Source organism: Tenrec ecaudatus, chromosome 2, assembly GCF_050624435.1.
Source record: "Tenrec ecaudatus isolate mTenEca1 chromosome 2, mTenEca1.hap1, whole genome shotgun sequence".
In the NCBI taxonomy this organism is placed as follows: Eukaryota; Metazoa; Chordata; class Mammalia; order Afrosoricida; family Tenrecidae; genus Tenrec; species Tenrec ecaudatus.
Window position 1 is genome coordinate 111,144,528 of NC_134531.1, and position 60,948 is coordinate 111,205,475.

At 41.7% G+C, this 60,948-nt stretch overlaps 1 protein-coding gene across 1 annotated transcript; it reads left to right on the plus strand.

Annotated features, from left to right (window-relative positions):
- Positions 1-38,599: 38,599 nt before the first annotated feature.
- On the plus strand, positions 38,600-39,504 carry LOC142440931 (alpha/beta hydrolase domain-containing protein 17A). The gene has a single exon (XM_075543080.1). It carries the CDS (start codon positions 38,621-38,623, stop codon positions 39,248-39,250), a length of 630 nt encoding a protein of 209 aa, XP_075399195.1. The 5' UTR covers positions 38,600-38,620; the 3' UTR covers positions 39,251-39,504.
- The last annotated feature ends 21,444 nt before the right edge of the window (positions 39,505-60,948 follow it).

Genomic DNA, 60,948 nt, shown 5'->3' on the forward strand with positions numbered 1-60,948 from the left:
GGCATAGGATGCCTGGTGGGGCTTGATCAAATGCAATGGAGTCAAGAGGAATTAATTAAAGCCAAATGAAGGTCAAACATAATAGTGGGACAAAAGGAAAGTCAAAGGAAATAGAGGAAAGAACTAGTTGGCAAAGGACATTTATAGAGGTCTAAATACAAGCATGTACACATGTAAATATATTTATAGGGAAATAGATCTATGTACATATACTTATTTGTATGTTAAGTAGTAAGGTAGCAGGTGGACATTGAGCCGCTACTCAAGTACCCCCTCAACACACAAGAACACTTTGTTCTAATAACCCAGCATTCTATGATATTTACCTTACTGACACAATCATTGAAGACAAAATGCGTGCATAAGAAAATGTGGTGGAAAAAACTGATGGTGCCTAGGCCGTCTAGCTGAGAAGCAACAAAGCCCACATGGAAGAAGCACACAAGCCTGTGAAATCATAAGGTGTCGATGGGATCAGGTATCAGGCATCAAAGACCCAGAACAAAAAATCATATCAATGTGAATGAGGAGTTGTGTGGAGTGGAGACCCAAAGCCCATCTGTAGACAATTGAACATCCCCTCACAGAAGGGGCACAAGGAAGTGACAAGTTAGCCACAGTGCAGTATAGCACCAATGAAACATACAACTCTCATCTAGTTTTTTAATGCTTCCTTCCCTCCTCTGTCATGATCCCAATTCTACCTTACAAATCTGACTAAACAAGAGCATGTATACTGTCACAAATAAGAGTCTGCAACACAGGGTATCCAGGACAGACAAACCCCTCAGGAAAAACAATGAGAGTTGTGATACCAGGAGGGTAAGGGGGAGATGTGGGGAGAAAGGGAGGATCAATCGCAATGATCCACATCCCCCACCCACCCAAGGGGAATGAACAACAAAACTGTGAATGAAGGGAGATAGTGGATGGTGTAAGATATGAAAATAATTATAATTTATCAGGGGTCCATGAGGATGAGCAGGTGGGGGAGGGAGGGAGGAAAAACGAGAGGAGCTGATACCAAGGGTTCAAGCAGAAAGAAAATGTTTTGAAAATGATGATGGCAACATATGCACAAATGTGCTTGATACAATTGATGTATGGATTGTTATAAGAGCTGTAGAGCCCCTGATAAAATGATTTTTTAAAAAGGATTCTTAATCCATCTAAAAACACCTGTTTTGTGGGGCACAGCATTCTCATAAACTTATTGTAAAGCTTGAGTGATTTGAGAAGATGCCCACTTGAATTCTGTTAAAATTTTCATTTTAACCCTTACCCTAAAATAGTCCCCACCCCAACCTGTCTTGGCACAAAAATATGTCCTTTTTTAATAAAAAAGGCACCTTAGCAAGACTAAGACAAGTGTCTTTCTGAAAGTACTTGTGTGCAGTCATTTTCTCCCTGACGACCATGTTTAAATACATTTTGTTTGGAGTAAACCTGTACATATATTAACTGAACCCTCATATTAATACTTCTAGACTGGCCCCCATATTCCAAAAGAGTTAGGAAGAGATAAGAGCATTCACTTCAGAAAACCTACCGGCAGGTTCCAGCTTCAGCTCATCCATATGAGGCATGAGAATCCTTGCGAAAACCCGTGGCCTCTTGGACCTTCCGTGTTTGGGTACACAAGTGAGAAAGACACTGTGGATGCCGCAGTGAATCCAGGAGGCTCAGAGAAGCTTGTGGAAGTTACAGGGCTTTGTACACAGACAGACGTCCTACAAACCTAAGTGCTGTATTGGAGGTAACTCGACGCAATGGAGCAGATCCCACCTGCAGAGGAAGCGAGTCAGACTTGAAATCCTCCTGCTCCGTCCTCGCTCTGTCACTCCTGTGACTTTCCCTTGCCTCAGCCTCTGCTTATTTTTCCATCGATTAATTGGGAAGCTGAATGGAAATGTTGTAAATAAAGGGTCTGCCTCTTTGTTTTTTCTACTCGGCCAGCTCAAATGTCTTCCAGTTTGGGATGGTATTATTTCAATAAGAGAACCACTAATATTTCCATGGTTCCAGTGGGTTCTGGAGCCAGATTGCCTGGTCTAAACCCCTAATTCTGCGACTTATCAACTCTGTGATATTGAGCATGTCATTACTCGGGTCTTCTGTTGTTCTTTCTATTTCTAATAGTGTCTGTTGTGGGTGACTAACTAGCCAATTATCCTAGGGCAGAAGAGGTTACTTGTATGTAGGATATTCTGTGCTAAAATCAGGATAGTTCCAGGCAAACTCATTATTACACCTCCCCATAGCATCGTAGTGCAGACGAAAGCAGTTATGCACATAAAGTGTTTAGAACTGCACCAGCAGTGTGTAAGTCTTACAGTAAGCCTAGTTATCACTGGAGTCCTGGAGCGTAGTGAGTTATATGTTGGGCAGCTAACCACAAGGCCAGCAGTTCAAAAACCACCCATCACTCCAGAGGAGGAAGATAAGGCTTTCTACTCCTCTGAAGATTTACAGTCCGAGAAACCCACAGGGCTCCTGGAAACCCACAGTTTTACTCCACAGTTGACTCATGGGCCGCTATGAGTCAAAATTGACTCAAAGGTAGTGAGTTTTGAGTGTTTTTGAAGTATCACTGAAGTCGTTGGGTAGTACAATTGCTCAAACACTCAGTAGCTAACTGGAAAGTTGGAGAATTGAGTCTAGAGTGTCTCGGAAGAAAGGTCTGGTGATCTGCCTCTGAAAAATCAGCGATTAAAAATCTAATGGAGCACAGTGGTGCTCTGACACCTGGGGTACCTTTAGTAGGCGTCTAATCGATGGCAACGACCCTGCTTGTTTTGTAATCGCCATTGACTCTCAGGAAGCCTTCCTTCGGTCCAAAGGTTGAATGGTCTGATTTAAGGGCAGAGGGACAAACTGTTGTAGATACTCAAGGATAGAAAGGTCTTTTCAGAACCACTTATTTATCCTCTGGTACAGCCGTTGCCCCAGGCCCTGTCGCTGGCAATGTTCTCAATCATCGTAGTGTTACTGGGCCGTAGGTAGAGGAAGCCACTTCAATTATTGCCTCTGCCTTATCACCCTGACTGCCCTCCGTCTTGCTTTGAGCCCATAATTAAGGGAGAAGAGGATGGACAAGAAAGGAGACCATAATTTTTCTGGGTTTTTTTTTTTGAGATCAGTGTTTTTTGAGGCCGCTTGTCCAATCTGGCCAGGCTCTAGGACAGGGGTGGAGAACATCCATCCCTTGGGTCACATGAAAAACTCACTACCATAGAGCCAACGCCAACTCATGGCAACCCGATAGGACAGGGTAGAACTGCCTCTGTGAGTTTAGAAAGCCCCTCGGAGTGGCTAGTGGTTTTGAATTGCTGACCTTCCAGTTATCAGCCTAATGGGTAACCACTAGACCACCAGGGCTCCGCTCAGCTTATATAAGGCTACGAAATCATCAATACTAACTAATATCACATGCCACACCAAAGAGAAGCACTTCCAGCCAGCACAGTAAACAAACAAACAAACAAACACACTCACTTCTATTAAGTCAATGGAGATTCATAGCAACATTGTGGGTAAACTGCCCGTGTGAACTTTCTGAGACTGTAAGGGGTGAGTTAATTAAATGTTGGATCAAATAGAGTAGACTAATTTTAGATGATAAGTTCATATGACCCATGGATGATGTGATAAATATCCAAAGGTCCTTGGGAGACAAAGGTTCTGCCTCCCTGCTCTCAGGGGTAAGAGGAGGTAGAACTCGGGCTGCGTTTCAACTCGCGGGCTCATCTTTTTCTTCCTCGGAGGTACATGCTCCAATGGGGCCCAGCAAGGCACAGTGTTTTCCTGATACTTTCATTAAATATTAATATAGGAATTTGAGATGTTAGTTCTATGCCGGTCTCTGAGGCTTGGATCAACTGTCTGAGTTCCAGTCCTGCCTTTGTTGCTGCGAGGTGGGTGACCTTGTTTCTTCTTCACACTGTTTCCTCGGCTGAGAGATAAACATGCTAATAACAAGACCAACACCATGACACTGCTGTGAGAATTAAATGTGATAATCGATGTATTAATTTTTTCTCATGCTCTGTGTTAAAATATTTTCAATCTATGTATTAAACCTGCCAAGCGGTAATTTGCCAGCAGTTAGTTATTGATGTATACTGAGAGTGCGGGGGCAGGGAGACGGGAAAAATGGAGGATCCGTGATGTTGCCGCATTTCCACGAGCATCTTCCTCAATACTATACTCTTCTTGTAGCTTCATAAACTTCTCCATAAAATGTATTCCCTTGCTTTGAATAGTCCTCTGAAGTTAGAAAGTTAAAATCATGGCTAAATAGCTTTATAGGTCCACTGCTGGTTGAAATGGAGTTCATATGTGGTGTCATGGCCTTGTGAAGTGTTTGTTTGCTGAATGTCAATAGCTGATCAGATTTTAAAGCCCAACCTTCCAAAAACTGGTTCCAGAAATTAGGTTTTAGTATGTCATCAGTTCTCCCAGAAAGAATGTCAAAGATTAACATCAAACAATTGTTATATCTTGCATGTTTAATTGTATACATGTTGACCAAAATCACTCCTTTCATACTGATAAAAATTTCAATACCCTCTCTGAAGGACATTTCAGAAGGGTCCTAATTGTGGTAAGGAAAATAGAACTATGCTTTGAATTCCTGGTTTAATTTTCCCTACCTTAGGGCTCTTCCTCATTGCTGATGTCAGAAGGATATTGGCCCCAAAGAAGAGAATATCAGAAAGATGCTTACTTGTGTTCTATAGATTATGCAAAGGCATTTGACTGTGTGGACCATAAACAATTATGGCTAACCTTGAGAAGGATGGGCATTCCAGAACGCTTCATTGTGCTTACTCAAAACCTGTAGGTGATTTATGAGGCAGTCAGGTGAACAGAACAAAGAAAAACTTCCATGATTTAAAATTAAGAAAGGCAAAAAGGTATGCATTAGGGTTGTGCCCTCTCAACTTTCAGTCTGTATGCTGAGCAAATCATCAGAGACACTGGATTACATGAAGAAGAATGCTAGCGCAGGATTGGAGGAAGGCTTATTTGCAGATGAAACATCCTGCTTGTCGAAAGTGAGGAGGACTTGACGCACCTGCTGATGGAGATCAGGATTGTAGCCATCAGTATGATTACAACTCAATGAAAAGAAGACCCAAACCATCACATCAGGACCAATAGGGAGCATCATAATAAATGGAGAAAAGTGTGAAGTTGTCAAGGATTTTATCTTGCTTGCATCCACGGTCAATGCTCATGGAAGCAGCAGTCAAGAGATCAAAAATGTGTTGCAGCAGGTAAATCTGCTGCCCAAGATCTCTTTCAAGGACTGAAAGGCAGGGATGTTACTGTGAGGACTAAGGTGCACCTGGCCCAAGCCATGGTCTTTTCTACTGCCTCATAAGGAGGTGAAAATTCACTAAATAAGGAAGACTGAAAAGATGCATTTGAATTGTGGCACTGGAGAAGAATATTGAAAGTACCATGGACTGCTGAAAGGACAAATGGATCTGACCTGGGAAAATGTAGGGGCAGACTGCTCCTGGGAGGCAAGGATGGCAAGGCGCTGTCTTACAGAATTGGGACATTTTGTCAGGCGAGACCAGCCCCTGGAGAAGAACACTGTTTGCTACAGTGGAGTCCCTCCGTGAGAGCACTATGTTTGATAAAGAAGAAGGCCCTCAACGCAGTCGATGGGCATCATGGTTGCAACCATGGGTCCAGGTCCAGGAACAATTGTGAGGATGACTGGCAACCATGTAATGCTTCGTCCTGTTGTGCTTACAGTTGCTACTGATTTATGGGGTCCTAAGAGCTGTCAAATGCCCAAAACCTACAGGTCAGACTGCAGGTTTCTGGTTCATATCCTAAGACCCAGCAGTTTGAGGGCAGAGTTTGGAGACTCGTTAATATATGGGTACATGTGGGTCTCTTAGCACTGAATTCCTACCTTTACTAGTAGGATATACAGACCCCAGGAAGAGTATCTTCTAAGCTGGCTCCTCTCCACCCTCCCCCACCTCGACCGTAGAGTGCTTTTCTCACAGAACGAGGTTGTCATGAGAATGTATTAAGAGTGTCTTTTCTTTCCACTCACCTTCACAATCGACAGTGATCGTATTGCAAGATATAAAAATGCACAAAAAGAGTTAAGCTTATTCTGTCCCTTTAATTAGGAAGTGAAATTATTTTAATTACAATAAAATGAGTTAGAATTAATTTCTCCTTTCCTTGCTTTGCTTTCCTTTCTTGTCAGTCACAGAGTAAGCAGGGAAGGATGAGCCGGTCCACAATGAGTATGACTGACCTCTTTCAAGGCCCCTCTAGAAGCCAGAAGTGTGGATTGCACTGAAGACGATGGAAGAGCTTGTATTTCTTTCCTCTGTGAGACATGTTGTCACAAGAGGCCAGTCCCTGGAGAAAAGCATCAAGCTTGGTAAAGTAGAGGGGCTGTGAACAAGAGGAAGTGCTGGACAAGATGGATTGACACAGTGGCTGCAGCAATGGATTCAAGCACAGGGATAATTGTCAAGATGGTGCTTCATTCTGTTGTGCATAAGGTCGCTAGGGGTCAGAACGGTCTCCATGGCACCTAACAACAACAATAGCAATGCATTTGTGTACCATACTAGCTGACCAGCCTTCTGAACAGTATCATATGCCCTTGGCCAGGCTATAGATGAAATGTAACCTCCACAGCAGTCCACTGAATGGCTTTGTTCCGCAGGCTCACGGGTGCTTACTCTGGCTGCATTTTCTACGATTTATCAGCATGACTGGTAGTTACTACAATGCGCGTTCTTTCTTTTTCATTCTACTTCCTTCCCCACGCCTTTGCCCTGGCACACTCTCCCCAGCCAAACGAATCTTCGCTCTCTTTCTTTCTCGTCTTGGTGGCCCAGCCACACCAGCAGAGCACAGCCTTTCCCTTTCCTCACAAGGGGAAACTGTATGGGCTGCAGACACAGACAGATCGGCTTTCAAGTCCCCATGACCTTCAGCAAGTTCTTTCATTTATTGTCTAAAAAATAGGGGAGGGGGGAATCATAATAATACTCCTGGGGGAAGATTGCTAAAGGAATTATATGAGATCACATGTGAATGCACTTAGGTGATCAATAGATACCTCCCTTCCTTTTATCACTCAAACAGCCTTGCCCTTCTCTGTGGGCTTTTGAGAGTGCATTTTGCGTACTCTATAACAGTGTAGGGCCTTGAAAGCAACGGCCTTTTCTTACAGTTGTCTGAATATTCTCTAAACTCAGGAAGAGTGCCTCACATACAGAAAGTCCTCCAGAAATATTTCTGATGGCTGAATAAATAAATTAATGTATTTTCTGACCCTCTGTTGGATAAAGGGTAATAGCATGAAGAGAGATAGAAAAGCAAGAGCCAGCCTACTTTAAAATACACTGCCCTGGCAAAATGTTATAATGATTAGCACTAATGATAATTACGAAAAATATGTTTTAAAAAGTATCCAGTCATGCCCTTCCCTGTTTGAGATTCCTGAGCTTGGCCATGAGGATTTTAAACTCACAAAGAATTGCTGAGCTTAGGTTCCCTACACCAGCAGACAGGTACTCAGGTGACACACAATAAATGCATTGACATTTGATGTCCCCACACTTGCAATGTAAAGAAGAGAACAGCCTCTTGTAGCTCTCTGTTAAAAAATCCCCTTTAATAAACTGCCTACTACTGTGCAGTCCAGAGGGCGGGTTGGCATCTCAGTATGAAAGGATGCATCCATTGCCATGAGGACACAGGCAAGCACACAAAAGGGTTGGCTTGTGGTCAGCCCCGGCAGCACCAGTGTCTCTTTCACAATAGTAACCAAAAAAGGATTCTGTCTACAGAAAGGTTATTGTTTCATTATACGGTGAACTCTTTGACAAAGAAATGAGGCCCAGGATTGTCTACTCTTTAGGAGGAGAAATCTCCATCCTCTCTCAAGAGAGAAAGACAGAAGTAGATGCAATGCCTTCCAGTGTTTACTGTTCAAAAAGCACTCCTAGTCTTATTAGATGACACAAGAACAGGCTCAATTTTATATTGAAGGTAAGAGTGAGCCACTTATTGGTGTTTAAGATCCATCAAGACTTGCAGGTAAATTGAAACGGTTGACAGATGACCTTGAAACAAAGTCGTGTAATGTGATATTTCTGTACCACTGGAAAGAAAAGACATTTTTGACAGCAGAGAAAGGTGACCAGCTCTTTAAGTTATTGTGTGTGGTTTTTTTCCTCTTAAAAAAATTTGGAATATAAGACTTCAGATAGAGGTCACTTCATTGTTGGGCTCTTTCAGAGCTTAAAGTATGTGTAACATCAAGCTGCCACAGATAAACAATGTCATTTTATCATTATGTTTTTATGAAAAAAATCAGTGATATGATTTAGCAAGCATTAAGTTTAGAGCATGGTTTAATGGAGGTCTCACAATTTCACCAGGAAAGTATTTCATTCAGCTGGACCTCCGTGGCCATATCTAATGAATAATATATGCTGACATAAACACTACAGGATGTTAATGCATGATGATGATATGTTTATCTCCCCAGTAAATATTCTTTTGAGTAATAAATATGACCAGAATTAAACAATGCTGCACTTTATTAGCACTTTCAGGCTTCTTTATTTGAATTATTTTTACAGGTCTCATAAAGCCCATTGAAAAGGGGGAAAGCCAGTTAATAGTTTATTATAACTATTATATAAACAACATAATTTTGTTAAGTAGGATTGATTGATAATAGGAAGTAAAATAGAAAAGCAACGAAAGAACCAATTCCTAGGACCCATTACTCTCACCAAGATGCAAGACATTCACCAAACATCGAGTGATAGCAAGTACTGTTACTACTATCTTCATGACCAAATATTATTTCTAATACTAGAGATGATTTCCTATTTCTTTGTAACCTAAATCTGATTATAAAACCTAAATAAGTAAGTGTATGTTACAATCATTTTACATGCGTGCACAACCTGGGAAGTGAATAAGGAAGAAGATGATGAAGGGATGTCTTTGAATTTTAGTGTTGGGGAAGAAAATTGAATGTAACATGGACTATGAGAAGAGCAAATAAATCTTTCTTGAAAGGGATATCGAGAATGTTCCTCAGCAGCTAGGCTGGCAAGCCTTTGTCTCACTTTATCAGGAGGGAACAGGGTCTGGAGAAGGGCGCCATGCCTGGTACGCAGAGTCAGTGACAAAGAGGAAGACTGTCGAGGAGATGGAGTGACGCAATAGTTGCAACCACAGACTCAACCTTCGTAATGCTTTGTGAGGATGACGCTGGACCGGGCAGGGCTTCTTTCTGTACATAGAGTCTCTGTAAGTTGGAACTAGCTTGATTGCACCTAACAACAACGACAACAACAAAACAGTTTGCATATTTGGGGGGAAAAGCTTTCACGGTCATAATTTCTGAAATGAATATTTTTTTCACTGCTTAAGTTATACTTCTGAACTTATGCCTCATAATGTGCAAGCATAGAAAATTTAGTGAAAAGACAAATATATGAAATTGGAATTCATATATTAATGTATACTCTTTCATATTTTTCAATTATATGGCCATCAATTGTAGGCTATATTGTTTTCTTAATCAATAAATGTGTTCTGTTAGTGGGTAAATCAAGAGTGGGAACCTGCTATTGGGAAAAAATGCTTAACATTATTTATATAGATTCCCTATGGGAGAGAATGACCCCTATAATGTTACTAATCAGGCACTTCTGACTGAGTTTCTATCTAGCCCACGGTAATCCAGACTGAGTGCTATAGACCAATGGGACTTTAGACTTTATCCTTTTGAGGTGCACAACATCTTTCATAGATCACATTAAAAGGATACGATTTGGAAACACCACTAAGTGAACTAGACCTTACTTTAAATACACGTATAGCAGGTTAAAGGGACTGAAATGCTCCCTTGGACTTTAGCTGAGATGCTCTAAAGTGCGAACAACAGATGACTACCATCCCCTGGTTATGAATTTGGAAATTGTTGAACGTTGTTTCTCTTGCGTTGGGGATGCTCAATAATTGACAACTTAAAGCTACCATCGATTTACTATTTCATACTCTTTGCTTCATTTGTGGCACATCAGCAGGTATAGTTCTGCCTTAATGAATGAGCATTACTGAAATTTTTGTTCATTGTTTGTGTAGTGTATGGTCCCTTGAGTTATTAATCTATACTAGTGAGCAATCCATGTATTTTAGTTTAAAAAGCTGTCCTATGAATGTTTACTTTTCCATTTATAAACAATACTTAAAATTATATTCCACTGGCTAAATTGATGATACTATCAATAGAATTACCATATGCCCCATGGGGATGATTTATAATATTCCCAATAAAATGATGATGTCTCTAAAATGGACCAGAGATATATATCCATAATAGCTACATGAATGAATTTTGAGTTCTCACTTAATTGGAAGCTCTAAGAAAAATTAGCTCTTATGATGTGGCCCTGTCACTCATGAAAAGATCACTGAAGATATGGGTACTACCACAAAGTGACAAGATCAGATGATGCACAGCTCTCAGAAAGAATAGCATCTGGTGTCTTAAAGCTTGTTTTAAAGTGCTATCTTAGTAAGGTATCAGAAAAGTCCACAAGGAAGAAGCATACCAGCCTGTGTGATCCAAAGATTATAAGAATAAAGCCCAAGACCAGTGGAGGAAACAGCATTAAAACTCGAGTTCTGAGCACCCAGTTGACACAAGGCCAGGGATGACAGTGAAAGCCCCAAATCCACGTGCCGCACGGATTCTCCTCTGGCCACTGAACAGACAGCACTGCTGTCAGACAAAATACATTGGGAAGTGGATTTCCACTGACGTAGCTGGGTTTAAATTTAATACCTTATCAGTTTCCCCCCTTTAATATATTTTCAATTAGTTCTAGCTTTTATTAATATTTGCTGTCTTCGGGGAGAAATTAAAATAAAAGTGTAGGTGAAAAAATTTTTTAAAAACATTCAATCCAGAACGGATCAAAGTGTATTAATCTTTGTTTCATCATGATTGGCTTAAATCAACACCTTTGTACAGAAGTTTTCAATTCTCTTCTCCACCCTCTTCGCCCCCTTTAATCTCTCTGGTACTCTAATTGCTTCCACATTGTAAAGGATGTGAATATTGTCATGACAACTAAAAGGAAACTTTGCTACCAGAAGTTATTCAAAATACAATGAAGTACTTACTGTTGGGCTTTCTGGTGTTGGCTGAGATTATAAAAATGTGCTCTGTGCCTCCCACCTCAATCTAGATCAAAGTATTTTGGACTCATTTGTCTGTTTACATAAGGAAAAAACTGTTTGCTTTTCATCTTTGTGTGGGTTTAGTTGGATGTATTTTTGTTATAGTAATGGTACACTGAGGAAAAGAGTGTGTACAGCAATAAAGTCTAATTACATTCTCTGGATAGGGAAGGTAGGTAAAACTCAATGGCAGAAGCACAAAGGAGTTCCTGCTTCAGGACCACAGGTCACGCTACCAAAAAAAACGGCCAAGGCTAAACGATTTTGTCTCGGTTTGCACTCTTGGGCATAGCAACAAAGCAAAGCAGACAGGGCACATACAAAGGTCATGGTGTGATTCGTGGCAATGCCATGTAGGACAAGTAGATCACAGGATTTTAAAGCATGTGACCTTTCAAAAGCAGCTCACCAGGCTTGCCTACAGACGCTCCTCCTCTACAGGTGGCTTCACATCACCCATTTTTGTCTAGTAGTTGAGGACTTAACGATTAGCACCACCCAGGGACTCCAAAGAATAAGGTCGTAGTTACCCTGAGGGGGGAGGGAGTGGTTGCGGTTCACCTGGGAGTGACCTGGGAGGTGGTCATGGGTGTTTACCTTATAATAGTCCACTCAGTTACTCATGTGTCCAGCGATGTGTAGCTTCATTTCATTGTACAATCAATGGTTTAAAATTACGAGAGCCTATGCAGTCTCAGATTATTAGCGTAACTGTAGGCTGTGTACAGTGCAGAGGAGGTTTCTTAGACTTCAAGCTCTGCGTTTGCCTTGGTATTGTACCCAGAAGGCTAGAGATCCAATAGAAATATCAACAGGACAGAAACAAAACTTTGAGAGTAAAGAATTTATTTAGAATTGCCTTTAAATATTAGTAAATTATTGGATGTAATGATTATATTGTCTCCAAATCGAATGAAATGGCATATTGGTGATTTGCTTCAAATTATGCAATGGAATAGGATGTCAGAAAGTGGGGTTGCAGGTGAAACAAGAGCGTCCACACATTGGCTCCAGATGTGGAAGCTCTGGGGTGAATACGCAGATTCCTTATCCAATGTTTGAACACCACTCTTACAAGAATGATTTTTAATGAAATAAATTCTAAAAAATATAGTTAAAATAGATATAGTTAACTTGCTTTATGGGATTTATAGCATTCCAATCAATTTTATAAACCTGAACTTCACTATTTGTAAAAGTTACAATAGAAATATCTTAGAGGTTAGGCCTGCATGTCATATTGATTCAATTACAAACTAGTTTCTTAAAATAATTACCATCAAATGTTTCCAGAGTTTAAGTAAAATGAATCTAGGTAGATGAGCAGCTTGGGAAACGGGCTGTTCCTGGCATTCATTCAGAGAATCTCCATATCAGAATTAACCCTCTGTTTGGGCAGGACAGGAGACTCGGGCCAGACAAGCTGCCTGCACAATCAAAGTTGTGTAGAGGACGGAATCAGTCTCTTGCTCATTCAAAGAGAAGGACGTACTAGACAACAAGGGTTGTTTCTAAAGAAGGTTTGTATTTTTCCATACTTCTGCACAAGATTTTAAACCTATTCTATGGGAAGTGAAGTCATTTATTTTTCCCTACTACTTCACTAACAAAAAAACAATGACTCCACATTTGTCGCCTATTTAATGTAAAATGTTAAAGCTATATATAAATGTGCTATAACTCACAATCTTATATTCTTCCTGTTAGAATTTCGTTGATTCTTAAGCTAACAATTCCTCGATGTAAGAAAAAGATCTTTTTGATTAAAGTAGTATTTGTAACCTGTTACCTTAGCTGTGCTCTTAGTTACTGCCATCTTCTTTGCCAAGTAGGTCCTTTGTAAGGAGGAAATAGTTCAGTTAAAGAACACTGATCCCAAACAAAAATCATTTCAGAAGAAAGAGTTCTTTTCATGGAACATTCTTCACAAATATACAAGGCACATGAGGAAGTCTTAGAAAACCTTTTAAATGCTTTTTATTTGGAAATCATTGTAAACTTAAGAAAGTTTTTAAAGTAAGATTATAGAGCATACCCATATTCATCTTACTCAGATTCATCAGTTTAATATCGTACATTATATTCTTTCTGCCACTTGTCTGTCAGTTTGTCCTACTGTGGTGCTTGTGTGTTGCTGTGTTGCTGGAAGCTATGTCGCTGGTATTTCAAATGCCAGCAGGAGTACCCAAAGTGAACAGGTTTCATACTAAGAACAAACTACAAAGAAGGTATCAGCCGTCCACTTTTGAGGAATTAGCGATGAAAAATCATAGGGACAGAATCAAACATTGTCAGATACTGAGAACCTTTGTAAAAGAAGCAGGCCATTGTCAGAGCTGGATCCAGGAGATGAGCCCCTTGGGTCTGAAAGCACTCAAAATATGACTATGGAGGAGCTGCCTTCTCAAACAAGAGCTGACCGCAATGATGTAGACAGAGTAAAGCCTATGCAAGAAAAGCCTTGGGGACTTTTATTTGCTAATGGAGCATGTCCCCAGAAGAGAAGTGGCTGAAAATATCAATTAATTATCAAAACTTGGAATGTACAACATATAAATCTTGGAAAATTAGAAATGGTAAAAAATGCAATGCATAAAAATTGACATTCTATGCATTCATGAGCTGAATTGGACTGGCATTGACCATTTTGAATCAGAAAACCAGATTGTTTACTAGGCTGGGAGTGAAACAGCCCAGAGGAATGGTGTTGCATTCATCATCAAAAAAGACATTTCAAGATCTATCTTGAAGTACAATACTATCTGTGTTAGGATTACATCTCTCCACATTCAAGTAAATACAAGCAATACTACGATTATTCAAATGTATGCATCAACTACCAAAGCTAGTGATGAAGAAATTGATCAAATATAATTATAATACATTGATAATTATTGGCAATTAGAATGCAAAAAGTGGAAGGAAAAGTAGGTGGAGATTATTGTCTTGGTGATAGAAATGAAGCCAGAGATCCCATGATAGAGTTTTTCAATACCAAGAACTTTTTCATTGGAAATACTTTTTCAACAATGCACAAGGACTTTTCCAGATGGAATACACAGAAATCAAATTGAATACATCTGTGGGAAGACATGATGAAAAACTCAATACTAGCAGCTAAAACCAAGCAAGGGACTTATTGTGGAACAGATGGTCAATTGCTTATATGTAAGTTCAGGTTGAAGCAGGATAAAAACAGTCCACAAGAGCACAAATATGACCTTAAGTCTATCCGAGATGAATTTCAGGAACATTTCAAAATCAGATTTGCTGCATTAAACACTGACAGAGACCGGAGGAGCTGTGGGATGACTTCAAGAACACCATACACAAAAAAAGTGAAAAATCATTAAAAAAAAAAAAACAACAGGGAAAAAAGAAAAGATCAAAGTGGATCTCAGAAGAGACTCAAACTTGGTCTTAATCAAAGAGTAGCTAGGTAAGGCAACTGGAAGAAATGATGGAGTCAAAGCACTGAATAGTACATTTCAAAGGGCAGCAGATTCTATGGACAAAATATTGAACAATGCATAAATATCAAAAGAAGATGGAAACAATATACAGAGTCACTGTATCAAAAATAATTAGTTGAACCAGGAGGGTAGGGGAAAGGTGGGGAGGGGGGAAGAAGGTGCAACTGATCATAATGATTGATACATAACCCCCACCCCACTCCCCAGGGGGCTGAACAACAGAAATGTGGGTGAAGGGAGACAGCAGGTGGTGTAAGATAAGAAAACAATAATAATTCATGATTTATCAAGGGGTCATGTGGGTGGTGGGGAGGGGAAAGGAGCTGATATCAAGGGCTCAGACAGAAAGTGTTTAGAAAATGATGATGGCAACATACATACAAATATGCTTGATACAATTGATGCATGGAATGTTATAAAAGATGTAAGAGGCCCCAATAAAATTATTTTTAAAGAAAAGGAAAAGAAAGAACTAGTTGACATTTTGCCACTTCAGGAGATAGCATATGAGCAAGAACACATGGTTCTGAAGGAAGAAGTTCAAGTTGCACAGAATGCACTAGCCAAAAATAAAGCTCCAAGAATGGATGGGATAACAGTGGAAATCCTTCAACCAGCTGATGAATGTACTGGATGTACTCACTGGATGTATGTCCTCCCTGATCTATGTCAGGAAGGGTGGAAGACAGCTACTTGGCCAACCGATTAGAAGAGATCCATATTTGTGCCCATTCCAAAGAAAGGTGACCCAACAGAATGCTCAAATTAGAGAAGAATATCATTAATATCACATGAAAATACAAATTTTGTTGATCATCTAACCACAGTTGCAGCAGCACATTCACAGGGAGCTGCCAGAAATTCAGGCTAGATTCAGAAGAGGGTGTGAAATAAGGAACATCATTCCTGACATCAGATGGAGCTTGGCTCAAAAGCAGAGACTAGAACGATGTTTAATTGTGTATTGTTGACTATGCTAAGACATTCAACTGTATAGACCATAACAACCTATGGGTAGACTTGAGAAGAATGGGAATCCCAGAAAACTTATTGTGCTCACGAAGAACCTGTACATGGATCAAGAGGCAGTGGTATGAACAGAACAAAGACATATTACATGTTTCAACATCAAGAGAGGTGTGCATCAGGGCTGCATCCTGTCACCACACTTAGTCAATCTATAGACTGAGCAAATAATCAGAGAAGGTGGACTATATGAGGAAGAATTGGCATCAGGACTGGAAGAAAGCTTATTAACAACCTGCGATATGCAGATGACACAATCTTGCTTCTGAAAGTGAGGAGGACTTGAAGCACTTGCTGATGAAGATCAAGGATTGCCGCTTTTAGTGTGAATTGAAACTCACTGTAAAGGAAACCAAAATCCTCTGAACTGTACCAGTAGGTAATATCATGAAAAACAGAGAAAAGATAGAACTTGTCAAGGATATTGTCTTGCTTTTATCCACAGTGAATGTTCTTGAAAGCAGCAGAAAAGAGAGCGAACAAAGTCTTGCATTTGGGTCAACCTAATGCACGAGACCTCTTGGGTGGGTGGACTATAACAAGTCTTGCTCACGTTTTAACAGAGATATTCATCTACTCTGGGTCAGGGTACCAGTTAGACTTGGAACTATTTGTATGGTCTCTCTCTCTCTCTCTCTCTCTCTCTCTCTCTCTCTCTCTCTCTCTCTCTCTCTCTCTCTCTCTCTCTCTCTCTCTTTGTGGTGTCTACATATACAAGATAGGCAGGATAAGCAATCTCAAGGAGACAGCTATGGGACTGTGTTAGATAGTGTTCTCTAGAGAGACAAAACCAGATTGCTAATAATTTTTTATATATTTATACAGATAGATATATCACATAAGAAATAAACAGTTAATTAAATTATAAAGCAGTACAAAAGCCTCAGAGCAGCTCACTCCCATAAAACAGCTGTGAGACACTGGAAGTTCTTCAAGTCTTGAGGGCCGCCGGGTAGTCAGTCCCCTGTAGAGCAATTCAGGCAATTGGACCACAGGCAGCAAACAGCAAGGCAGGTCACCAACAGTCAACCAGATGACAGGGTCTGATAGTCCCCAGTTCAAGAGATGTAAATTCCAATGATGTGGCGAAGCAGGTCTTGAAGGAACCTCAAATTACAGTGACACAGTCTATGGGTTAGGTGTCCCACAGGTAGTGTAGCTTGCAAATTGAGGCACAGAACAAGCAAGACAGCCACACACTGATCCGATGATCAAAGAGTGAGAGACAAGAAAGGCAAGGCTTCCCAAGCCATTTCTCTCCACCCTTCAATTAATCTCACATGTGTATATCAGCTAGATTGGCACAATAAACTAACTACCTCAGGACCAATGGTTCCAGGGAGCATGGTATGGGAGAAGGTGGGGAGGGGACTGGGGAACAGCAGGGTTCTCAAATTGACATGAGGATGGTGTAGCTTTCCTGGTCATGTTTGTTCAATCTAAATGCAGCCAAGAGGAATTACTGAGAGTTGGATGATGGGTAAACATGATAGTGGGGCAAGAGGAAAGATAAAAGAAAAAGAGGAAAGAAGAAGAAAGTAAAAATTATATGTTGCCATTGTCATTTTCAATACATTTTCTTTCTACTTAAGCCCTTGATATGAGCTCCTTTTTCCCTCCCTCTCCCACCCTGCCACCCTCATGAACCCTTGATTAATGATAAATTATTATTATTTTCTTTTTTATTAATAAATCTTTTTATTGGGACTCATACAACTCTTATCACAATACATACATACATCAATTGAGCAAAGCACCCTTATACATTCATTGCACTCATCATTCTCAAAATTCATCTTCCTCTTGGGTTCCTGGAATCAGCTCGCTTTCCCTTTTCTTCCCCCTCCCCCTCCCTTTCCTCTCCCCCCTTCCCCCTGGTCCCTTAATAGTTTATAAATAATTATTATATCTTTTTTTTTCTTTTTTTCCACCCAATTATTATATCTTATCTTACACTGCCCGGCGTCTCCCCTCACCCACCTTCCCATTGCCCATCTCCCACAGAGGAGGTTACACATAGATCTCCAAGATCGGTTCTCCCTTTCTACACCCCCTTCCCTCCTGGTATCGCCACTCCTACCGCTGGTGTTGAGGGGTTCGTCCATCCTAGATTCCCTGTGTTTCCAGATCCCTACTGCACAGCTGTACATCCTCTGGTATAACCAGGTTCGCAAGGTAGAATTGGGGTCATGATAATTGGGAGGTGAGGAAGCGTTCAGGAACTAGAGGAAGGTTTTGAGTTTCATTGTTGCTACACTGAACCCTGAGTGACTCATCTCCTCCCCACTACCCCTCTGCAAGGGATGCCCAGCTGTCTACAGATGGGCATTGAGTCCCCATCATACACTCCCCTTATTCACAGTGATGTGATTACTACCCCCCCACCCCCTCCACCCTGCCTTTGTTATTTGAGACCTGGTCTCCTCTACCCTTCATGATCACCCATGTTGGTGTGCTGCTTCGGTGTGGGCTTTGTTGCTTCTGGGCTAGATGGCCGCTTGTTTATTTCAAGCCTTTAAGACCCCAGACGCTATATCTCTCAGTAGCCAGTCACCATCAGCCTTCTTCACCACACTTGCTTATGCACACTTTCGTCTTTAGCGATTATGTGAGGAAGGTGATCACACAATGATTGTTTTTGTTCCTTGGTGTCTGCTACATGGTCCATTCAATGCCTTGGATTCGCTTAGGCCGTGTGCTTCTTCTCTGTGGGCTTTGTTGCTTCTGAGCTAGATGACCGCTTGTTTGCCTTTAAGACCCCAGACGCTATATCTTTTTGATAGCCGGGCACCATAAGCTTTCAAATTATTATTATTTTCATATCTTACTCCATTCGCTGTCTCCCTTCACACGTTTCTGTTGTTCGTCCACCTGGGGTGGGGTTACGTGGATCATTGTGATCAGTTCCTCCTTTCTCACACTTCTCCCTCCACATTTCCCCTCCCTGCGTGACATCACTACTCCCATTACTGTTGCAGGGGTGGGGGGAAGTAATAGATCCAGGATTCCATGTGTTGACAGCTCTTAATTTATTTATCTATGTTTATGTATCTATCTTTCAGTATTTGACAATGCTTCAAAGCTATCATGTTTTCAGCAGCTTCTTCCTCCAAAGAAGGTAGATTAGCTATGGGATGGAGCTAACTCAATGGCAGCTAGTAACAACACCGTCTATCTATCTATTTGTCTATCATCATCATTTAGCCATCCTGATCTATCATCTGTAGATATATATAGTGTATACATACAGATACTTAGGTATATACATCTAAGTATGTGTATCCGAAGTGTTTCTGCTGAACTATTTGAGAGTAAAATTTATGTGTCCTATTTTTTTATCTTTGAAGACTTAGTCATTTTTGTTGTTAGATTCTGACTCATAGGAACAAAACACAGGCCCTGCACCATCCTGATAATTGTTGTTATGTTTGAGTCTATTGTTGCAGCCACTATGTTAAACTTTTCCCTTGAAGGTCCTTTTCCTTTTTTTATAAATCATTTTATTGGGGGCTCTTACAATGCTTGTAAAAATCCGTACATCAATTGTATCAAGTACATGTGTACAGATGTTGCCATTATAATTTTCAAAACATTTCAGCTCCCCACCTCCTCACCCCCACCCACCACACTCCAACCCTCAAGAGCTTTTATCTGTACCAAGGTACATGCTCCAGTCTAGCCAGATTTGTAAGGTAGACCTGGGGTCATGATAGTGGCGGGAGGAAGCATTAAAGAGCTAGAGGAAAGTTGTGTGTGAAGGTCTTATTCTTTTTAAACGGTCCTTTACTAGAGGAGCGCTGGGGGCATAGTGATTACAGATGGGCTGCTAGGTAAGGTCAGCAATTGGAAACCACCATCTGCTCCACCGCAGGAAAATGAGATGTCCTGCTGCGATAAAGAGTTGTATTCTTGGAAAACCAGAGGCAGTTCTACCGAGTCCTAAAGGGTGGCTATGAGTCAGACTTGACTCAATGGCAGTGGGGTTGGTTTGGGTTTACTTTACTCTGGCTGATGTCCTTTCCCAGGAACCAATCACTTCTGATCACATGTCCCAAAAGATGAAAGACCTTCAGGTCCCTTTCTTCCAAGACAAATGTGTCCTGGAAGCCCGTGGTACTTCCAACATAGCTTTTTTGCCAACCTCATAACTCTAACCGATCAATGCTTCTCTGGCCTTCCTTTTCCTTGTTTCACGGCCAATCCAACTCATGGAGGCACTTCCTCTTTTTCAAACACCCTCTTCTTTCTCAAACATGATGCCCTTCTTCAGAGCTTGGTGTCCCTTGATAGCATATACAAAGTATGTGACATGAAGGCTCACCATCTTCACCTTTAAGAATTCTGGCTGCACTTCTAAATGGATTTCCTTATTCTCTGGTCGTCCATGGTCCATGGATTTTGCCAACACCATTATTTAAATGCATTGATTTTCTTTTATCTTTTTTCGAGTTGCCTACCATTCACATGGATATGAGGTGATTGAAAATATGGTGGCTTAGTCTTCAGAGTGACATCCATGTGTCACTCTAACACGTTAAAGAGGTCTTGTGCAGCAGATTTGCCCAATGAAATACATTGTTTGATTTCTTGACTGCTGGTTTCATGGGCATTGATTGTGGATCCAAGTAAAATGAGATCCTTGACAACTCCAATATTTTCTTTATTTATCATGATGTTTTTTATTGTTCCAGTCATAAAGATGTTTGTTTTCTTTATATTGAGTTATAATCCATATTCCCACCAGTCGTTTATTGTTTCTATGCATTTCTTTATTCTATTTCATATAAATGGAATAATAATTGGTCATTTTTGACTGATGTGTTACAAGTAATATCATGTTTTTGAGATTCATCCATGATGTAGCATGTATCAGAACGCCACTTTCTTTGTATGGTTAAGTATTATTCTTCTGTATAAATATGTTACTTCGATGCATTCATTTGTTGGTGGAGGCTTTCATTTTCTCCTCCTTTTAGTTATTCCTACTAGAGCTGCAATGAATATTGTACAAGGAGCTATTCACCTTTGTGCTTTCAATTCCACTGGCTGTGTACCTAAGTGTGGAATTGTTGGTGAGTCACATGGTAATTCTGTGTGCAACTTATGGAGGAACTGCCTAGCTGTTTTCTATAGGGGCTGCACCATTTTACATTCCATCCACAATGGACAAAGGTTCCACTTTTTGCATAGCCTTTTGAACACTTGTTATTATTAGTTTTTCTGATAGCAGTCACCATAGTAGGTGTGTACACCCCTGGGTATCACAGTTTGTGCTGCCCTACTAGTCTAAGTGAGGGGCGTTGTTAGATGCTATTGAGTTGGTTCTGACTCACAGAGTATCTGTTACAGCAGACGAAACACTTCCTGGTCGTGTGCTACCCTTAAAATTGTTCTTATAAGGGATCAAGTATCAGGCATCAAAGAACAAAAAATCAAATCATTATGAATGAAGGGGAGTGCAGATTGGGGACCCAAAGCCTATCTGGAGGCAACTGCACATCCCTTTACAGAAGGGTTGCAGGGAGGAGGTGAGCCAGTCAGGGTGCAGTGTAGCATCGATGAAACATACAACTTTCCTCTAGTTCCTAAATGTTTCCTCCCCCCGTCCTGCCCCGCACCCCACCCAGCCCCCACTAGCATGATCCCAGGTCTACCTTACAAATCTGGCTACCAGATTTGTACCAGAGGATGTACATTGGTACAGATAGGAACTGGAAACACAGGGAACCCAGGACAGATGATCCCTTCAGGACCACTGCTGAGAGTGGAATATTGGCAGGGTGGAGGGATGGTGGTGGGGAAGGGGGGAACAGATTACAAGGATCTACATATAACCTCCTCCTGGGGGATGGACAACAGAAAAGTGAGTGAAGGGAGACGTGAGACACTGTAAGATATGACAAAATAATAATTTATAAATGATCAAAGGTTCATGTGGGAGGGGCTTGCAGGGAGGGAGGGGTAAAAATGAGGACCTGATGCCAAGGGCTTAAGTGGAGAGCAAATGTTTTGAGAATGATGAGGGCAATGAATGTACAAATGTGCTTTACACAATTGATGTATGTATGGATTGTGATAAGAGTTGTATGAGTCCCTAATAAAATAATTTCTTTTTTGAACAAGCGGCCATCAAGCTCAGAAGCAAAAAAGCCCACATGGAAGAAGCACACCGGCCAGTGCGATCACGAGGTGCCAAGGGACCAGGTATAAGGCATCATGCAAAAAAAAAAACAAAACAACGATATAAGTGTGTGTATGTATGTGTATATATGTGTATATGTATATATATACCATATTAAATGAAGGGGGAAGTGCAGAGTGGAGACCCAAGGCCCAAGTGTCGGCCAATGGAGATCCCCTCATAGAGGCGTTTAGGAGAGGAGATGGGTTAATTAGGGTGCGAGGTAGTACCGATGAAGAACACAGCTTTCCCCCAGATCCTGGATGCTTCCTCCCCCCAACTACCATGATCCGAATTCTACCTTGCAGGCCTGGATAGGACAGAGGCTGTACACTGGTACATATGAAGGCTGGAGGTACAGGGAATCCAGGGTGGATGATACCTTCAGGACCAAGGGTGTGAGGGATGATGCTGGGAGAGTGGAGGGTGAGTGGGTTGGAAAGGGGGAACTGATTACAAGGATCCACATGTGACCTCTTCCCTGGGAGAGGGACAGCAGAGAAGGGGGGAAGGGAGACTCCGGATAGGGAAAGATATGACAAAATAACGATGTATAAATTACCAAGGGCACATGAGGGAGGGGGGAAAGGGGAGGGAGGGGGAAAAAAAAAGAGGACCTGATGCAAGGGGCTTAAGTGGAGAGCAAATGCCTTGAGAATGATTGGGGCAGGGAATGTATGGATGTGCTTTATACAATTGATGTATGTATATGTATGGATGGTGATAAGAGTTGTATGAGTCCCTAATAAAATGTAAAAAAAGAAAAGAGGAGAAAAAAATGATTAGGGCAAAGACTGTACAGATGTGCTTTATACAATTGATGTATGTATATGTATGAACTGTGATAAGAATTGTATGAGCCCCTAATAAATTGTTAAAATTAAAAAAATTTCTTTTTAATTGTTCTTAAATTTGAGCCCATTGTGACAACCTAAGGGTAGGTGGTTCAAACCAACCCAGTGAGGCCATGAAAGAAAGGCCTGGGCATCTTCTTCTGAAAACCCCACTGAATAGTTCTACTCTGTAACACACGGCATTTCCATGAGCCACAGTCAACTGGATTTCAATGGGATTCTTCTGGTTTTAGTGGATGTGAATGGTCTATCATTTTGTTTTGGGTTTAATTTCCCTACAGACTAATGATATGAGCATCTTTTAATATACTTACAGGCTATTTGTGTATTCTCTGGTGAAATGTCTGTCAAGTCCTCAGCCCGTTTTTTAATTGGGTTGTCTTCTTGCTGTTAAGTTGTAGGAGATTTTATATAACATGTATACTAAACCCTTGCCAGATACATAATTTACTAATAGTTTCTCCCATTCTGTGGGCTAGCTCTCCACTTTCTTAATAAAATCTTTTGATATCAAAGGTTTTAATTTGGATAAAGTCAAATTTATCTATTTGCCTTTTATTCTTTGAACGTTTGGTGCCAGAGTTAAGAATCCCTGTTGATAACCAAACCTTGAAGCATTACCCATATGTTTTCTTCTAAGAGTTTTATGGTTGTAGATTTTAGGTCACTGACCTATTTTGAGTTAATTTTTGTCTATAATGTGAGGTATAGGTCCAACTTCATTCTTTTACACATGAAGATCCAGTTGTTACAGCATCACTTGTTCAAGAAACTCTTCTGTCCCCATCAAATGGACTTGTCATCATAGTCAAATTGAGCCAAACATATATTTATATATTTTCCACTTTATTTATTTATTTATTGTACTTGTGCTTTATTGATTATACCAAGTCATTTGACTGTGTGGATCATTTAGAACCAGGAAAGGTGTGTGTCAGGATTTGATACTTTCATCATACTTATTCAAGCTATATGCTCAGCAAATAATTTGAAAAATTGGACTAAAGGTGGCATCAAAACTGGATGTAGGTTCATGAATATCTGCTGTATGCAGGTAACACAACCTTGCTTGCTGAAAGTGAGGACTTGAGGCGCCTGCACTACAGCCTAGAGTATGAATTGTAACTCACTAGACAGAAAACAAAAAAATCACAACTGAATCAATAAACAACATCATGATAAATGAGGAAAATATTGAAGTTGTCAAGAATTTCCTTTTACTTGGTTCTACAATCAGTGCTCACGGAAGTAGCAGACAAGAAAGCAATGTATTTCATTGGGCAAATCTGTGCACAAGACCTCATTAAGGTGTTAGAAAGCAGAGGTGTCACTTTGAGTATTAAAGTGCACCTAACCCAAGCCATGGCATTTTCAATCGCCTCATATGTATGTGAAAGCTGAACAATGAATGTGGTAGTTACATCATCTGGTGTCACTTTGAGAGAATTGTGAGTGAAGGGTGGGGTCTGGACTGTCAATCAGCATATAACCCATGAGGCTTATTCTGTATGGGCATGACCTTCTCCTGGTAATACTGGGAACTCCCCCTTGGAGGCAGCAGACACCTCTCTCTCATTCCCTTGGGGACTCTCTGCTGACAAGACTCACTCCCTTGGAGATGCTCTACTGACAAGACACATGGCGCTACACCCTGGGAGCTGGAGAAGCCACATGGACCCACCCTGATGCAAACAGACCTCGGGAGCTGGAGAAGTCATGCAGAGACCCCTGCCAGCGCCTAGATGTTTACACCACCACTGGATCCACAAGACGTCAAACCCACTGGTCTGTGATCCTCCTGCATTTGGCGTCATTGCATGTATTCCGTGAGTCTGAAGAGGACTTTATAGATTTGTATGGACATATGGGCTAATATTGGACTTATAGACTTGATCTGGACTGGGCTGGGATGTTTTCTCTATATTCCATTGCTTTTGTATTTAAACCTCTTTCTTATACACATATGAGTGTCTGAATTTGTTTCTCTAGCCAACCTGGGCTAACACAATGAATAAGAACGATCAGAGGAAAATCGATACATTTAAATTGTCACGACGGCAAAGAATAGTGGAAATACCATGGACTTCCTTAAAGATAAAAAAAATCTGTTTGGAAGAAGTACAGCCAGAATGTTCCTTAGAAATGTGTCTCAAGCACATAGGACTCGTTGCAGAGTCCCTGGAAAAAGACATGATGCGTGGTAAAGTGGAGGGTCAGAGAAAAAGAGGGAGCCCCACAGTGAGCTGGACTGACACGGTGACTGCAACATTGGGCTCAGCCCTAACGATTGTGAGGATGGCACCGGAGCAGGCCGTGTTCTGTTCTGTGCTCATAGGGTCGCTATGAGTCCATGTTGTTGTTGTTGTTGTTATGTGCTGTCAAATCAGTTCCAATTCCTAGTGACCCCCATGCACAAGAGTGATATGCTGACCTGCTCTGCACTAGTCTCACAATAGTTAATATGCTCAGGAATTTTTATGCCTATTTACTGATTGCATTAGACTCAGTCTCATAGAATTTATGTTTGGACTTATCAGCAAGGAATTGTTTTGGATTTTTAGTTTACAGTGGGTTCTGGGAACAGTGGCATAATCTATTTAAGGTGGATTTGAAATAATTAAACAGTCAAACCCCAGGTGACTACAACCAGCTGGGTATTTGATAGTGTGACATCAGAAGTAGTATTAACACCAATTATTTTTGCTCAGAAGGGGAATCTTTTTCAGGTATGAATTAATTTTTTCTTCTCAAAATTCAAGATAGTCTGTATAATCCTCATTGTCACAGCAAAGCAGAGCAAGAAATACAGACAATATCCTTCTTTCACTGAATCACCTACACACACCCACATGTAGAAAAAAAGAAAGTAATTATAATTCAGATTAACTGTGGATCAGTGAACCCTGGTGGTACAGGGGATAAGCACTTGGTTGCTAACCAGAGATCAGTGGTTCAAATCCACCAGTCACTCCATGGGAGATAAGTGTTGCAGTCTATTTCAGTAAAAATTCAGAGCCGGAGAAAGCTTCTGGGCAGTTCTATTCTGTTTGACAGGGGTGATAGGAACACAAATCAACTCCCAGGTAGGGAACCTGATTTTGAGTATTTTGTTTGTTTGTTTTTAATGCGAAGATCTTTTCTTGACTTTTGGTAGCATTGTCTCAGACAATATTTGTCTTCTGATGAATGACTAATTTCATTCAGCATAATGTCTCTCAGGTTCATTCGTGTATGATGTATTTCACAGATGCATCAGTACTCTCAAATGTGATGTGATATTCCATTGTGTGTATTTATTGTGGTTTGTTTATCCATTCTTCCACTGATGAACATTCCAGTTGTTTTCATGTTCTTGGCTATTGTGAATAGGGCTGCAATGAACATCTTGTGCTTATAACTATTCATGTTGTCTTCTATTTCTCTAGGATATATAACATAGGATTTCTGGGTCGCATGTTTTTTTCTTCAGCAAAATTTTACTTGGGTGTGATATCAATGATAGTATTCTGTAGTTTAAGCATTCTGTTGGAAGCCTTTGAATTATAACTTAGTGAAAGGAAGGCCAAAAACCTCACAACTGGACCATTAGGTAACATCATGATAAATAGATAAGAGATTGAAGTTGCTTGTCAAGGATTTTGTCTTGCTTGGATCCATAATCAATGCTCATGGAATAGTAGTGAAGAGATCAAACAATGCATTGCACTAAGTAAATCTGCTGCACATTACCTCTTTAGACCAGAGGTAGATAGACCAAAAATTTAGGAATGAATTTGGGGCTTCTACTTAATCCTACCTCCAATATAAGAACAATTAGTTCTTATGACACGGCCCTGCTCAATATGCACCCTCATGAAGGAAACGTAGAAGATATGGGTGCTATAGCAAAGTGTGGTGAAGAACTTGATGATGCCCAGCTTTCAGAAAGAATGACAACAAGACCCTTAAAGTCTTGTTTACAAACAAGCAGCCATGTAAGTGAGATATCAACTAAGCCCACATGGAAGAAGCACAACAATATCTGTGATCCAAGGAGTGGAAAATATATAATCAAAATCCGAAGGTGGGAATGGTATCAGAGCTTAAATTGTGAAATTCTAGTTTGTAGAAGGCTATAGTTGACAGTTTTATACATACATAGAAAATACGTTTTCAGTAGCTACACAGGGACTAAGTTCTTCTGATCATAAGTGATGGCTGGGAATAACCACGTTACAAAACAGAGAGTATGGGCGATTATAGTAGATTAAAATGATAAATCTGACTTCAATGGTTAAGCCTTGTCATGTGACCTTCCTTTGAATACAGTTTGAACTTGATCTGGTTTTTTAATTTTTCTTTCTCCCCCTCACCCCCCACCAGATTAGGTCTTATCTATGCCATATTTGTTATTGTCAGTAGCATTCTTGACTCCCTATTATGTATCTTTCTATATTTCTTGGTATATAAAACCTAGGTTCAGTGAATCTATAGAAACAATAACTAGAATAAGGGTTCCTGATGGGTATTTCAGGGGAGGAAGAGGGTAATGGAAAGCTGATATCAAAGACTGCAAGAAGAAAATGTTTTGAAAATGATTGTGGTAGCAATTGTGCTACATTGCTTAATATGACTGAATTACTGAATGGTGTGATGTATGTGTGGATTATGTCCTAATAAAATGATTTGGGGGATAAAAGACCTCTTTAGGGTATTGCAAAGCAAGTATGTTACTGTGAGGACTAAGGTGTGCCTGACTCAAGTCCTGGTATTTTCTATTGCTTTATAGGCATATGAAAGTTGCACGTTGAATAAGGAAGACCATAGAAGAATCAATGCAGTTGAGTTGTGGTGCCGGAGAAGAATGTTGAAAGTACTGTGAACTGGATTGCTAAACAGACAAATTGATCTGTCCTGGAAGAGTATGGTCAGAGTGTCACTTAGAGGCAAGGATGGCAAAACTTCTTCTTATATCCTTTAGACATTGTCAGGAGAGAGTCTCCCTGGAGAAGGGCATGATGCTTGGTAAAGTGAAGGGGCAGCCCCAAAGCGGAAGGTCCTCAATGAGATGGCTTGGTGCTGTGGCGGCAACAATGGGCTCAGCCCCACTGGAATAATTTCAAGGGTGGAGCAGAACCATGGGGTTCTCCTTATTTTGTGCCCAGGGTGGCTATGGGTAGGAACCAACTCGATGGCATCTACAACAACAGCAACAACATGGTGTTTCTATTTACAACATTTTCAGGAAGCACCGTATTGTTTTCCACAGCGTTTGCACCATGTCACAATCTTCACAATATCAATTTATAAACAGAGCAGAGAGAGCCAATTCAATGGAAATAGATTTGTTAAAGGAGCTCTGCCTAAAGGCTAAACATTTATCATTGAAGGTGGGAGACTGAGTCATCTTTGCCAAGAAACCGTGAAGTGGTGAATAGTGTGCCTGGCTTTGGAGTCGGACACATGCATATGCGTCCTCAGTCCTGGTGGGCTAGCCAAGCCAACTTTACGTATTTGGAGAAGTTGCCATTGTGGGTGTAGACTCTGAGGAAGACAGGAACTGGCCTCCTCTAAAGCCAACGGAAACAAAGACATGAGCTCACCTGTCCCACAGACTCTCTCTTCACACCCTCCTCCCGGACACAGAACACGCATGCACGTGGCCTGAATGATAGCGGTGGAAGCAGCAGTGGCAACATCTTGACTAGCTCTTCCCTTTGACATTTCAGAAAGAACTAGCATTACATGAGCCACACAGATATCAAGGGTCTCATGGAGTAAAAGTTCAGTTTTTTTCTGTTCTTTTTTGGCTTGGTCCCATGAACCTTCATCTTATACCTTACCTCATCCCCACCATGCCAACAACTTCTAGTGACAACCTGCACTAAGTGGCATCAAGTCGGTTACAACTCACAGTGACCCAAGGTACAACAGAACAAAACACCACTCAGTCCTGTGCCAGCCCACCGCCATCTTATGTTTGAGCCCATTGTCCAGCCCGCTCTACCATCCCATCATGGTGAGTCTATACCCTCACATACATTTCTCTGTAGTGCCTATTTGTTTGCAAACACATACATATTCATATAAACACATATAAATAAACAAGTTTTGTCACTCTATGAAATGGCATATTATAGATCATTCTCTGCATCTTCTTTTTCTTACTCAGTACCTGCTTGTGGAACGCTCTGTAAGGAATTAATGGAATATAATAAAGCTGTTAGTATAGATTGAAAGGCATGACACCACTTGCTATCAATTTGATGTCAACTCATGGTAACCTCATGTAGCAGAGTAGAACCAAGTTTCTATGGCTGATATTTTTGTAACTAGTCTCCAGATTTTTCTTCCAAGGTAACTCTGGGTGAACTCAAACATCTAATCTTTTGGTTAGTAGCCATCATGTTCACTGAGGGTAGCATCAAAGAAAGACTCCCATTGCAGAATGAGCAAAGCCAGGGAAGAAACTTCTTGTATGGGCCTCAGGCCCAAATATCCACAGTCTATCTTTGACAAGTGCCTCATGTTAAATTACCAGTTGGCAGATCAGGAAAATGCATATATTCCTTTGATTTTTTTTTCTTTACCATGTAAGGCTCTCATTGAATTAGTTATTCCAGTGAAAATAATGTCTACATTTAGATGTCGATATTTTGGGTAGGTCATGCAATTGAATCTTTCTTCAGTAGTGAGCATATGCTGACAGTGCATGGCAGAGCGGTATGTGTGCGGGTGTGGTTAGTAAGAAGAGAGAGAGGCCTTCTGTCTTGCAGATGCATATTCATGGAGAAGCTCAAAAAGTTTGTTGAGAAAAGTTTCATTTATGCATTTCGTTCTTAATAATTAAAGCAGATCAACTGAGAGGGAATCATGTTTCACAGTCTTGTCCGTAGTTTGATGTTGTTAACACACCATCATGTTTGATGTATTGTTTAGCAATTCTCTTTTGTTCTATTTTAAAGTAATGAGATAGTTTTTGATAAAAAATTATTTATCTCACTTTTGGACTAAAGAATTCTTTTCCTTTATTGAGCTTCCAGTATTTTTCTTGATATTTACCACTAACTGCATGTTCAGTTTCACATAAGAGGACTGTCCCTGGAAGAGAACATCATGCTTGATAAAAGAGAGGGTCATCAAAAATAAAGAGGTGGGTGGAGGAGACAGAGAAAGACCTGCAACAAAATGAATTGAAACAGTGGCTGGAAAAATGGTCTAAAACATGACAACACTGTGAGGACAGCACAGATCAAGCAGTGTTTCCCTCTGTTGTATACAGAGTTCCCTGGGTTGAGCTAACTTAACAACAATGGACAGGTTTCCACCAGAGACACAGACAGAGTAGGAAATTGTTTACATATATGTATTTGTAAAAATGTGTATTATATAGCATGCATGTGTGTATGTTGTTGTTAGGTGCCATCAAATTCACTCCTCTTCTTCACTGGCCTACTGTACCAAGCATGACATCTATTTCCAGGCACTGGTCTCTCCTGATAACAGATCCAGTCTGTGAGACAAAGTGTCTCCACCCTTGTCAGGGGAGCCAGCCCCTAACAAACCACCACAGGTCCGGCAGGCGCAATTGTACAGCGATAATAGGGGGACAATTTAAGGGTATACAGGCAATAGGAAGAGGAGGGATTAAGGGTATACATGTGACAAGATGGGTGAATCCTTGATTCATGATGGTGGCCTAACCTTGATTGTCCTAGAGCTGGAGACTTTATTTAGCCTAAGTGTTCAGGGGAAGCAATCCACTGTCCCGAACAGCAGGCAGTGAGCCCTACCTATTGTGGGAGAAAAAATGGTGTCTGCTTGCTCTGGATGGCTGGAGTATTCATGGAGATAACTTGACAATCATTTACCATTAGCTGAAATCAGTGTCCTAAGTCTAACATATATATTTGGGGGAGTGGAGCTGGGGAACAGTCTTTTTGTATCACACACACCTTTGCTTGTAAGGAACATTCTGGTTGTACTTTTACCAAGACATATTTGTTTGTTCTTCTGGCAGCCCCTTGTACTTTAACTATTCTTCATCAACATCATAGTTCAAGTGCATAGATTCCGCTTCAGTCTTCTTTAATCACTGTCCAAACTTCACGTGCACTTGAGGAGATTGGAAATGCCATGGCCTGGGTCAGGTATACCTTAGTCTCCAAAGTGACATCCTTCCTCTCAATACTTTAAATAGGTCAGATTTGCCAATGCAATATATAGTTTGATGTCTTGACTGCTGCTTCCATAAGCTTGATTGTGAATCCAAGCAAGATGAAACCTTGTCATACTGTCCCTTATCCCTAGTTAGATAAGTTTATTAGACCATGGTGGTCTGTGTGTTGCTATGGGGCTTGAATCTATGGCACTGGCATTTTCAAATCTAGAAGTGTCCTCATGGTGGACAGGTTTCAGCAAAGCTACCGTACTGAGAGACCAAACTTGGAACTCCTGAGGAATTAGCCACTGAAAACCATATGAAGATCCAATAGAGATTAAAAACTACAACCTTCAGAATGGGATTTAACTCAATGTAAAGAAAACAAAAAATGGACTGTCTACATACAATATCACGATAAAGGGCAAAAAGACGGAAGTTACTAAGGATTTCCTTTTACTTTACTTAGGTCCACAATCAACAGTGACGATGTGCTCTAAGCAAATGTGCTGCGTGAGACCTCTTTGAAGAGCTCGGATGTCACTGTAAGAACTAAGGCATGCCTGAGCCAAGCATGGCATTTTCAGTGGCCCCGTAGGCACGGGAAAGCTGGGCAATAAACATGGAAGTCCAGAGAAATACCAATTATGTTTGAATTGTGGCATTGGCAAAGAATAGTGAAAGTGCCGTGGACTGCCTGGGGAACAAACCTCTCTTGAAAGAAGGACAGCAGAATGCTCCGTAGAAGACAGACTGAGAGACTTTGTCCCATGGTGTCCTTTTTCAGAGACTTCATCTCTCCTGATAACCTGCATAAGGGTACTCTGGACATGTTATCAGGAAGGACCAATCCCTGGAAAAGGATACCGTGCTTGGTAAATAAGAATGTCATCAGACAAGAGGAAGACTCCCGAGAGGATGAATGGGCACAGTAGCGGCAACAAGGGCCTTCAGCATAACAACAGCTGTGAGGGTGGCGTGGGCTCAGATGTTCCATTTCGTTATCTAGAGGGTTGTTATGTCCGCATACCTTCAAAAGGGGACATACTTTAAAAAGAAGGAGAGGAAGAAAGCATGTGATAGGCTTGTTCAAGAAAGGATCTTCCCACTAGTTTCTTTTTTAATCATTTTATTGGGGGCTCATACAACTCTTACCACGATCCATATATCCATCCATTATATGTCAAGCACTTTGTACATTTGTTGCCCTCATCATTCTCAAAGCATTTGCTTTCTACTTGTGCCCTTGGTATCAGCTCCTCATTTTTCTCCTCCCTCTCTGTTCCCCTCTCCCTCATGAACCCTTGATAATTTATAAATGATTATTATTTTGTCATATCTTACCCACTCGTTTTTTAAGCAAAATTAAAGGTAACCAAGGTAATTGTATGGAATGAATTGTAACTAAAGATGAATCTTGGATTTACCAATGTAATCCAGAGTGCAAAATATGACCAAAATAGAGACTTTGGAGGGAAATCAGCTGGACCAGTTGAACTCAAGGTAGAGAACTATTTTAGCCTCAGTTCTCTAGAGAAGCAAAACCAGTGACATTGGTATATGTATAAAGAAAGAAATTTATATCAAGAAGTTAAACAAGTGGCCATCTAGCAGAGAAGCAACAAGCCCACATGGAAGAAGCACACCAAACTGTGTGATCATGAGGCATCAATGGAATCAGGTAACAGGCATCAGAAGACACAAAACAAAACAAAAACCCATATTGTTGAGAATTAGGGGGTCAGAGCAGAGACCTAAAACCTATCTTTAGACAATAGGACACCCCTCACTGAAGGATCACAAGGAAGGGATGAGTCAACCAGGCTGCAGTACAGCACAATGAAACACACAGTATTCCTCTGGTTCCTTGAGGCTTCCTCAACCCTCACTATCATGATCCCACTCCTATCTTTTAGTTCTGGCTAGACAAGCACACTGGTACAGATCATTGCTGACGACACAAGGAATCCAGGACAGATAAACCTCTCGGGAACAGAAATGGGAGTAGTGATACCAGGAAGGGAGGGGGAATGTGGGGAAGGGGAAAAGAGGAGAGGAAAGGGAACCAATCACAACGATAGATGCATTATGCACCCCTCCCCAAGGCAGACCAACAACAGAAATGTGGGTGAAAGGAGACAGCGGTTGGTGTAAGATATGAAAATAATAATAATTTATCATTTATTAAGGGATCACGAGGGTAGGAGGGTGGGGGAAGGAGGGGTAAAGGAGGAGCTGATTCCAAGGGCTCAAATAGAAGTAAATGTTTAGAAAATGATGATGGCAACATATGTACAAATGTGCTTGATACAACTAATGTGTGGATTGTTATAAGATTTGTAAAAGCCCCCAATAAAACGATCTTAAAAAAAAGTTATGCCAATAAAACTTTTTAAAATGAGCTCACACGGTTGTGTTGTTGTTTTAGGAACTGTTGAGTTGATTCCAATAAGAAACAACCCTCTATGTAGAGAAGAAGGGAACAGCCCTGTCCTGTGCCATCCTCACCATGGTTGCTTTGTTTAGTCCCATTTTACAGCCACTGATTACTCCATCTCCTTGAAGTCCTTCCTCTGTTTTGCTGCCCTTCTACTTTACCAAGTCCTTTTCCAGGGATGGTCTCTTCTGATAACGTGAGAAGAAATTACATGGGATGAAATCTTGCCATTTCGGGTTATACTTCTTCCAAGGAAAATGTATTTGTTCTTCTGGAAATTCGTGGTACTTTCAATATTCTTTGTCAGTGCCAAAGTTCAAGTGCATTGATTTTTTTGGTCTTCCTTATTCATTGTCCAACTTTCACATACATAAGATGCAATGAAAAAATACCATGGCTTAGGTCAGGTACACCTTAATCTTCAAAGTAACCTCCCTGCCCTTCAACACTTTAATACTCAGCATAAACTGAACCCCGCCACAAAGTTGTAGAAGCAGGTCAGTTCAGTCCAGACTGGAGGCTTTTTCTGACTTGCATAGCTACCAAGGATGATGAGCTAGGAAGCAGGAAGACCGAGGTTTCTGGATGCAAAAGTAGATGAACCCAAGGACGCCAAGAAGGCACACTCCGATGGCTTCCAGGTCAATATGGTTGCCCATTGGTTCAAATACAAATAACTGGGGGTTGACGAGTCAGATGCTGGATCCAGATCAGCCAGAAGTGAGCTCACTTGCCCACAATATTCACATATATGTCAAATAGGGCACTTCCACAAGGACACGTCAGCAGGACTGTGTCCTGAGTGTAGGGTTGTTCTCCACCCTAATCTTCCCACGACTGCTTGGCTACTCACATGGAATTTAGTGAATTACGCTGGGTTCCATAAGAGATGGTGTGGGATGACTGAGAATCCTGGCCAAACTATTGAGAATCTTGGTCCATCCAAGTCGACATAAAACCTGACTGTCACAAGAAGTTAGCTCAGAAGATTATGGCAACGTTTAATGTTTGAGGTAATATTGATAGCTTTCCCCAAAGGTATGCAGGATGATCATGGGAACTTATTATGAAAAAGTTTTAAGAAAATAGAAACTGAACTGGTGAGAAAAAGACAGGAACATTTCCTTGAGAATATTTTTTCCATCACATCAAGGCACCCGCTCATTATTCTAGAGTAGCAAGAGTAGCACTTCTATGGAATTTCATTGGGGAGCCATACCCTACGCAACCTACAACCCTGATATCACCCCTTTAGACTTCTTTTGTTCTCCAAACTCAAAGAACATTAGGGGGGAAGCACTATTACAGTGTCTCCAGAATGCTAAACACGACATCTTGATACTGTGTAAATGGAAGAGCACAAAATTCCTTGGAGAAGGTTTAGAGATGGGTATACGACCTTCAGAAGTATATAGACCTAGATGGAGGTGATGTGGAAAAACAATACCTTCACATTGTGATATTTTTGTTTAAGTAAGGTTTCTATTATTTTGAAGCAATATTTTTATTTGCCATGTGTATACTAATATCTATAATACTATGTATATGTTAGCATTTTAAACATTTAAGATTGTTTAAGAATATTTTTTCTAGATTACTTTTTTGTATTAAATTTTAAAAATATTTACCCACAGAGTGGTAGAAAAGAGAGTGAAGACACTGAACCTTGTTTCCAATGCAGCTGATACTTCATAAAAGATAGAAATTCCCAGAAAACTACAGAGGTGTTTTTTCCTGCCGAAAAGATTTTTGCATCTTTTTTTCTGGCAAAAATTCTCCAAGTAAATTTTTAATAAAAAATTATCAACATACATTTACTTGCCAGTTCTGTTACTGAGTAATGAACCAGTAGAAAAACTGAAAATTCATCAACAACCTACCCCTGCCACCCTTGTTTCCCAAATGACTGTTGTTGTTTCTCTAGCAGTGGCCTGGAACCCAGTGCACTGAAGCAACCCTTTCCTAGAAGCCTTCTCTTTCTAAGTAAGATGCACGTGCATGCACTTTGTTTTCGTTCCGAGTCTGCTAAGATTTAAGAAGGTTACTTGTGTTGATTGTCAATGATACAATTTTCCTTAGGGTGACAGTGACTCCTTTTCAGCCTTGGTAGATTGTCTGCATAATCATGTGAGGCCCACTAAAAATAATAATGTCAGCAACACAATTCAAAGTGAAAAACAGAATTCAAAAATGCTTCTGCAATATGTGTGCAGTACCGCCCTCCTGATTCCTTCTCCACCAGATCTAAACATTGGTCTGAGCTAGAAATGGAGAGAGAGTGAGCCTGAAATGGAGTTGGAGTCTTTTGTGACAAGTTCATTTCAAACAAACAAAAAATGTGTAAAGTACTTTCCATGTATGATCTCATTTATTTTGTAATTTTGTTATTGTTGAAAGTTAAATCATTTAAAAAATATTTGTATTGAAGCCTTACATTTCTATTGATGGGCAGATTTCGCTCTTTTTTTGGTAGATACCAACAATTTCAAGAAACCTACCAACATAAACGTAGGAACCTTGATGGTAATGGTTATGCATTTGGGCTGAGATCTGCAAGATCGCTAGTTCAAAACTACCAGCAGCTCCTTGGGAGAAAAACGGGCTCTCTACTCCCATAAAGTCACAATCTCAGAAACTCACAGGGACATCTCTACCATGTCCTATAGGGTCACTAACTCATTGCCAGGGAGTGACCAACATAAGTGAATAGAGAATACAAGAAATTTCCCGTTTTAAGTTTCTTAGTTTTCCTTTCTGTGTCTGTGTTGTTTCTTTATTTCTGTGTAGTCCTGAAGCTATCCCATGATACATTGCATTAGTGTCAAAATATAACCCATGAACCCCTTTTCTTCTGTTTCTTTTAAAAAACGTTTTATCTTTAATATACATAATTCCTAATGGAGGATATTCCTATGGCTCTTAACATTGACCGAGTCAACTCTAACCACATCAGACATGGACTGGCCAGGCAGCCTCCAGTCACGTCTCTGCTTAAACCCATTGCCATCATGTCTATTCCAATCCCGAGTGGCCCCGCAAGACGGGCTCAAATTGCTCCGGGTTTTGGAGGCCGTGTCTTTAACAAACAGATGGCCTCAGCAGCTGGTAGGTGTAAAACGTCAACCTTTTGGTTAGAAGCCTAGGGCAACACCCCGCCTCTGAACTATTCCTCTAAGTTTGCAGTAATGTATAAAAGTTCTTATACGGTGAAAAAGCAGAAAGACAAAACCAAATCAATATTTTATTTAGGTTGGCTGTGAAGTTCTCAGTAAATTCTTCTTCTTTGTGTGCTGAGCACCTCAGGATAGTGTGACATTTAGAAGCCATCAGTAATTACTCATCAGAGGATTTATTTGCTTCTTACATGGATCCAAAGTAATGCGGCACTTACTATGCAAAATTATGTTTGAGGATGGATAAGAATTGAATAAGCACATACAAGACTAAAAGATAATTTTTCAGGCTGAGTGAGTAGTAGGGCCCTTCTGTTATTTTACCTTTTTGTATTATTATAACGCTGATTGAATAGTGAAAAATTCTGTTAGAGTTCATTTGTTGCAGGTCTCTGGGTACAGGTGACTGAATTCTTTTCCTCCTCTTACAAGTAATGGATCCTATTGTGGACTTTCTTCAACTCACCCAACATTTTTTTGCACAGGACATTTGAGCCGATATGAACACCCAGAACCATGTTAAGGGATAATGATAGAAATTACAGCCAATATAGCATATTCATCCATAGAACAAGCACATTACTTAGCAGTTGCTTGCATTACCTCATTGAGTTCTCCCAATATCCTTAGAAGATAGAACTATCATTCTCTCTGTTTCAGAAACCAGGAAGCAGAGACTCTGAGAGGATCAAGAGCTTATTCAGGAGCGTACCTAACCTTGGCTGTCTCCAAAGTCTTGCTCATAATTGGAACAGAGCTGGAGAAGAGCAGTTAAAAGGAGCGAGCTGCGGGCATATCCACTTTGCTCCTACAGGCACTAAGGGGTTGATTGACTATTGTGGCTGCCTAAGCTTTGTTAACCCAGGCCTCAGGATAAATCAGAATGGAACTGGAGAAGAAATAGGCAGTATCCATGAGGGAAATACACAGGAGACCAAAGAACAGGCTAGGGAGAACAAATAAACAAACAGCAACAATCGAGAGAATGGCACGGGACCAGATAATGTTTTAATCTACTGTGTAGGGTCAATATGAGTCAGAATCAACTTAATAGCACCTAAGAACAACGACCATCTTCACTGCAACAGGCAGTTACTTGTCTCTTCTGAGGAGCAGCCAATGGGTTGGAATTGTCAACCTACTGCCTAGGACCTGGATGCTGAATGACTCTGCCCTTGGGGGCTCCTGTACAGCTGTAAATGATTGCAAAAAGGTGTACATGAAAAAAGTGAAGTCCCTTCCATCTGGCTATCTCCAAGGACAGCATTGCTTGGAAAGGGCTGAAATAGCTTTTATCTCTACTAACCATTTCCCTGGGAAGCAAAGCAGAGCCTGCAATGCTGATTAACAATGTTAATGTTCTTCTGTAGGCAGACAGGCAACTCTGAGGCTTGCTTCTCACCTTCCCCCTCCTCCTTAGATAGAATGTCTTAACTCCTAATTTTCAGAGAGCGTCGAGGGAGATTGAGTCTTATTCACAGTTAGACCTCCACGGCTGGACTGTGTGCAACACATATCCTGCAGGAATTTAGAAAGCAATGAACTTTAAACTGCAACAACACAAAGACCTGCGCTTAACCTGGTCTTTATCAGAATAAATTCAGAACCTAGAACTGAGAAGGGGCTTGATGCTTTAAGCAATTTGAGGGCCTTTACACTGAAGCCAATGAGGTTTCAGTATCAGAAATAGCTGCAGCCTCTAAAGCCCAGGCATTATGAGAATAAAATAAAATATCACCACACCCATGGAAGCTTGGCTCCGCGCCCCCACCACTTAATAGTAAATCACAAACTTACTTGATCCCGTTTCTCTCAAATATTTTATTGCCATGTTTGCAACATTGGCATGATTTCACTGATGATGGCAGTGTTTGTCAGTTTGTTTGCCCTTTGATGAATTGAATGGAGATTGATTCATGTTTATAACTAAAATTGATAAAGCATTTTTATCTATGACAGACAGGGGTGAGCACTGGACTGGGAGTCAACTAATTTTAGCCTAAAGCATTTCTAAACATTGGAAAGCACTTGGTAAGAACCTCATCTCAGCAGCCGTGGGAGCCGTGTCACCTGCATGTACGTGCGCTGTGTGCCCGGCGCCAGGTACACGGTTCTCTTCTCCCACGGCAATGCGGTGGACCTGGGCCAAATGAGCAGCTTCTATGTGGGCCTGGGCACGCGCATCAACTGTAACATCTTCTCCTACGACTACTCCGGCTACGGCGCCAGCTCGGGCAGGCCCTCGGAGAAGAACCTCTACGCCGACATCGACGCTGCCTGGCAGGCCCTGCGCACCAGGTATGGCATTAGCCCGGACAGCATCATCCTGTATGGGCAGAGCATTGGCACGGTGCCCACCGTGGACCTGGCCTCACGCTACGAGTGCGCTGCTGTGGTGCTGCACTCCCCGCTGACCTCGGGCATGCGCGTTGCCTTCCCCGACACCAAGAAGACCTACTGCTTCGATGCATTCCCCAACATCGAGAAGGTGTCCAAGATCACGTCGCCTGTGCTCATCATCCATGGCACCGAGGACGAGGTGATCGACTTCTCGCACGGCCTGGCGCTCTACGAGCGCTGCCCCAAGGCTGTGGAGCCCCTGTGGGTGGAGGGCGCAGGCCACAACGACATAGAGCTCTACAGCCAGTACCTGGAGCGCCTGCGCCGATTCATCTCCCAGGAGCTGCCCAGCCAGCGCGCCTAGCTGCCCAGCCGGCCTGGACCTCAGCAATAAGGACCTGCCCCGTCTGCCGGCCGGGGCTGCATGAGAACCCCGGCCACACTCCCGCCCACCCGGCAGCCCACTGTGGGGCGGTGCCTGGCCCACCTGGCCACACTCCTCTGGGCTGCGGACAATGCACAGGCGACGGAGCTACACACTCCTTTCCTTTTGGACGCAAAAAGAAAAAGATCCTCAAAAATTAAAGATTTAAAATTTAAAAAAAAAAAAAAAAAGAACCTCATCTCTCTGGGGCCCATTTCCTTACCTCTAAATTAGCAGGTTACATGTCTCCTCACGATTGTCCCTCAGTTTGTCTTACCGTGTTGCCTTGTCTGTTGCTGTGATGCTGAAAGCTATGTCACTGGTCTTTCAAACGCCACCAGGGAAACCCAAATGAACAGGTCTTAGCTGGGCTTCCAGTGTAAAAACTACAAAGAAGGACCAGGCCATCCATTCAGAGAAAGCAGCCACTGGAAACCTATGCCTAGCTTCAAAGCATTATCAGATACTGGTAATCTAGTGAATAGAAGTTGAACATTGCTAGAGACAGTGCCAGAGGATGGGCCTCTCGGGTCGAAAGCCACTCAAAATAAGACTGAGGAGGAGTTCCCTTCTCAAAGAAGAGTCGGCTGTGGTAACTTGGATGGAGTAAAGCCTTCCGGGAATTAATTTGCTGAGGGGTCACAACTCAACATAAGAAGAAACAGCTGCAAGCATCAATGAATAACCGGAACTTGGAATGTACAAAGTATGAATCTAGGAAAACTGGAAGTCGTTAAAAAATTAAATGGAATACATAAAGATTGATATGCATTAGTGAGCTGAAATTTACTGGTATTAGCCATTTTGAATCAGAAAAATCACATGATTTACTATTCTGGTAATGACACAACCAAGAAGAATGGATTTCTACTGATTATCAAGGTCTATCTCAAAGTATAATGCTGTCTGTGATCGGATTATGTCTACTCACCCTCTAGGAAATCCAATCAATACACCTATTACTCAAATTTATGCACCAACCACTAAAGCTAGTGATGAAGGAATTGAAGAATTCTACCAACTTCTTCCACTAGAAACCCAATAAAGAAGAACACACTCAGCATAGCATAAAGTGAAAGAATTCAAGAAAAATGTCAAGCTTCAAGCTGCAATATGTAAAGTTTCTATGGATAAAATAGTGGACGATGCAGGGAGCATCCGAAGGAGATGGAAAGAATAGAGAGTCACTGGACCAAAAAGACCCAGTCAACATCGGACCGCTTCAAGAGTTATCCCATGAGCACAGGCCAATAGTGCTGAAGGAAGCAGTTCAAACTGCACTGAAAGGCTTAGCGAAAAATAAAGGCTCCAGGAATCGAGGGAATGCCAGCTGAAATGTTTCACCAAGCTGACGACACACAGAACGCACTTACTCATCGTGCCAGGAATGTGGAAGGCAGCACTTTGGCCAATTCACTGGAAGAGACCCATATCTGTACACAGTATAAAGCATGTGATCCAGCAGAGTGCTCCGGTTCTAGAGCAACATCATTGCTATCAAATGAAAGCAAAATTTAGCTGAAGATCCTTCACCAATGGTTGCAGGAGTATATTGATAGGGGGTTTTAGGCTGGTTTGAAAGGAAAACTTGGAGCAAGGGATATCATTTCTGACACCAGATGGCTCTTAGCTGAAAGCAGAGGATTCCAGCAAGTTGTTTACTTCTGTTTTATTGACTATGACAAGACATTTAGGTGTGTGCATAACCTTGAGAAGAAAGGGGTTTCCAGAACACTCAGCTGCATTCCTGTGGAACTTGTGCATGCACTCAGAGAACAAGGGAACGCTGCATACTTTAAAACAAGGAAAGGGTGCATCAGTGTTGTGCAACGCTCCTATACTGAGTCAAACTGTATGCTGAGCAAATCATTAGAGACGTTGCATTACATGAGGAGGAGTGTGGCATCAGGATTGGAGGAAAGCTTATTAGCAACCTGCAATGTGTAAATGACACAAATTGCTTGCTGAAAGTGAGAAAGATGGGAAGTACTTGCTGACGAAGAGCAAGGATCACAGCCGTCAGCATAGATTAGTGAAGTATGATGACTGAATACATGACCATGGAAGTCGCAGTCAAGGGATCAAATGATGCATTGCCTTGGGTATAAATCTGCTGCACAAAGCCTCCTCAGACTGTTGAAAAGCAGGGAAGTTACTTTGATGATCTGACCTCCGCCACGGTACTTTCAGTCGCCCCCTGTTGTTATCAGGAGTCATTGAGTCACTTCTGACCCATAGCTAATCTATGCACAACAGAAGGAAATGTTACTCAGCCCTGCGCCATCCTTACATTGTTTCCTATTTGTGAGCCCTTTGTTGCAGCCATTGTGTCCACCCATCTCCTGGAAGGCCTTTCTCTCTTTTCAGCTGCCACTCTCTTTTACCAAGTACGGTGTCCTTCTCCAGGGACTGTTTTCTCCTGACAACATAGGCAAAGTACATAAAACCAAATCTACCAAATCTTGTCTCTTAGGAACACTCTGGCCATACTTCTTCCCACACAGATTGGTTTGATGTTTTATGGTACTTTCAATGTTTTTCTCCAGTACCTCAGTGCAAACACATAAATTCGTCATTGGTTTTCTTTAATCAATTTCCAACTTTCATATGTATATGAGGCCATTGTCAATATCCATGGCTTGGGGAAGGCGCACCTTGGGCCTCCAAGTAACATCCATGCTTTTCAATACTCTAACGAAGTCTTATGCAGCAGACTTATCCAATGCAATGCATCTTTTGGTTTCTGGAGGGCTACTTCTATGAACACTGTGAATTCAAGCAAGAGAAAATCCTTTGCAAATTCAACCTTTCCTCCATTTATCATGATGATACCCATTGTCCAGCTGTGAGAATTTTCATCTTTATAATGAGTGACAATCCATACTTAAGGCTGAAATGCTTGCTCTTCAACAACAAATGCCTCAAATTCTCTTTGCTTTCAGCAAGCAAAGTTGTGTCATCTGCATATTGGAGTTGGTTAATAAGCCGTCTTCTAATCCTGATGCTCATGTACGTGTGAAAATTGGACATTGAAAAAAAAAGACCAAAGAAGAATCGAAGCATTTGGGTTGTGGTGCTGGGAAGAATATTGAAAGTACCATGGACTACCAAAAAACAGGCACATCTGTCTTGGAAGAAGTAAGGCCAGAATGCTGCTTGGAGGCAAAGATGGTAAGATGAGGCTTTGTCTCACATACTTTGAACATATTCTCAGACGTGACCAGTCCCTAGAGAAGGTAATCATACTCAGTAAAGTAGATGGTCAGCAAAAATGATGAAGTTCTTCAACAAGATGGATTGACACCTCTTGTCAATAGCTGCAACAATGGGTGCAAGTTTAGAAATCATTGTGAGGATGGTGCAGGATCAGTGCTTCATTCTATTGCGCTGAGGCTCGCTGTGGATCATAACGGGCTCAATGGCACCTAACAACAACATCAGGTGACTATGAGCATCCTTGCCAAGTCAAATGCTCAGTGTTTTCATTTATGAGAGAGGAGGGAATGATGGACAGATGTCCACCTAACGAACTCAGAAGACATGGCTTAACGTCCCCACCTGTCCATTCATTTACCTGTCTGATCACTTACCAGTCCACTACACTGCTCTGCACCTTGATCTCTGTCCTCTGTGCGATGCATTTCCGGTCTGGAAGAGACACAACCAGAAGGCCTCAGAAACGGCCCTTATGTTTGTCATACAGCACGTGTTGTACCACATAAACTACCCAATTTGATCATCATCTACTGCATGCGTGGTGTAAGCAAATGGTTTATCTGTATTCCTTTGCAGTTGAGAGAATGCATCTTTTGCAAATACCATTCAGCAGTAGCAGCTTTATTTGCCCCATTGTAACTGAATTTTAAATCACCATTAATATTTAGTGCTAATTATCACCATGTTTTCATGAGGTTAAACACTGTGTCGAGTTGATTCAGTCGCGATGTTAAACACTCTGGATGGCCTGCTTTCTAGGACGATGCCACTGGCAACCAGCCAAACAAGCACAGACTGATGCCTCCCTACAACCGACGGGGAATTCTCCCTGCCAGGCGAGGTGCTCAGCCGCACTGCTTGCTGTGGTAGCTTACACTTCAGAGTCTGACCCTCTCTTCTCCTCTCGCCCTTCAGGAAATAAAGTGTTGTGTTCTGTACCAGCTCGATCATGGCTGGGCTGCTGCCTGGGATGTGATGAGGCACTGAGAAAGCATTTCGGTTTCCACGGGGATCTCTGTAAGATGCAGAGGAAGCGCGCATCGCTCCGGGGCACCAACTTTGCGCTCGTCATTTTCCATTCTGTCTTACTGGCTTCCTTCGAACAGCCAGAAAACGCAGTGCTGGCTGCCAAAGATGGTTTGCATCTTCATCCAGAAGCTGCCAAAGTCAAATGGGGAATCAAAAAGAAGGGAAGTAACCTTTATGGAGCACCTCCTGGCTGCCAGGCACCGCTGAACTCGTTCAGTGCTCAGGAAGCTACATTAGACACGGCAGGACCCAGTGCTCATGCAATGTCCATAGACCTCTGCTTTTCTCTGTCTGTGGGCCCTGCTTTCCCGGCCTGACTTTGCTTATGCACGGCCTCTGTCCATTCACCAGTGAGATGACCACCAGCAGCCCCAGTCTCACATTCTCCTAGTTTAGTTAAGCCCACGACTACTCTTTGCCGTGTCTGGGTTGGCCTTTCTCTAGCACATGTTCTAGCAGGGGATGGCTAGTCTGCTCAGAGTCAGTGGTGGCCAGCCCAGGATGAAGTAGGCAAGGAGCTTCCTCAAGGAATCAGAAGAAAAGGGGCAACCCCGGCTAGACAGACAAACACCACCACATTTTATTGCAGTGAGTTACTTAAGAATAATGCTGGTTGGAACTGTGAATTTGGATGTTTTCTCTAGTACAGCCGAATTAAAAACTCAGCAGAGAAAGTTGAGGGCCATTTACCAAGTCTCACTGGACATATATGTCTCAGGGGAGCATAAATCAGTCTTTTTCATCCTTTTGACGACTCTTGCTATGCAGGAGTGGCAGTTAACTTTCTCTTAGATACATGTGCAGTCATCTAGACTTAAAGGCATATGGTCTGCCTTGGATCGCATACAGATTGCAAGATGGCTCTGAAGCCAAACTTGCTGCTTATTTCATGCCCTACACATGTAATTACCAGCCGATGTGAATGAAGCGTTTAATCTGAAGATACGCACCGCTGAAATTTTCACTGGGCGGAGTTATGCAACAGTTGTCCACAGACCGGGGCAATCTTACAGGGAAGGTTGTGAAGGAAGTTGGCTTGAACTGTCTCAAAAGTCATGAACTTTTGGAGTCAGTCTGACCTTTAACACAGAAGATGGCAAGTGCAAGCATTCCTTAGGGCTTTTCTGGAAACTTCTGTAGCTAACATCAAGATAATTCTACTGGAGCTAATCAGCTTTGGTCAATTTTTGGCTGCCAACCATAGAGGTAGCTTCCAAAAGAGAAAGCGCTGCCGTGGGTTGTGCTTTCATGTTGTAAAATAATTTCTCTGTGGCGTAAGTTCCTTCCACTCTGTGCCTTTCCTTCTGGGTCCTGTCAGCTAAGCCACCTCACTAGTTGGTTATACGAGGTCGAATTTGTTTTGTGTAAATCAATAGCAATAACTGAGGACCCTGACCAACCTGCTATTTAAACAAATAGATAATGAATGTTTTGTCCTGTATCTCATTAATTGTCCTGTCAATATTCAATTATGCAAATACAGGAAAAGAGCAGTCTCCTAGGCTTGTGGTAAGGACTGGGTCGTAGCATGTCAGGCAAGTGCTCCCTGTAGAAGGTGACTGCTGTGGAATGTTTTTTGTTTGCTTGTTGATTTTGTTTCTGAAATCAATCCAAGGCTGTTGTAAAGATCCCTGGTGATGTAGTAGGCTACTTGCTGGGCTGCTCATCTTAAGGCCAGCAGTTCAAAACCATCAGCGGCTCTGATGGCCAACTCTCAGTTAATTCAGCTCCTGGATACCTGACCTGAATGCTCCTCTATTTTCTCCCATCCCACACATACACACTGAGAAGCTCAGATAAAATGCAAAGAAATGATCTCATCCAACTCTCCTCCTAAGAAAGAGAACGTAAAATAGTAATGATAAACCGACTCCTCTAAGCTTCTCCCAAGCATGGCATGCTCTGGCCCTCAGTGTCATCTTCACATCAGTCAGGAACACCTTCCTCTGATATTTGCTTCAGTGAGCTTGTAGGAATCCCGGCCTTAAGGTTAAGTGTTGCTCTATCCAGGAAGTCTCTTCTGACGTCCATTCATCTGCCAGCTCTCTAAGAACACGAAACTTCCCCTATCCCTGCAATTTTCACACTGCTTCCTCTCTGGCCCTGGCAGCAGACTCCAGGAAGGGCAGCTACTGCATCTGCCTAGTGGCTCTTACTGATCATTGCACCTCCAGCAGGTAGCACAGTGCCCGATTCAGAGCAAGTGCTCAGGTAGTATCTCTCTTTGAGATGCATGTATCCACTCACTCAACTGTCTCCAAGTCTTGCAAGATGTATGACCAGAGTGCTCCTTAAAGGCATGAAGGACGAGACTTCATTTTATGTACTTTGGAGATGTTGTTTGGAGCGACCAATCCCTGAAGAAAGGGCATCAGGCTTGGTAAAATTGAGGGTCGCAAAAGAGAGGAAGGCCCTCACAAAGAAGGATTGACACAGTGGCTGCAACAACGGGCTCAGGCATAGGAGCATTTGTGAGAACGGCACAGGACCATGAGGATTTCATTCTGTTGTGCACAGGGTCGCTGTGGGTTGGAACCAACTTGAGGGCACCAGCAGCTATCCCTGAGAGCAGTGCCCCTGTGCTAGTGGAAAAGCCCCGTGTCTGGAGTAGAGGCGCTCCCGTCGTGATTGAGCACACGAGCTGTGGCTAGTTAATGCAGTGAGGGGTTTACAGGAACTTTATTTAAATTCAGTTAATGCAACTGAGTTGTTTATATTAAGTTCTCTATTAGTTCACATTTAAATAGCCATAGATAGCTAAAGGCTAGCACTTCAGATAACACAAAGAGCCCAGCACTTAAAAATGTGTTTCTGGAAGCTGCAGTCCTAGGAACATATACCTTTTTGGAAGAATACAATGATCTGAAAACCCAAAGGTTGATGTCTGGAACTGAGTTCCCCAATAATACATGCACTGTATTACATGTTGGGTGAAGCAGATAATCTCAGTTTTAGGCATTTAAGTACATGTTCTAGCTGTATAAGCCACTTAATGTGTTTGTGTCTCAGTCATCTCATCTATAAAATGGAGCTGATACTAGTTTCAATTGTAAAAAATGTGATTTTACCTCTATCAAAGATGGGTATGTGTGTGTGTTTTCATTTTCAAGACTGCTGTCCTGTACGTTCATCAGATTGTAGTACGTGGGAGGGGTGACTGACTGTCTGTCTGTCTACAAGCATCACCGCTATCAGTTTTAAAGAACCAAACTATTTGAAATGGGGAGCAGAGTCCCTATTAGTGGAAGTGTCTGCCACAAACATGTCTGTTCTCTTTCTTGAGTCGTGTCACTTGTCCCACCTGCCCCCTCATTTCAATAAGCAAACGATTTAGAGGCAGCTGCCTTGTACTAAACACTGAAGGGACTGCAAGAAGCTGGAGCAGTGAGTCTGAAAGTCCACCTTCAAGTTTTGCTATTCAAATTGCTATGCTCTGCAATATTTGATTTTTTTTCTCCTCTAGACCCATCAGGACACTGTGTGAGCAAGAGAGGAAGACCAGGAGATAGTTCCTGCCATCAGTAGCTGACTTGCAAGCCAGAGACATCAGTTATGACCGACATCAGTTATGATGCTTATAGTTAGAGGGAGAAAAGAAATGTCAGAAAATGTTATTAGGAAGTCAGGAAAATAGTTACTCATTAGAACTCCTACCTCACTACTAGCTCATCTATTTTCTTTTCTTTTGCCTCTCTCTTTTTTAAATGCATGATGCATCATATGTGGAAGTCTTCTCTTTAAAAAAAATGGAAAGAAGAAACTCTCCTCCTTCTGATCCATAGTAAATGGTAAGTTACTATGCTCTTTTGCTACACGAAATGGAAATGAACTAACCCGAATGCAGACAGATGAGGTCTGACAAACAATAGGAGGGTTTCCTTCCCTTTTGTTATTATTATTTTTTAATGTCGGAACTTGAGGAATCAGGCTGAATTTCAAATTACATGCATGGCCCCAGTACCAACCTGTTGCATATTTTGTACATTTTGATGCACTGTAAAAAGCAAACGTATTTTGTATACTGAAGACCCAGAAGAAGAAAAAGTAATTCTCTCATGATGTTAGAAGAATATTTAGTGGCTTACAAATAAGGAACAAACAGCAAGCATCCATTTTACTGTCAATAGTCACAAATCAAATATGCAGTAACAGTAATGAGTCACAGATGCCTTGATAACTGTTAGAAGCACTCGACGGTTACAAAATTCAGGACCTTTAACGTGCCCTGATGAACCGTCCCCATTGTAGATCGAGCATGATCTGGCTGCTTTTGTAACTCTGATTTATTGTCATGGGGAGATTAGGCCATGGTGCTTGGAATTCTAATTGATGCTTCAAGCTTGAAAATTACTCCCTACACTACCTAGTGACTGGGAAGTCGGATGAGCATTCTGTGTGTAATATACTAGATGGGTGGAGGGAGGAAATGGACCCCTTCTTTGAGAGTCTGCTTTGGGGGTTTTTCAGAGCTCTAAGCCTTAGTACAAAAATCGCCCCTTGAGTTTGCATTAGGATCCTTGGAGAGAGCGCATTAAAGCATTCACCTTGATGAGTTCACAAACCAGAAGCATCCCAATGCTACAGCCTGCAAAAAGACCTGCTCTCGACCCTTCATTTTGCATGTGAGTAAACTGGAATTATCAAGTTACATCTATTTGCCCATAAATTCACTGACATCAAGTTGTTGGCGACTCAAAGTGACCCTAAAGAATGACTACCTTTGTGGGTTTCCAGTACTGTAACTTAATAGAAGTCGATAGCCCATCTTCTGCAGAGCTGCTAGTGGTTTTGAACTATGGACCTTGAAGATCACAGCCCAAGGTATAACAATTATGCCACCAGGGATCCTATATTAGCCCGTACACTACTTAAAGATACAGCTGGCTATCAAACAGTTTCTCCCAACAGGTCATGCAATGCTCTTTTGGCCTTGGGTTTCTATGGAAGCCAGCATCTACTCCAACCCTGGCACATAGTAGATCCATAATACCTATCGACTACCTGAATGGCCTAAGAACTTAAAAATGTTTTAATCATTTAAAGTTACATTAAACCACTGCACAATCTTTGTTGCCAGAAAAATGAATTGATTGCTAAAAAGACCAGTATAAGAAAAGAGATCACTGAAGACTATGAACAAGAGGAAAGACTCAACTGTAACCTATAGAAAAGAACTAAAATTAATCTCATGATGTAGAGAGCCTGAAAGAGCTGGTAGCCTGTGTCCATTTCTAACACCAAGCAGCCAGTTGCTGTGGAGTCAATTCTGACTGCGGTGACCCCATGTGTCTCAAGGTAGGGCTGTGCTCCCCGGGGTTTTCAGAGCTGTGATATTTCAGAAGCCAATAGCCGGGCCTTTCTGCTGGAGCACCTCTGGTTGGGTCAAACCACAGAGCTTTCAGTTCAAGGCCTACCTGAGCACCGGTGCCACCCACAGAAGGCCAAACCTGCGTTGGCTAAGATGAAGGGCAACATGGTGACGTTCCTGGACTTTCTGTTGCCGTCCGTCCACATAGCAGTGTGAGCTCGGGTGATTCTTTTCTAGAAAACTGGGTCAAACTTTGGCATCAAAAAGCCCTGAGAAAACCAGAGCAAGGAGAATGACCCCTGAGGGGGAGCAACCTTCTGTTATATAGGTTTAGAAGAGAGCTATTTTGAGCATTTTTATTCAAAAAATGGAAATTTTGCTTAATTTCCATGTATCTTACATTAAGTCTACCATTCCTGCAAACTAGGAGCATGATTGATCTAAAATGTCAATCTTTCACTTAAGGAGAGGAAGAAAAGAAAGAATTGTTTAAAGAATAACATGTCTTCGGGGTTCTTAGAGGAGAACAGGTCCTGGGTTTGGATTTTCTCTTGACAGTCTGGTTTCCAGGAGAGTAATTCTCCATCTCATCCATCCTGTGGAGGCTCCCCAGGTAGCTAGGAATGCAGACATTTGCAACTACAAATGCTTCCATGGTTTGGGCTTCTCTTTAGCAGCTCATCTACTTGGGCCCCCGGGTTTAGGGAAAAGATCTTGGGCAACTGAAGAAAAAAGTTTTGAATAGATAACAAATCCTACTCCAAGAGACACTCATACCAATGGAAATGCACTTTCTAGGCTGTGGTGGAAATGAGGGAGCTGGAATTCAGTGCTTTTGGTTTGATAGTGGGTGAGCTGGGAGGCAAGTTATGTTAGACAGGGTTTTCTAGAGAATAATAATTTCATATATATATTTAGATAGATAGATAACATAAGACATAAACAGCTAATTAATCTATAAAGCAGTACAAATGGCTCAGTGCAACTCACTTCTGTGAGACAACTGATACACTGGCAGTCCTTCAAGACTCAAGGGCCACTTGGTAGTCCTCTGTAGAGCAAGTCAGGCTCTCCAGCCACAGGCAGCGAACAGCAAGGCAGATCACCAATAGTCAGCCAGATGACAGGGTCCGACAGTCCCCAGCTCAAGCAATATACACTCCAGTAGCGTGGTGAAGCAGGTCTTGAAGGAACCTCAAACTACAGCGACATAGTCCATGGGTTAGGTGTCCCACAGGTAGTGTAGCTTGCAAATTGAGGTAGAGAACAAGCTAAGGCAGTCACACACTGGTCTGATCACCAAAGAGCAAGAGACAAGAAAGGTGAGGCTTGACAAGTCATTGATCTCTCCTCCCTTCAATTAATCCCACATGTGTTCATTGACCATGTTGGCACAATAAACCTTAACTATCTCACAAGTGAACCCCACAATTTTGAGAGTGTACCTGAATACAGATGAAAGTGTAAGTGGCTACAGAAAAACAAGTGGATTCTTCAGAGGGCTGTAAGAATTCTCAGTATCTATAGGCAGTCTACACTAAGAACTTACTATATTATGGTTTCCCCGCCCCAGCATTGACAAGCAGACTGCCCCATCCTCCTGAGGAGCGCTGGTATGTGTGAATCGCTGGTCTTTTTGTTAGCAGTCAGGCATGTTAACCACTATCCACCAGGACTCCTTGCGGCTAATACTGCAAAGGGGGTGCGGTGGTGGAGAAACTATGCTAGAGGGTTTTCAGCAAGAAGGTATTTAATAAAGGATGCTTACAGAATCCATGTCAGGTTTGGAGACATGGTCCCCAGGCTGATCATCCCCAAATGACTCCCACACAATATAGAGCTGCTCAATCAGTGAGGCTGTGACCTCGGGACAATGGCAACACTGGTTCAAGAATGGAACCTATGATAGGAGTTGGAATAAAGAAGCAATTTAAGTCTCAACTACCACACTAGTTTATCGGCATACAGGAGGCTGAATCATGGACCATGGAACACTGTTGTAGAAAATATGCTCTGACTTTAATTATATGGGAAAAATGGCCCAACGTGGTTGGGAGAATCCTTTTATTTCTCTTATTTTTTCAAATCTTCATAAATTTAATGGGTGGATCACAATTCATGCCCATAGAACTTGATACAAAGAAAAGCAGGAAATATTTTGAGCCTTCAGTCTGCACTACAGAGGCCATTACAGGATAAGGTTTATAGTACTAAAGTATATAAAATAAAAATATAAAGACAGAAAGACTCAGTGAGTCTTGGTCACCGGCAGTATTTGTAAAAGTACAAGATTTCTACAGAAAGAATGGGGTAACAAATTTTAACTGACTCCATCTAGGAAATGTCTATAATATGTGATTACTTATTTGAATTCCAAACTCCTGACATTAAAATCATTATGGCTGTGATTTACCCTAGGGAAAACATACTTTATGTACATGATAAATAAGGCCAATAATAAAACAAAATGTGCATGTATCCACGATGAAAAAGTTATTTGTGATGTAGAATCATCATTTTCACTTTTCTACAGTCCCTTGATGTCAAAATTATTCCTGGGGTGTTTGGGAAGGGGAAGCTTATTTCCAGCAGACCCCAAGCCCTTCTCTAGATTCTTGTTGGCTCTGTTGTGCCCACATCCCAATGTAACACTCAACTAGGAAGGGCTTAGCAATGTAGTACTCTAAAGCTTCAAAGACACTTAGCACTTCCAAACATTTTACATGGAAGCCCCAGAGCGTCATAGAGCTTTGCCTGAGGTCCCACAGAGATTAGACTAGATGCCAAGTTCTCTGGATCCCTGTCCAAAACTTTGTTTTTTCATCACAGTAAAACCAAGCTCTTCCATTGTACAATGCTATCAAATGCAGAATGATATTCTGTGTGCGTGTTTAATTCCATTTATATCTAGTGCATTAACAGGCAAAACTAACCTCTATTTTTAGGGATGCATACTTGCTTGTTAACTACGTGTTAGGAAATGTTAACCGTCATCAAAGTCTGGGGAGAGGGGGTGGGAGGGATATGTGTAACAATAAAAAGGCACACAGGGACTTTTGGGGTAATGGCAGTGTCCCAGGAAATCCCACTTTCAGTTTAGAAACTGACGGTGACATATTTGACATTTCTGTCTTCCCTAATAACTGCTATTTGCTATGTGAGAGAGCCAAGCGATGAGCTCTGCATGCTTCATTTCCTTTAACTCCAACAAGGACACTCAGATAATGACACTATTATTTCTCTGTTTTATAGCTGAGGAAACTGAGGCACAACCTTTAGCCAACTTGCCTAAATGCTCACAGAACAGAGCTGGTATTTGAGTCATGTTGCTCAAGCAACTGCATGCGTAACCACTCTGCTGTACTAGCAACAAGAAACTTCATGCATGAGCAGATTATGGGTCCCCTCTTTCCAAATACTACCATAAAAGCAGCAGTTAAGAAATCATAAGACATACTGCTTGTGTTAGACTGGGTTGACTAGAGAAACAAATTCATAGGCACTCATATATATAAGAAAGAGCTTTATATAAAAGAGGATTGTATATTGAGAAAACATCCCAGCCCAGTCCAGGTAGAGTTCCTAAGTCTTATATTAGCCCATATGTCTGGTACTAGTCCATAAATCCCTTTAGACTCACGTAGCAAATGCAATGTTGCTGAATGCAGGAAGATCACAGGCCAGTGGATAGAAGGTCTTGTGGCTCCAGTGGCAGTGGGAGCATCTTAATGCTGACACAGGTCTCTACATCGTGCCTCCAAATGATGTCATCAGGCAGTGACCTGATTGACAGGCTATGGTCCACCCATTTGCTCAAGTTGACAGGAGATTATGTAACTGCCACACTGCTTTTGGAAAATCTGCTGCACAAGATCTCTTTAAAGTCCTGAAGAGCAAGGATGTCACTTTGAGCACAAATTGCACCTGACCCAAGCCATGGTATTTCCAATCGCCTCACAAACATGACAAAGTTGAACAATGAATAAGGAAAACTACAGTTGGTCAATGAATAAGGCAGACCATAGAAGAACTGATGCATTTGAATTCTAGGACTGGTGAAAGATGTTGAAAGAACCATAGCCTGCCAGCATCCTCTCACCATATTTGTTCTATTTGTGTGCTAAGCAAATCACCAGAGAAGCTGGATTATATGAACAGTGCACATCAAGATTGGAGGAAGGCTTATTAATAACCTTTGGTATGCATATGATGTCATTTTGTTTGCTGAAAGTGAGGAGGACTTGGAGCACTTGCTGATAAAGATCGATTGTAGCCTTCAGTACGGATTACAACTCAATTTAAGGAAGACCCAAATCCTCACAACTGGGCCAATAGGTAACCTCATGATAACTGGAAAAAAAGGTTGAAGTTGGCAAGGATTTTGTCCTACTTGGAGCCACAATCAACGCCCATGGAAACAGTCAAGAGATCAAAAGATGCATTGCATTGGGCAAATGTGCTGCACAAAACCTCTTCAGAGAACTGAAGAACAGGCATATTACTTTGAGGACTAAGGTGTACCTGACTCAAGCCATGGTGTTCTCCATTGCATCATATGCATGGGAAAGTTGGACACTGAATACGGAATAGTGTAGAAAAATAGATTCATTTGAATTGTAGAGCTGGAGAGGAATATTGACAGTACCATGTAATGCTGAAAGGACAAATCTGTGTCAGACTAAGCAAGGCTCCTCAGAGAAAAGAATGACAAGGTGTCATCTGACACACTTTGGCGTATTGTTAGGTGAGGCCAGTCTCTGAAGAAGGACATCATGTTCTGTAAAGTGGAAGGGCAGCAGAAAAGGAGGAGGCCCACAATGAGATGGCTGACACCGCTGCATCAATGCGCCCAGGCATAGGAACAATTGTGAGGCTGGTGCAGGACCTGGTAGTGTTTTGTTCTGTTGTGCACAGGGACGCTATGGGTTGGAGCCAACTCGATGGCACCTAGCAACAACAACAATGGCTGCCTGAAGAACAAATAAATCTGTTTTCGAAGAAGTACACCAGAAAGCTCCTTGGAAGCCAGGATGACTGGACTTTATCTCATGTACTTTGGCTGTCTCGCCAGAAGGAATAAGTGTGGTAAAACAGAAGGATCGTACTTAAAAAAACAACGAACAAAAAAACAAAGGAAGGAAGGAAAAGAGGAAGATCCTTGATGAGATGGATTGATTTAATGACTGCACCAATGAGCTCAATGAGTTCATCACAGGAATAAGTGTGAGGAGGGGCAGGGCCAAGCACTTTCAGTCTGTTGTGCTGTGCACAGGGTCTCTGTGAATTAGAACCGACTCACTGGCATCTAACAACGGAAGTTGTAACAATGATCATTATGAAGGCTATTGCAATCAAAGAAAAGAGCAGCATGCAAAACGATCTATGATTATATAAGTTATACACACATATGAGCGAGCATTAATTCTACTTTTCCATGAAACTTTTGAAGGATCCTTGTGTGTAGTGTGTGTGCGTGCGTGTGTGTAAAACCATAACAAGACGGTGATGATAATGAGATGAAAGGACTGGGGGTGCTTCTTCTTCCTCTTCCAAAGTGATTTCAAAGTGACCATCATACTTTTGACAATGAAAGAAAACAATAGTGTTTTAAAACAAACTTCCTGTTTACTTGAAACAAGATTTCATTTCTGCACTCTTCTCCCCTACAGCTCTGGCTCTGTGTAATCTTTAGCAGCCTCTTCTGCTCAATGAGTGACTTCATTACTAAATTGATAGCACTGGCTCGTTCTAGCTATGCAAATCACAAACTCACAGCCAGCTGAGGAACAGGCAGATAAAAGATTACATTAAAAATTAAACCACCATGTGGAGATGTGACGATAATGTGCTTACAATTATTTCTACGTATTTAATATTTATGCAATTACAAAGCTAGTCATGACAAATCCTAAATCTTGAGTCAGATTCTTTTTGCCCCCTGATCATTTTGACCTTGAGTGAGTCTGCCCAATAATATATAAAAAATGGCTGTGGGAGAAGCATTTCTTTTGGCTTATAAATGATAAATGCTTTTTTCTTAGAAAGTGATCTCATTTCTCCTTAGCCTTTGTTTATTTTCAATGCCTCGGTCTCCCCACCCCCACCTCCTTTCTGGTATATTCTGCTCACCCTTGAAAGCGCGGGGCTTTCAGTCTCCCACAGTTTGGTTGCGCTGCTTTCTGGTGCTGCTGCTGAGATGTGTTTTCTGTCAGAGGAAATTTACAGGCCCATTAGCCTACTTGACAGGCACAATAAGCCACCAGGCTCTCCTCAGGAGAAACTTCCACGTTTCCTCTGTCTTTTCTTCTCACCCTCCCTCCTAAACCTTAATGCACCGCCACACTGAAGATACCAACGCCAACCGCGTTCGTGTGTGCTCCCTACCTGGGCTCTGAGTTTTAATTCTCTGGGTCCCAGTAACACCATTGCCTTGGCTCTGCAGTAATTAATTCATATTTTGGTAACAATATTACTGTGGCAGGTTATAGGTAAAGCCAGTATCTTCATGTACAGCCACTTGGAAAGGAAGGAATGTGGGAAACTTCTTTCTCCTAGGGACACAAAGTGGGGGTGGGGGGGGAGTGGGGCAGGCAGGGACAGCCAATAACTACAGGAGAGAAAAGCAATATAATTAAATTTTATGGGGGAAGGAGGTCACATAGAAAGAACATTCTAAAACATTTAATTTACTTTTCTCTGTGTCATAGAAAACCAGTCAACAAAAATCAATACAACTCATTAAGAATTCAAAACATAAAAGGATATATTTGTTGAAAGGGTAAACTGTTTTCTTGGCAGATTCCAAATAAATTAGGCTATTTCCCCCACAGCCATTGGGGAGCCAAAGACTTGTGTATTTTTTTGTTTCATACACACACCATTCTGCCCTTCCAGCAGTAAACTTGCTAAGGAAAAGCCGATGTGCTATATACATAACCTCACTTGATACTATAGCTTGTTTTAGACCTCTCAGGTCTTTTACATAATTTTTGAGGGAGAATTTTTACAGTGACCACATTCCATTTGTTCTGTCTTGAACCATAAACATACAACTATATAACCTTAGAAGTTATTTAGGTAAATAGTCCAAATCAAGTGCATGCTTTTAATTTGATTCTCTCCCTAGATGTAGAGCCATATACCAAGTCAATCCGCAATATTGGTCCAAATACACAACAACAACAACAACACACACACACACACACACATACACATCCCCCACTGCCATTGATTTGTTTCTGACTTGTAGTGGTCCTACATAGGATTTCTGAAATGAAATCTTTTAAGGAAGCAGATGGTTGTCTTTCTCCATCACTAATCTAGCCGTTAGCGGTCCAGGATTTACTGGACAGGGCCACTAGGGCTCCTTATTATCTGGAGTAACCCCAAACTAGACTCACTGCCAGCCAGACAATTCACACCTAGTGACCCTGCTCCTTAACGTTTCTGAGGCTATCAACCTTTAAGAAAGGAGAGAGTCTCATCTTTCTCCAGGAACTGTGGGTGAGTTCAAACCGCTGATCTTGTGGTTAGCAGCCTGTCTGGAAACCAGCTATGCCACCATGGCTCCACTGGAATAGAGAGGTGGAAAAGAGAGATTCCACCAAGAGAATCAACTGGAGACACTCCTAGTTTGGACCCCACCTCCACCTTTTCCTGTTTCCCGGGCCATGTTTCCAAAGGGTTTCATAGCAGCCAACTGCAGCTGTGTTTTCACATCTGACTTCTGTTCCTCCCAGTCCTTCTCGGACTAACAGGACTCCTTCCGTTCTGGCAGCTCAAAGGTCCCTCAGAGAGATGGACTCATTCATCAGCTCCCTGTGAATGTGAGTGCAGGTCCTGAGAGCCTTTTCCTCACTTGGGTTTTCTGCAAAGGGAGGGAAAGTTCTCGGCCTCTTGCTCTTCTGTACAGACTGTCAAGTTGAGGATAGGGACCAGGTTTTTCAGGTTGTCAGGATGATGAAAAGGTTTTACTGACAAAGGCCCCATTAACCCTGCCCACCATCAGAGAAACCCAGGAACCACAGATTACTTACCAAGACACAGGTCACTGAGCTTGTGTAGCTATTCTCCCTCGGTGGGAGAAAAATGAAGCTGCATGCTTCTGAGATGAACAGGCTGTGAAACCCTATGGGGCGGTTCTCCTTGTAGGGTCGCTGTACGTCTGAATAGACTCAACAATGAGCTTGGTTTGGGGTTTTAGGCTCCATTTAAAAACCTTGTAAGGAGTCTTGGGGGGGGGCGGGCAATGGATTGAGGATCAGGCAGTTAACTGCAAGGTCAGAGTGTCTCAAGCCTGCCAGCCACTCCTTGAGAGAAAGATGAGGCCGTTTGCTATTATAAAGGATTTAGTCTCAGAAATTCCATGGCGCAGTTCTAGTCAGTTCTGTAGGGTCACTATGAGTCAGAATCATAGACAGCAGTAGGGTGGCATTTAAAGATCAGTTGTCACCATAACCCTGGAGCTGATTCTGACTTGTAGTAACCCTGAAAGACAGAGTAGAACTTGTGGGTCTGAGCCATTAACTGTATGTATGTGTATATATATAATATATATTATATATACTGTGTGTATATATACATACTGTATGTATGTTTATATACTGTATTTACTGGTTATACACTGTATACACTACACACACTGTATAATACTCTATGTATATACTGTATATACTACACACCATGTATACAGTATATACTAGATATACATACTATATATAAATATACATGTATGTATGTAGAAATATATATATATAAATATATATGTATATATATATATAAATAAAATCATTAGTGTTCGGGTTTTGTTACCCTAGGGAACCCTGTCTAACATATGTGGTTAGCAGCCTGACACTTAACCCCCAGTGCCACTAGGGCTCTTTATCACAAGGTATAAGTTATAACTTAAACTATAGGATATTGTAGCAAAAAGGATTACTGAATCAGAAAAAAACAAACAGCCTACACCAATTAGTACCTACTTATCCTAACGCAAGGTATTTAACCTCTCTGAACGTATATTTTCCTATATATAAAATATTGTTAATTTTGCAGAGTTGTGAGAATCAAATGAATATAAGTACCTACTATAGTCTAGTCACTGTATAGTGTATAGTTCTTCTTATCCTCATATTAAATTCAATCACCTTAGTTATTGAGATAGTTTTCAACACGTATACTGAGAAATTCTCCCTAACACTTCTTTTATAGCCTTATAGAAATGCAAAGATTTAGGACTGACTCACAGGCCAATGAAGTACATTTAAATGAATTTTGAGGAAAATGGACTTGTGTCATGAGCTAGCACTGCCAGCACTAGTGACCCACTCCAGTGGAGGTTCAGAACCTGGATAATCAACCATTCATTTAAAAAACATGTACTAAGCCTCTAGGGTGCTTGTTGCCAGTGCCATTGAGTCCATTTCTATTCATAGCAATGCTTTGTAAAACAAGACAAAGCACTAACCAGTTTTGTACCATCCTCAGAATTCCTCCTGTTTGAGGTCCGTGTTGCAGCATCTGCCAATCCAGTTCATTGAGGATCTTTTGGCTGATCTACTTTACCAAGTGTGTTAGGCAGGGTTTTCGAGAGAAACAAAACCAATGAATACACACACACACACACACACACACACACACACACACACACACACACGAAAGAACTTTATGTCCAGAAAGAAATTTATACCAGGGAAGTGGCTAGCTTAGTCCAACTCAAGTCCATGGGTCAGAGGCTAGCTATAGGCCTCTCTCAACTCATGAAGCTGCTGGCTGATAAAGCAAGAAGATGATGTGAAGAACTGAGAAATCATAGGCCAACAGGTATAGAGCAGGGTAGATACAAGGTCAGCAAGAATATGGTAGGGAAGGCCATGTGGGCTCCTGGTCCCAGGAGCCAGACACAGAATACAAGCAAGCAAGCAAGGAGAGAAGCGGCCATCTAGCTCAGAAGCAAATAAGCCCACATGGAAGAAGCACACCGGCCAGTGCGATCACGAGGTGCCCAAGGGACCAGGTATAAGGCATCATGCAAAAAAAAAAAAAGATATAAGTGTGTGTATGTGTATATATGTGTATATGTATATATGTATGTATATATATGTATATATATATATCATATTAAATGAAGGGGGAAGTGCAGAGTGGAGACCCAAGGCCCAAGTGTCGACCAATGGAGATCCCCTCATAGAGGGGTTTAGGAGAGGAGATGGGTTAATTAGGGTGTGAGGTAGTATCAATGAAGAACACAGCTTTCCCCCGGATCCTGGATGCTTCCTCCCCCCAGCTACCATGATCCGAATTCTACCTTGCAGGGCTGGATAGGACAGAGGCTGTACACTGGTGCATATGAGGGTTGGAGGTACAGGGAATCCAGGGTGGATGATACCTTCAGGACCAAGGGTGTGAGGGACGATGCTGGGAGAGTGTAGGGTGAGTGGGTTGGAAAGGGGGAACTGATTACAAGGATCCACATGTGACCTCTTCCCTGGGAGAGGGACAGCAGAGAAGGGGGGAAGGGAGACTCCGGATAAGGCAAGATATGACAAAACAACGATGTATAAATTACCAAGGGCATATGAGGGAGGGGGGAATGGGGAGGGAGGGGGGAAAAAAAAAGAGGACCTGATGCGAGGGGCTTAAGTGGAGAGCAAATGCCTTGAGAATGATTGGGGCAGGGAATGTATGGATGTGCTTTATACAATTGATGTATGTATATGTATGGATTGTGGTAAGAGTTGTAGGAGTCCCTAATAAAATGTAAAAGAAGAAAAGAGAAAAAAATGATTAGGGCAAAGACTGTACAGATGTGCTTTATACAACTGATGTATGTATATGTATGAACTGTGAAAAAAATTGTATGAGCCCCAATAAATTGTTAAAATTAAAAAGAAAAGAAAAAAAAGAGCTGTAAGAGTCCCCAGTAAAATGATTTATAAAATAAAGGACCCAAAAATATAAAAAAAAAAAAAAAGAGAGAGGGGCCAGTTCTCCACAGCATCTCTTATAAATAAGCCCCACCCACAGGGAACACCTTTAGGCTGTGTTCTGAAGGAGAGGTTAGACTATTCATTCTTTCCCACAGATGTAACCAAGTTAACACAAAACCTAATGATCACATCAAGTACGACGTTCTCCTCCACTGACTGGTCTCTTGATAGCATGCCTCATCGACAGCATGGGTCAGAGGCCTCAAGTACTTGAGATAAAGCATCACCATCCTACAACTTTTCTTTGGTGCTCCTTATCCATTGGTCAGTTTAGCATGAATCTAAGGCAACTGAACAAAACGTGGGTTGGGTCAGACACACTTTGGCTCTCAGTGACATTTTGCTTTTTAATAAGTTAAAGAGGTCTTTTACAGAACTGTGATTTAGATATTGGGCTCCTAACTGCAAGTCAGCAGTTCAATCCCATCAGATGCTCCATGGGACAAATAGGAGGTTGTCTACTCCTGTGATGATTTTTGTTTTAGGTCAAGGTGTAATCCATACTGAAGGCTGTAGTCTTTAATCTTCATCAGCAAGTGTTGGAAGTTCTCTGCTTTCAGCAAGTAAGGTTTTATCATTTGTGTAGCTCAAATTGTTAAAGAGTCTTTCCCCAATACTGCTGATGTTTTATAGTCCAGCATTTTGGATTATTTGCTAAGCAGAGAGACAATAAATATGATGAAAAGCTACAATTTTGACACATACCTTTTCTGAATTTAAACCATCTTCTTGTTCTGTTTAAATGACTGCCTTTTGGTCTATGCACTGATTCCACATGCGCACAATTCACAATATTATCCATAGTTTGTTATGATCCATGCAGTTGAATGCCTTACAGGGGTTGAAGAGCACACGATCAGCAGGTCAGACTTCAGGCTTTTGACTATAAAAAGTGCGTGGATTCAAGGAAGGCTTTTTATTGGAAGTAGGCCACATCCTGAAGAAACTTCCTTTCAGTTGCCTGGCTGCTCACCTTGGAGACAATATTATGTTAGACCTCATCTTGGGGAAGTTGCTGTCTTCACTGCCAAACCACTCAGAATCCTGGCCCCTCCATGTTGACACAAAACCTGAACTGCCCTAGGGCAAGATATGAC

What these genes read in the sequence shown, in the direction of transcription:
- LOC142440931 (XM_075543080.1), top strand. Translation starts at nt 38,621, where the DNA reads ATGTACGTGCGCTGTGTGCCCGGCGCCAGGTACACGGTTCTCTTCTCC.